General features: G+C 44.5%; 2 protein-coding genes across 2 annotated transcripts in view; both read right to left on the reverse strand.

The window, feature by feature from the left end:
• The window catches only part of LOC115374313 (collagen alpha-6(VI) chain-like), a 43,598-nt gene extending 43,429 nt beyond the window's left edge, over positions 1-169 (reverse strand). The window contains exon 1 of the mRNA XM_030073170.1: positions 71-169. Coding sequence (XP_029929030.1) covers positions 71-146 — 76 coding nt within the window. The 5' untranslated portion in view covers positions 147-169. The remainder of the gene's footprint in view (positions 1-70) is intronic.
• Positions 170-10,230: 10,061 nt separating this feature from the next.
• On the reverse strand, positions 10,231-56,841 carry LOC115373866 (collagen alpha-6(VI) chain-like). Its single transcript, XM_030072472.1, has 40 exons — positions 56,766-56,841; positions 54,773-55,381; positions 53,376-53,963; positions 50,915-51,484; positions 50,151-50,771; positions 49,415-49,975; positions 48,714-49,271; positions 47,544-48,122; positions 45,380-45,958; positions 44,904-45,259; positions 44,079-44,157; positions 43,182-43,327; positions 41,862-41,954; positions 41,113-41,166; positions 40,921-40,992; positions 39,014-39,040; positions 38,802-38,846; positions 38,339-38,392; positions 37,552-37,614; positions 35,365-35,430; positions 32,498-32,551; positions 31,685-31,720; positions 31,481-31,543; positions 29,345-29,407; positions 27,561-27,623; positions 27,060-27,122; positions 26,926-26,976; positions 26,331-26,366; positions 25,480-25,542; positions 25,329-25,391; positions 22,029-22,064; positions 21,895-21,931; positions 21,526-21,537; positions 19,833-20,326; positions 19,045-19,141; positions 16,732-17,412; positions 16,085-16,178; positions 15,726-15,874; positions 11,930-11,977; positions 10,231-11,436 (listed from the first exon to the last, which is right to left on the reverse strand). Exons 1-40 carry the CDS (start codon positions 56,839-56,841, stop codon positions 11,261-11,263), a joined length of 8,175 nt encoding a protein of 2,724 aa, XP_029928332.1. The 3' UTR covers positions 10,231-11,260.
• Positions 56,842-63,541: the final 6,700 nt, after the last annotated feature.

Below are 63,541 nucleotides of genomic sequence, written 5' to 3' on the forward strand. Positions count from 1 at the left end.
TGCATTTCTGTGTTTAAACTGCTTTAGATGGTTATACAGATGTTGATGTACTAATTCTAATCATACCCACCTGTTCTCTGTGCAGTGTTGCCATAGAAACACGCTGCTATGATGAGGCTGAAAAAAAGGCCTCGCCTCCCCTCCATGCTGCAATGGCTCTTAAGTTTCCCTGTACCTGTAACACAGGGACAGTCCACAAGAAAGGTGTGCCACTTGCTGTCTCATTGCAACAGTGCCATACATAGATACCATTATATGCAGATGACCTTCTTCTGTTCATTAGCAATCCTGTGACATCGATACCATCTATCCAGTGTAAATTAGATCAGTTTGGGAAATTGTCAGGTTACAAATTTGGAGACACACAACTTACACCTTGTCAACTCTGCTGTTCAATACACTGCTTTCTCTTTGAGGAGAGTGAGCTCCCACTTTAAATACCTTGGCATAGTGGTTCCTTGATCCTTTAATCATCTTCTTAAACTTAACCTAACACCACTTATCCATAGAGTTATGTTTTAGGTTAAAGGTTACTCTGATCACAATGTGCTGGACTGGGTTGCAGCAGACTCTTATAACCGCTCTGTCTCTTCTGCTTTACAAGTCTCTCTGAGCAGCTCACCCAACACCCAACATACACCTACAATCTGGTCACAATTTAGGAAGCATTTTGGTTGGCAAAGCCTTGTTATGGCACCAATTATGTCTACCCACCTCTTTCCACCAGTTATGATGGAAACAGCCTTTTGGCACCTGCCATGGGAACAGGATAGAGTTTATTATGATGATCTTTATGTGGATTAGTGTTGCAAAATTCCCGGAATTTTCAAAGTTGGAAAATTTCCATGGGAATTTTTGGAAAGTAACAGGAATTAACAGGAATAAACGGGAATTTATATTAACTGCATTTATTATTTATACATGTATACATAATAAACATTTTGGTTTGTTATAAGCAGATATGCGTGCAAACGTGTTACATTATAATGAATTTTCAGGGAATTTTCGGGAATTTTCCCTAGCTGTCTCTCCCTGTGTGTGTGTGTGTGTGAGTGTGTGTGTGTGTGTGTGTGTGTGTGTGTGTCTGTCTCTGTGTGTGTGTGTGTGTGTCTCTCTCTCTCTCTGTCTGTCTGTCTGTCTGTGTGTGTGTCTGTCTCTCTCTGGGTCTGTCTCTCTCTGTGTGTGTGTCTGTCTGTGTGTGTGTCCATGCTGAATCACACCTGTCACTTCTGAAAAGGAAGCAGGAAAGTGCACTGGCTGCTCCACAACCTGTCAGCCACGGCTTGCTCTGAAACCAGCTCTGGCAAAAGTCCTGTTATAGGATGTAGCTTTCTCCTTGGTTTGCTGCCAGATGTTGATTTCAGGCTTGTTGGGTCCCAGCTCCTTCACGCGGATTTTTTCCGCAATCGTCCGTCTCGCAAAAGGGTAGTTTAATAAGGATCTCACCTGAATTTGGTGGAAGCTGCTGCTCTTGAACTCCTGTCATCATCGCCGCCATTATCTCTCTCACTCACTATTTTTTTTTTCGTAGGGCACCGTAAGTCTGGGAATCTCACTACGAAAAAAAATTATCGTTGGCTCCTCAAGTAGCTTTAGCAATCCGAAACCTTCACGCATTTTACGTGGACGTAGGGGCGACCCTACGGCGTTAAATTTGGTGACGTTGATTGGCCAATTTTTCATCATTTTCCCCTAGCAACCATAACCAGATTGGCTATTTAGCTGCAGGTCAGGGGCGCTTTAACGAGCACCCCTAAAGAGAAATGATACAGTCATAGTTTTCATATTGGAAGGAAATCAACCATCTTGCAGAATGGTGCACAGAAAACAACTTGCTGCTCAATGTCAGCAAAACCAAAGAGCTGATAGTTGATTTTTGGAAAAGGAGGCAAAAACACACGACCCTGTCTACATCAGTGGAGCTGAGGTGGAGCAAGTGAGCAGTTTTAAGTTCCTGGGAATCAACATAACAGAGAACCTGTCATGGACTTCACATATCTCTGCCCTGGTTAAAAAAGCTCAGAAACGGCTGTATTTCTTAAGGAAACTTAAGAAAGCAAAATTCCCACGCCAAGTTCTTGTCAGCTTCTACAAAGGAGCGATTGAAAGCATCCTGACTGGAAACATCACAAACTGGCATGGGATGTGCACGGCCCAGGAGAGGAAGACTCTGCAACGAGTGATTAAAACTGCCCAAAACATCACTGGAACCCATCTACCAAGCATCAGTGATATCGGGGAGGTGAGGTGAGATCCTAAAAGACAACAGCCACCCCAGCCACAGCCTGTTCACCCTGCTGCCGTCAGGCTAAAGATACAGAAGTATTCGCTGCCGTCCCACCAGACTACAGAGCAGCTTCTTCCCTCAGGTTGTGAGACTACTAAATGCACCATCTGAACTCCTCCATGTTTAATAAACCATTCAAGAGGGAATAACATTTTAGCCCGGTTTAATTAGCAGTTAATAAAAACTATAGAAGGTGAGCGAGGTGAGCCTGAGCGGCTGCAGCCCCTCACACAGCCACTGCTGCTTTACATTTCCACTGAAAATGTTCATGCATGAGGATGAAACAGATAAAGGGAAAGAAAGAGACTCACCGCTGCTCCGCTCCCTCCCGGAGTCCTACTGACATGCAGGGATGGCGGGGGGGACTATATATATATTTGTGTGTGTGTGTGTGTGTGTGTGTGTGAGAGAGAGAGAGAGAGAGAGAGAGGTGGTGGGTGGAGGGCGAGAAACTGGAGAGGAGAACAAGGGGAAGAAATTCAGATGAATTTCTTGAGAAATAATGAAACCTAAAACATGTGTGTGTGTGTATGTGTGTGTGTGTGTGTGTGTGTGGTCTGAGAGGGGTGAGATGGGAGTAAGAAACTCTGGCGGCAGTTGGATCCTAAAGGACAAACAGATGCAACATCTGCATCATCTGACTTTGTCCAGAAGTAATGATCACAAACAAATATATATTTGTGTGTGTGTGTGTGTGTAACCATTCTATCTAAAGGGTGAAAAGGGTGAACCATTGTGATGATGGGATTTGAAGACAGAATTTAAAGAAAAAAATTAATTTGAATTTGATAAAACTTGACTGGCAGGAGGTGCCAGACAGCAGGACCAGGGCTCTCAGTCCCACCTGTCCGCCCCTCACCTTGTACCCACTGCTGGACCATCGGCAGCTCCATGGTCTGTGGCGTCCACCTCCACCCAACATCCTGGATCTTCAGCACAGACTCCCCACCATCCTAACCAAGCATTCCAACATCAGCAGCAGCATCATCCACCCCCCCCCACCCCCCCCCAACCCCATGCTCACAAAACATCGTATCTTACCACTAAGAGTTCTCTTAAATGCCACTAAAACTTCCTAACTAAGAGTTTCCTCTTAAAGACGATTCACAAAGCTGCTGAGAACAACTTCTGAGGAACTCCAAAACCTCAGCTCAGAGAAAGGGACAGGGGCCGACCCCGTTGCTATGGATGATGTCATGTTTCAGGAACAGGTTGGCTTGCTCTGCCTGCAGTGATTGGTTGAGAGGGAATGGGTCTTTGTGAGTGATCTGTTCTTAGAAATACTGCAGAAAGAGGTGTTATGATGCTCTTTGCATATTTAAATAAGATCTAAAAATGAAAATGTAGCCTTCTCTGATTGAAACAAAGAACAACATAAAGACCAATCAAGCACATGTTTAACATAATGTTTATCATCTATCTCATTTAACAATTAGAAAATATTCAATTCAGTTCAATTCAATTTTATTTATATAGCGTCAAATCACAACAGCAGTTATCTCAAGGCACTTTAACAACAGATATTGGCCAGCGAGACAGTGGCGAGGAAAAAACCCTTTTAACAGGCCAAAAATGATGTGCACATGTATAGACGCAGCCCTTCAAGTATCATGTAGACCCTACAGTGACCATGGCTGCTAGAACATTTGGAGCTTTGCCTCCAAAAGACAGCAAAAGCCAAAGTGGACGCAGGAACAGCGCCTCCTTCTTGCAGAACTTGTGCATGACAGGAAGGATCTCATTAAAGGGAAATATGGAGCAGGGCTGACATCAAGATGCAGAAAAGAATCATGGGAACAGATGTGAGTTCAGATCAGTGCAGCTCCCCCACTCATCAGCCAGACTGATGACTGTGAAAAAAGGTGGTGAGCTCTTCAGTCTCAGGTGAGGACAGAGACTGCAAAGCGCCAAACACCTGCAACAGGTAACATATCAGCCACTTACCTGTAAATACTCAACATTACAATGTATTAGGACCGATTTTATCGGTCGGCCGATTTAATTGGCCGATTATAGCCATTAGGGAATAATCGGTAATCGGCCAAAAGTTGGCCGATTGACGCCGATGTTAACACTTACTTTTCCATTAGTAAAATGCAGGGAATACGGTGTTTTCTTAGAAGTAATGTTCTTGTGTTACGTCTCCAGTAGAGGGCGCTCCAACTTCTTTCACGTCCCACTCCACAGTCACCCCACAGCAGAGAGAGAGGACTGAAGAGCCGACAGCGCATTTACTGAGCCGAGCGGTTTGCTTCAATGGTAAGTTTATAACTAGTATGTGAAATAAACAATAACTCAGTAAGTTTCCCATTTCCCATGGCGAGCCTCGTTCTGTCTGTCACGCTTGACTGATATGTTAGCAAGCTAAAGTTAGGATAACCTAACTTAAATATGATCTTTGCAATATGATCTTTGAAACACTTTGCATGCTGGCAGACTAGATCAGGCCGGAGCACATTAGGATAACGCGTCGTCGCCGTGCAGAAACCCTGTGGGCTGCATTCATTTACAGCTGAGCACCGACTGTGTTTTTTAACTTGTGGCGTTGAGGAGGAAAAAGAGTTTCTGGTCCAAGTTCTAACTTCATGGAGGAAAGAAAATGTGAACGCACGTTTAGAGGACATCAGAGAGGGGCATTTCAAATCATGTTTTACCAGAGACTTTTATGACGCTCTTTATCCACCAACCTATTACCTACAGATAATAATTCATTAAATACACTCACTGACCACTTCAGTAGACTCTGTGCAATGTAATGCACACCAATAACAGGCCTACCATGAATTCTGCTTTAATAAATGTATTACTTTGTAAATGTTGACGCTGTCAGACTTCTTTATGTTTACTGAGATGATAGTGGGTGTTGCTGTTGGTGTGGAGAGCAGTATATTGAGAGGGGTTCAGAGTATTTTGACCCTCTGGTGCATGTAAGTGGGGTTGACAAAATATCAGACACCTCAATATGATGCTCCTCACACCAACACCCACTACCACCTCAATAATAACCATAAAGAAGAATTATCAGCTTTCTTACAGTCAACAACATTTTAAAGTAATAGGTTTAGTCTAGTGAAGTGGCCAGGAGTGTACACGCCATATTCATGTGAACACAAGTAAGACAAATGCTTCATGTCTGAGTTTCAAAATGGCCCACGTAACTAGACAGATTTGTAACGTTATTTTTTAACTAATGTCTATCATGTCTTACTGTTTTTATCAGATGGCAAAAGAAGGTGGACTTGGTACGGTGTGGGACTACTTCACCAAGGATGTCACTGGTGAAGCAGTCTGTGATATTTGTGCAGGTTCTGTAACCCAGGGATCAAGCAAGCAAAAAGCAAAAAACACAACCAACCTATGGCAGCACCTTAAAGCTAAACATGATGACATGATGATGCTGCCTTTTTGCACATCATATTTTTGACTTGTTTTATGTTCAAATTGTTCATATGCTGCTTGTTCCACACAATTTCTGATAATAAAAGTATTTGAAAATAGTAAAATGTTCTCCCTTCAATTAATATCTTTGTAACAAGTGTTTGGAACTATATTTAAGCCATCCAATGCAGGTATTTTGTCTTTTTTTTTTAATTGAAAAATGTAAAAATTTAATCAGCCGATATATCGGTTATCGGATTTTTTTTTTCATTCCCTAATATCAGAATTGGCATTGGCCGCAAAAAATCCATATCGGTCAGGCCCTACAGTGTATTACTCTCTACCATTCAATCAATTTAGAAGAGGGAACAATTAACAAATGCTATACTGAACTTTGAGACATCCTTAAATTATATTAACTTGTGAAGTTTTATTTTTAAATCTATCTTGCATTATCAGGAGGAGGCCTGGATGGTTGACAGTGAGCTGGGCCGTCCTGCCAGCAGCATCACGGGGCTGCAGCTCTGAGCTGCTCTCAGAGACTCAGGAGTCTCTCGGGTCCCTGACCTCATCGCAGAGTCAGGAGCTGCTTGGAGCCAAACTAGAGCTGAGACACAAATTCTCTGAGCAGAGAAATGTAAGAGTCCTAACATTAGGACTGACTCGCCCATTATTTTTAAGAGTTCCTCCTAAATTGGCAAGTTAGGAGCTGCTTTTAGCCTTAAGATGTTTGTGAATACGAGCCCAACAAATCATGTTTATTAAATTTAATAATTTAGACTTTTATCATCACAGAGACATGGTTATCTCAGGGAGACTGCAGCCCTCTTACAGCCATCCCCACCAATTTCACACACACACACACACACACACACACACGCACACACACACACATTGTAAGGCTTCTCTCTGATAGGACACCAACATCTGATCACATCTGGTCGTCCACTCAGCTCTGCCATAAACTCCACCTTTTAACAAAGTGTATAATGTTCAGTTTGTGTTGACATTGTGCAGAATGTGTCACTTTAATTCTGTGTTTATTACCGAGGCTGTAGTATGCAGAGGTCTGCTACTGGACTGCATTACACTGAGAGGGATTTCTAGTTTTTGTCCTCCCTATGTACATACGTGAGGGAAGACAGAATAGTGGAAACAGATGTCAACCATATTGTACTAAAGAAACTGTCAAGAAAAAAAAAGCAGCAAAAAAAAAAAAAAAAAATTATGCAGAGACCAGGAAATGCTGCCTTCCATGACCTTTGACCTCTACAAACCTCAGATACTACATTACCCACAATGCCAGTCACTAGCATGTCGGCTGTTGCAGCCTTGCAACACCTGGGTGACATCCAATCCCCCCGCCCAATGCAGGCGTCGTCCAGCAGCATGCAATGATGTCACGCCATGATGTCGTCCAGAAGCATGCTGTGATGTCACACAGCTGCATCCATAGACATAATATACGTAGACGCCTCATAGGCTGCCGCTGCCTATTGGAGCTGACGTAGCAGCGTGGCCGCCATCTTGGATGGGTCCCTAATGCGCTCCCACTGCATTTATTTCTACTGTATCCCCAACTTTAATAATCCATAACTCCCCGAATTTTTACCCGATTTTCCCACGGTTTGGTTTGTTACAAACAGCAGAGTTTCAGTTATGATACAGGATGCTGTCACACATTAAAAATAAGTACTTTCATGCTGAAAGACTTTGTATTATAACAAAAACATATGGTATGGCATATAGATAAATGTATAAATGAATTAATTTTATAATTTAAAAAAGAAACAAGTTTGATTGTTCATTTGAATTTCTCTCTCTCTCTTTCTCTCTCTCTCACTCACACACACACAGAGGACATCACTGACAGTCTGACCCGTCCTGCTCACTACAGAGCTTTGACCACTCGGTCACAACAAAACCCTCCCGTCTTATAGCAACTTCCCACTGCCTCCTCAAGCCTGTATCACTGGGAAACCTTTAAAAAGAAAAAAAAAACAAAACAGCAAGAGTCAAAGAGAGAGAGAGAGAGAGAGAGAGAGAGAGAGTACCGGTTCCTGCTGTAATAACGTTACACGTAAGTAACGGTGATATAATATTATAAATGGTAAAATAACCAAAATCATTGTTCAGTCTTACTTCTGAAAGGTAATCCCACGCGATCTGGTTTCAATCCTGTGCCGGTTATTGCAATCATAAGCTGCACAAAATACCAGCATTTTTGCTCGCTCTCCATTGACTCTGGTTGACTCTGGTGCTAGCCTAGAGTGAAGAGACCCATCCAATATGGCGGCGACGCTGCTCACGTTCCAGCACGTCATGAGGCGTCTACGTATATTATGTCTATGGCTGCATCCACCTCCGTGACCACGACCTGACGCAGACTGATGACATCAGCATCACATTCTGCTGATGTTTACTAAACTCAGTGTGACCCGAGTGGACACATGGAGATTTTAGACTACTTTCTGGTTTATTAGTTTTAATCAATCAATTTGTATCTGACCAATCAGTGAGCAGCTGCATGTCAGCTCATGACAATAACACAGAATGTAGAATTACATCAAGCAGAAGAGACACATGCAGCAAACACACAGCAGACAGGTTTGACAAATGAAAGATCTGCTCTTTCCATCTAATTCTAACCCTAATTCTCATTCATTGTAAACAGTTCATCACTCTGAAAAATTATATTATGATTTCAAAATATGTTTTTTTCCCCTTTCCCAAAGCACATTCAAACCACATCCAAAGTGCAGAGCCATGCGAGCAGGAAGACACACAGCCTGGCTGCAATTCCAAAGATTTATTTATTCATTGTTTATTGTTTATGTTTTTTACCATGAAGCCGGCGGGTTCATTGCCCCACCCAGCGAAGTGAGCCCACGCCTCCACAGCCGGCAGAGCGACGACCTGCAGGCGGCACTGCAGGCAAACAAGTGATGTGTGTGTGTGTGTGTGTGTGTGTGTGTGTGCAGACATGAGTATCCACACATTCAACACCTCCTGGCCTCACCTGGTGCTGCTCGATTCCAACAGAAATCATAATCAGGATTATTTTGGTCGCCACTGAGATGACGCTTCTCGAATATGACGACTGCTGGACGTCGTGGATTTAGTGAACTTGAACTGGTGAAGAAAACAAAACTAAAAAGCCTTGAACTTTTCATACGATCGAGCACGGCTGCAGTGGACGAAGAAGTTAAAGGGGCTTTACTTTTCTCTAGTTTTTGATCCTTTACTGTTTTATCATAAATCATTTCCATTCAGTGGCTGCTGGACTGTATGGAACAAATAAGACTGTTGACTGGTGCAGTGTGTGTCTGTGTGTGTGTGTGTGTGTGTGTGTGTGTGTGTGTGTGTGTGTGTTTCCATGGACAAATGTTCCTATTTGAAATGAAATGAGCAGAGCTGCTGCTGTCTGAACGCTGGACAAAAGGCTGAGCTGCTCCTGGTTCTAAAGGCTGGACTGAGTCTCTTCATTAGTCCTGGCTGTTTTGGGCGTAACCTGCAGTAAACCAATGAACTTCTCTGCAGAAGAAACGGATCTGATCAAGAAACTCAAAGCTTTGAGTCCTGCTCCCTGATCTGAAGCTCAGCCGGACGGCATGTCGCTGCGCCCCGACGCTGCACGTCCTGCCTGCTGTTTGCTGTTCCTCATCAGACTCGCTCGCTCCCCGCCATCTTGGCTCGGGCTGGACTCAACATGTCAACGGCTGTGTGAGAGGGAGGCGACGGGAGAAAAACGCACCGCACATGGAAACAGAATGCAGCACGAGAGAAGTTTAATCCCGATTATTTTGTTCTCAGACTTGTTGGACGGCAAACTCTGCTACTATTGAAAACTAAAATTAGACCAATCACCTGTCCCGTCTCCATAAACCACCGTCACACCACGTCGCTGTGAAGCTGACAGCCACATGAGTTTAATCTTTCACGGAATGACGAGAGATTGACTATCTGTGAGTCTGGCTTTTCAAAATGCAACATTCATGCAATCATTTCCAGGTTTCAGATTTGTTTTTGTGAATTTATCACAGTCCCCTGAGGTTTTACTGTTGGTGCATCGTTAACATGTCAAGTCGTGATGCAAACCCACGTCAGGACTTTCATTTGATGCTTGATCCAGAGAAAGCCACAGAAAACAGCTGGGCTGCACAGAAGTGAAGTTGGCATGCAGGCTGCACGTGAGGCCGGCCTCAGCAGCAGCTGCAGGTCTGATGGCAGGGCTGCAGACAGACACCAGCTCAGCGCACCTGAGGCCGCAGGTACAGACCTCGCCCACAGCCCGTGATCATAAATACACTAAACGCTGAAGAAGAGAAATGATGAACATTTCCTGAACTGTCTGATTTATCGAGACCTTCAGGTTCTGTTTGCCATGCAGGGAGATAGTTGAAGTAAAAAAAAGGCTAAACAGGATGAGAGAGAGTCATTTCAACAAGCATGTCTATGGTTACTTGTCGGGGCTGACGAGGTGTGGACGTGGAGCTCATTAACATGAACACAATGACAGTGACGCCGCCTTTCCACCTCTGTGAGTACAAAACTTTTATTAGTGCTCATCTTTTATACATCTGGCCTCTGACTTCACAACTTAGCACCTGATGCTTCTGATTCGCTGAAGGAACCTGGAACAAGACGTTTCCTGTGTCGCCGGCCGGGTCCATGTGGAACAGTGGAGCGGTAAACAGTCAATCATTTTCTAAAGGAAAACATCAATGAAAAAAAAAAAAAAAACAGCACTCCAGTGGGTGCTAAACAAGAATGAAGGTACTCTGTGGCTGAGGAATAAAATAACACATGAATATTCAAGAAAAAATACTATAGCAGCTGTTCCCTGTGATCAAAGTGTTAATAAACCTTTAATAAATCTTTATTCAGGGGCCGGTCTGATCAGGGGCCCAAACGCAACAACAGGGCCGCTGAATAAAGGCTTTTCACTTCAATATCACACAGGAGATCTGCCTCGGTACGACGGCGCATCAGGGCCACTGCGGGGAAGAAAAGCGGTTGTTGTTGATGTTGTAAATTTACAAGGAAAAAGTAGTTTTTCTTCTGCTCTCATTTAGTAAGAAGTAAATGCTGCTGATCTTCCCATCAGCCTATTCAGGAGAAAAGAACACACTGAGTTTGTCTCATAAATTTTCCAATTTAATCTTGGAAATTCTGAGTTTTTTTCTCAGAATATTACCCCCCAGCTTCATCATTTTTTCTCTCTCTACAGCGGCCGTGATGCGCCGTCACAGCCTTGGTGTTGCATATATTTTCTAAGGCACCTTGTGTTTTCCTGATACATGTGGTGTGTTTTCAGTCTTAACGCCATCGAGGCCCAAGCGTCTCGTTTTTCACTGCAGACAAAAACCGGATTGAGCCACTGGTTTCCTGGGTCAGACCGGCGGCTGCAGGGTTTGCTGTTTCCAGTGAAAAGCTGCAGACTCTTGGCCCTCAGAGCTGATCCAGAGGCAGCCGGCGTCTCCCCAACTGCCTCTAAACCAGCAGGAGCCCATGATGTCTCCGGAGGCTTCTGATGGTGCGTCGCTCCGCCCGGGACGATGTCTTTGTCAGCGCTCCGCTTCCTCCTCCTTGTCTTCATCGGCTCTTGGTCACACAGAGGTGCTCGCACTCCTCCTGCGTCGGGAAGCGGTTGCCGTTGCCGCCGCAGCCGCCGTACCAGAAGCGAGAACATTCGCTCTGCACGGTGTCAAAGTACCACATCATGGTGTAGTTCTGGCAGCCGCCGGCATCCTGGCGGAGGAAGCAGGCGTCTGCACGGACACAAAAATACAACAAAATCACAAATACAAAACACATTTAACTGAAATAAAAATAGAAACGAGACTTCGGGAACCCTGGAGGCAATACAGAAAATAAAACATGCTTTATTAAACTTACATTTACATTTTTTATTGAACTTATTGTAGCACAGGCTCATTATTTCAGGAATTGTGCATGACTGATATTTTTTTTTATTATTTATTATTTTTGAATTAACATTTTAAAAAATTCTCATGTACTCCCCTAAGGGGACGCGTACCCCCATTTGAGAACCACTACTGGAAATAATGGTAGAACAATCACTCACACATAGCTTGGGATCGTATAAATGTCTAACGAAATGAATCCTGAGTAAATTCACTTGGATTAAGTCAAAAATTGGAGAAAAAAAGTGATTTGCAAGTTGGCCAAAAAGAAATAAATGATGGTATTGATGAGATATGGCTGCATGGCTCAGCCCTGCTGCCGGCTGCCGGCCCTCACCTGTGGACAGGACGTCGCTCGGCTCGGCTCTCAGCACGGAGCTCGGATCTGTCAAAGCACACAACCAGCCACAAGTCACACATTTCATCAGCAATATAGAATCAATGTGTAATCAATATGTAATCAGAGAGTCGCTTGCCGTGCGTCAAGCCTGCAGCCACTGACCTCAGCAAACTCTACAGTGGTAGAAAAAAGTTTTCGGACACCCTTAAAATTTTACACAATCTCAAATATTATCATGAAGTATTTGTGGAAAAATCTTTTTTGTGTTTCAAAAGGTGTGACTGCATTAGACAGATACAAACAAATACAAATTATATTTTTTGTTTATTGTTTACAAGAAAAACTAACAAAACTAAATTCATAACAGTTTAAATATGTCAGTTCTCAACATTGTCGGTATCAAAGTCAACAAATAACAGACAATGTGTTCAAAACTGAACAAAAAATAAATAAACCATCACATCATCAAATTAACATTTAGTAGTCCTGCCACTGGCACGTAATAGAGCTCTAATCCTGGCTGGCATGTTCCCCACGAGCCTTTCACACTGTTGAGGGGTAATCTTGTCCCATTCTTCTTGAATTACTGCTTTTAATTCTTCTAAATTCTTTGGTTTATGCTTTGAAACAGACCTTTTGATAATCCACCACAGATTTTCAATGGGGCTCATGTCCGGGGATTGAGCTGGCCACTCCAAGACCTGGATACTGTGCTCCTGCAGCCAAGCTCTGCTGGCCTTGGATGTGAGGCGAGGGGCATTATCTTGCTGAAACATCCAGTTTTTACCTCGATGGAACAGTGCACGCGCAGAAAGGAGCATGTGGGCTTTGAGAACGGTACAATACTTGGCAGAGTTCATTGTGCCATCACAGACAGTGAGATGACCAACACCAGCAGCACTCATGATCCCCAAACCATGATACTGCCTCCACCACGCTTGACAGTAGGTACTGTACATGCTGGAGATAATGCTTCGCCTGGCCTTCTGCGGACCCTCACATTAGTAGGAGGAAGATAAAGCTGGAAACTGAACTCATCTGACCACAGAATCTTCTTCCAGTTCCTGGACGCCGGGCTAACCTCTGTCTCTCATTGATCAGGGGCTTCTTGATAGCCTTGTAGGACCTTAAGCCCTGATCTAAAAGTCGGCCACGTACAGTGCTGGTGGAACACTGGACACCAGTTTGGTTTGACCTCTGCTGCTGAAGCTCCTGTGATGTCATTGGGCGGTTTTGCCTGCGGTCATTTCTTGCTGAAGAAACCCTTGGACGCCCAGATCTTGGTTTGTCTTCCAAGCTGTTGGTTCGTCTGTATTTCTGCAGAGTGGATCCAGCTGCTGAAGGACTGCATCTGCACTTCCTGGCTATCTGGCGGCAGCTGGACCCTTCCTGGCTGAGAATCTTTATCTTCAGGCGTGTTTCCTGCATTAGGTTCCTTGTTTTAGCCGTTTTTGTGTCTGAAGAACTTTCAGATGTGCTGCTTTATACAGACACGAAGCTTGGCAACAAAAATTTTGTCTTTTAATAAATAGAACGACCTTCATCACTGGTACCAAAATGACCCAATACTCAAAATTTCTTATGTATTTTAATGGAACCAATCAAGTTGAAGTTTTTAATGGCTTTTTTAGGATTTGTTTAGTATTTTGGCTGTGACTGTACTAAAAGAAATTGCACTTGAAGACCTAAGAGTGATTCTTAATGCAATATTTCACAAATGCATGGGGTGTCCGAAAACTTTTTTCCACCACTGTACTTGCAGCGATAAGGAAAACTATTTTCCCAGTTTTTTCCACATAAATTTGTAACTTTATAATCTAAGGAGTTTTTTTTCTCATAAATTTGTGAGTTAATCTCAATAAATAGAGCACTTGAACCTCAGAGAATATCCACATTTTTCTCTCATGGTGAGGGTTGACACAATAGCAGAAAGTCAGTGGTCGATACCAGCAGCACCAGAGACTGTTCCACTGTTCTCCATACCCGCTTCCATACCACGGAGAAAAAAAAGAAAAAATCCTATTTACTTCAACATCCACTGCTTTATTAAAATCTGTTGAACATTCAAGTATTTAAAACAAACAATAAGTCATCTGTGCTTAAATTACAACTTCTTAGATTGCACAGAATTCCACCTGCAGTGTCCAGCAGAGACATGACAGAAATATGGAAATAATAAACAGGCTTATATATAATTAGAAAAAGAAACAGCTTCTTAACGGGAAACTTCGATGGCATCGTTTGCATATTTTGTTTTTGTGAATTTATCACAGTCCCCTGATGAAAATCCTTCCATCCCCGCCTCTCGCTGTGTTTCTGCTGGACGAGCCGAGGCTCAGGTGTGTTTGTCTCTTCCTTGGCCACACCTGAACGAGCGTAAATCGTGTGTATACTGCCCCCTTCAGTTCCACAAGAATATGTTACGGCCCGCTGAAGGCTCAAGCTAAATAAATACTACATCTGAATAAATACATGTGGTGTCTGCAGTGCCATAGAAAGCGGGTGCGGTCATGTTTTTGGGCTGCTGGCATCGACGTGGTATTGAAGTTTCACTTTTTGTGACATCACCGCTCAGAATATGGGTCCATCATTTGTTTCTCTACAGTGGCACTAATATGCCATCATACTTTCAAATTAATATTAAGGGGGAAAAGTGGTTTGTGCATCTGGCCTAATGTGTAAAAAGGACTTACAACAGCCTCGACACGTCTGGAAACACTCCTCTGGCTTTTTAAAGTATTATTATTGTTATATTAGTTGTTATATAATTATATAATATGTGATATTATTACTGTTGTGGGACACAGGACATAAAATCTTCCTGACGAGCTTGGAGCTTCTTGCAGGATCGTGCCTGAGGCAGGATGTTTAGTGGCTGAAGTGTGTGAGCTGCTGCCTTGTATCCATCGTCTTGTCAACATAATAATAACACTAAGAAATATTCATTTTAATTAATTATAATTAATTATACATTAACAGCATGCACCTTTATGCTATAGATATTTTGTAGATCTATTTCATTATAAATATAGTCTATGCAAAGGTTCACAGCTGAAAGGTCTGCAGATATATTTTATTATATTTTAGTTTTTATTACTCCTTATAGGATATCCACGGGTTTTTCTTTTTTATAACGGGAAGAAAAGTTTCCATGACCTGAAAAAACTACAAAACGAGAGGAAAAAAAACAACAGCTTTTTGCTAAATGCATTGATGTCTTGGAGTTCCATTTTTGCATTTTGAAGAGGGATTTTTTTGCCTGTGGATTGTGATGGAAAGGATTTTTCAGTTTCTCATGGAGTTTTTTAAGGGACATTTCAAGTTGTATAAAGTGGGAAGTTGACATAATAGATTTAATAAATCTGTTTAATGGAGGCAATTCTTTTTGTTTATTGACTTTTTGGGAGTAAAGGTTTAAGGTAGTGTTTTATCCCATCTGTAGCACCTGTGTGCCAACACACCTCTGTGATCTAACACAGCACACACTCTGTCACAGAGCTAGAGCCGGTGCAGGTGTGAGACGTGAGAAGCTCTGCTGGAGGAGGAAACATGCCGGAGCTACAGCACGACTCATGCACACACACGTGTCTCACATGTAGGGTTAGTTCATGTGCAGTGTGATGAAACACACATTAAAAAATGAAAACAGAGAAGTTAGAAAACAGCGCAGATGCAATCAGGCAGGAGCGGGACGTCCTGAGCAAAGCTGGTGCACAGCTGTATCCAAAATGCTGTATTTTGTGTGTGTGTGTGTGTGTGTGTGTGTGTGTGTGTGTGTGTGTGTGCGCACTACCGATCAGGTTAGGTCGTGAGGGGACACTCTGTGCGTCTCCTCTGGACAAAGTGTCGATGACATCCAGCTGGCCGGCCTGCGTCGCCGCTCCTGTCTGCTCCTGAAACTCCTCCTCTTCCTCCTCCGCCATCAGCTCCGCCTCGCCCTGCCTGTACACACACACACACACATACACACACACACACACGTACATTACTTGACATCACAAGCACATGATTCAACATCCAGTGAATATAATAGCAGTAGCATTTGTTCAGCTGTTAGAATCATCACTTTTATTATCATCATTATTATCATTATTATTGAGGTAAATCACCAGATTACTGAAGTGCATGTAAAAACAGTGACTGTTCTGTTACCCGTCCAAAAACACTTCCTGTCCTTGTCCCTGCTGGCTCTCCAGCTGGTCGCAGGTTCGTTTGAGAGAGGCAGGTGGGTACGTGTTCATTCCCCCTGAGACAGATCCAAGTTAACACCATGTCACTTCCAACATTTACACACAAAACTCTAATGTTCAAATCTTGCATGATTCTGATCACGTCTAATCTGAGGGCGTTTTCACACCTGCAGTCCAGCTGCTGTGGGTCAAATCAGTGGGGCAGTTGACACTTTCTTCATTATCGCGGGACTCAATTGGGCTTTATGCTTCTTTATTGCATCATGTGAATCCTGGCTTTGTTGCATTCCTGTGTTGCTAGCTGCTAGTTGCTAACACTACCATGTTAGTTTCAATGCGCACCTGAGCTACGGAGGCCTACCGCTTCCTGTAGTTTGGTCAAATCTAAGTTGGTTCACATTCACACCACCAACCGACCGCTCCAGAGTTTCAGACCTCCTCAGTGGGGTCTGGGTCTGGATGTTTTGGTTCACACCCGAGAGCGATTGGTTTCACGGCTGCCCAAACAAACCAAACCAACAGCGTAAACGCACCAGAGCTGGATTAAATCAGACTAAATGAGGCAGGTGTGAAAACGCCCTGAAAGTGGCTCCCCTGTGTGTCTCTTACTGTTGAGGACGTTGAGGAAGACCCTGAGGAAGCGCTGGGCGTAGCCCTGCTCCTCCAGCTTCAGATGACCAACATGGATCAGATGCTGCTGGACGGGCAGGCTGGCCAGCTCCTCCACCTCTGTCCGATTATAGTGCTCTCCCACGGCCACCACGAACAGCGCCACCCCCTGGCACTTGGCCTTCTGGGAGATGTAGTGCAGCTTGGCCCGGTCCCAGTGGGCCGTCTCGGCGCCCACCACGACCAGCAGCAGCTTGTTCCTCCTGGGCTTGTTGGCCTTGAGCAGCACCTCCCTGAGGGCAAACTCCAGCGTGTGTCCCAGCGCCGAGGGGCCGCCCTGCTGCTGCATGCTCTGCACCAGGTGCCTCTTCATCAGCCCCCGATCCTGGTAGCCCTGCAGGTCGAACTCCAGCTTGGCCGCCGGGCCGGCCGTTGACGCCCCCCCATACAGCCGGCCGCTCTGCTGCACGATGGCCACCCGGGCCTGGTCGTCGGCCCGGCGGGGCTGCGGGCTCACGGCCAGCTGCTCCAACACGGAGCCCAGCAGCTGCTGGACGCCGGCATACTGGTCGGCCTGGATCTCCCTGGAGCCGTCCACCACCATGGCCAAGTCCACATCAACCGCCTGGGGTCTCGGGACCTCCTGGACGCCGGCACACTCCTGCAGAGGCCTGCAGGGGTCTGCAGAAACACAGCAGCCAGCCACTTTATTTTGAAAAATGAACACCGGAGTCATCACACGCCTGTTTGCTTCTACTGCTGCGCGCTCAAGAGTGGAGGCGGTAAGAAGCAGAGGCAGAGAAAAGGGCGAGAGAAAGGTACCTACGCAAGATTAAGTTTAATCATTTTTTTTGTTCGAGCCTGTGAAAACAACCCTAATGTTATCGTTAATGTTAACATTGCATTGTTACCGACTGTAACGTTTAACGTTAAGGATGCACAATTTGGCCTTCACGTGTTACGTTTCACATACATTTTGAAAAACGGCACTACATAGCTTAATGCAGTGCCGTCGTCAGGCATGGGCTTCCGGAGCTCTAGCCCCGAATATTTTTTCGGTAGCCCCGAACGTCACAGAGTCCCGGGCTTTCACATAGCACGCGTACGGTGCAGACCTCGGCCGGCGCCTGTACACACTGCGCCAAAGTTGAAAATTTTTAAGTTGGGCGCAGAGCCCTGTGATGTAACCTCGGCGTGTCCAATAGGAGAGAATAGTGGAATAAGGAAAAAATCTGGTGGATTTTGGCAGAACGGCAAAACAACAATGGAGGAAAGCATCACTGTGGCTGTCTCTCTGTGTGCAGAGCTGTGGGATACCAGACTACAGTCCTACCATGACCTCATTAATAAAAGCCCAATCATGGAGAGGGATATCAAACAATTTGGGAATACCAGGTGTGTTTTTAAATTTTATTTTGCAATCAAAGACCAATACTGTTGTACACTGAAGTAAATGATTTACTACACAGACAGGAGGTGTATGTTTACATGTTTATGACGATCACCTTTCTGCAAAAATAAAAAAAGCCTGAGTTCTACATGTTGGTATGGCTACTGACATTATTATTCACCAGTTACAGTTGATAAATCCTGCAATACTGAAAAGAGAGCTTTTCATCACTGTCATATGCTCAATCATAATTATGTTAACTCAGTCAGCCACAGACAGTGACTTTATGGGCATCTACATGTAATCTACAAAATTAGCACTTAAAAAAGACAAACAAATTAATTTCATTCTGCACGTGCACATTAAATAGGGTCAAATTCTGTGCGCGTGCATGCAAAATTTGACATGTAATGTTAGATAAGGGAGGTTCAATGTTCTTGATTTATCACGTTATGCCCTCAAGTTCTGAGGAATAGAAATGATACTGATGTGTACCGTGCCACTGTAATATTTAAATGTTCCTAATGTTACCTGCGTGATATAACGTTACCACCCCCACCCCCCACCCCGAAGCCCTCCCCCACAGTTTCGAAAAATCCTGGAGGAAACCCTGACAGCAGCATCATCCTCCAACATCTTGCTGAGGGGCTTCAAATGCTCCTGGACTGACTGCCCTTAACTGGCACCACATATAAAGTCTATGGTTAAAGAGGAACGCAATAGTTGCATGTTTTTTTGTTGTAATCTGAGTTGTAATCTGAATACTAAGTAGTCTTAAGATACAACCTATCTGGAAAACAGTCCAATCACTGTGCCAATGCAAGCCGTCCATCTTGAACAGGACCAGATGCTGACAGCAGCAGCACCAAACTTGCTGTCTCTTGTTAGATGTGTGTGTGCCTTGACTGAGCCTCGCTGCTTACCGTAGCAGATGGCACAGTGCTGGACCCTCCTCAGCCCAGCAGCCAGGTTCTGCGACCTCCCCAGCACCGTGAAGATGGAGTTCCCCGTGTCATCAGCCTGAGACAAAACAGCCATCGTCATTTCTCACAGCTCAGTCTCTGCCTGCCAGAGGTACAAAGCTCTCTGAATAATTCTCAGAGGGATTTCCTCTGGCTTGTGGACAGTTGGTGACACAATCTAAAATCCACAAATCCGCTCGTCTTCCAAGTTGCACTCCCTTCTGCACAATCCAAGCATCATTTATCTCAGTGCTTCAGCATCTTTCATTTCACTGTTATCTGAGATCATGATGTAGTTTATGACCCAAGTAACTTTATTCAAGCGCAACTTCATCGTCTCAGCACTGAAAAGTTCAGGCAAGAGACATTAATATAATCTGAGCTAAAAAGGGAGAATGAGTGCACAAGGAGCTGGAATGAAGAAATGGGTTCAGCGGAGGAAACCTCCTCCTGCTGTTTTGATTGTACTGGATAATGTCTTCAGCTCTGATGCAGCGCAGTGATTATAGCAAGAATTTACTAAAAAAAAAAAAAAAGAAAACAATAATAAATATTCATCTGGATTTGAGATCTGGAGAAGAAAATGTTGTTGGCAATAGAGCCAGGCAGGAATGATAACTGCTGACTGGACGTTCAAACTTTCTTTCTGGAGACTACAACATCTGGTTTGGATGCAGAATGCCTGAGAGGGAGTGCCCAAGTGTAAATTACATGCCATCGGTTACCTGTGCAGGTGAAACCACACCCACCTCAAATGCCTGCCGGATGGCAGGGCTGCTCTGCAGAGAGACGACCACCGGGACGATGTTGGAGGCCCGGTACTCCATCACCGCAGTGACGATGTCAGATGAGTCCTGGGACGGCCCGCTGGAGAAGAAGACAGCCACCTTCCTCATCCTCACCCCTTGCCGGACACGCTTGAAGATATTGTGGCCCACGTAGCGCATGGCCGCACCCAGGTGGCGCCGGCTGGCCGTGCGCTCCAGGGCAACGTTCTTCACGGCGTCGATCAGCTGCTTCTTGCGGCGGTAGTCCTGGAAACGGATCAGATACTTGGTGTGGGCGCTGTAGCCCACCACGGCCACGCGGGCGCCGGTCGGACAGTTACTCTCGGCAATGGCGATGTCCTCCAGCAGGGAGAGGAGGGCGGAGCGCATCCTTTCAAAGGCGGCCGGGGTCACGTCCTCGGACATGTCCAGGCCGAACACCAGCTCGGTGGGATAGGCCGGACACGCCATCCGATCTGCAGCAGAGGAAGGAGAGTTAGAGGAACCAAACCTTCATACACACCATGTTTCACAGCAGCAACACACTCCTGCTGCTCACACTCAGGCCCCGGCCGAGGAGCTAACGCTGGCCAAATCACCTTTTAAATCACTGCTCAGCACTTTTATGAACCGGCTGTTGGATAGTGTCATATTTTATTCTGTTTATTTACTCTCCTCCCCATTGCCTTGCACTGCTTTAAATATTGCTGTTTTTTTTCCCCTGTGCTCACCTCATGCTGTTTCTTCTTTCCTCTGCACACCCTTCTAATGATTCGGTAAAGAACTTTCTCTACAAAATTGATATATAAGTAAAGTTTATTAACATTCCAAATTTTGCTAAGGAGTCAAAGTACAGCTTTCTTACACAGTGAGTTAAAAAAGAAGCTTGACACTGATTTGCCTTTTCTTTACAATGACTCTTTAAAATATTGTAGGTGGTCAAAATTCTTGTGGATCAAATATTTAGTGAAGGACCATAGGACTTAGGACTATATTCTAATATCAAAGTGCATTTTGGTGATAAATCGGGGGTAACATCTCCACATCCATCTGATCGATCACCATGAAATTTGGTGACAACATCTATGTTGCCAAGAGAATGAAACCTGTCAGTTCTGGTGATCTTACAGTGACTAGGTAAGTGAGAAACATTTATTTGTAAAGCACATTTAAACAGCTCAAGCTGACCAAAGCGCTTTGCAAGAGGACATCAAATACAAAGCTGCTGGTTTTTTTTTTTTTTTTTTCTTCTTGAAAATGCTTAGTTTAAGTTTAGTTTTCATGAGCTTCAGTGTTAGTTTTAGTCTTTTATGTAATATGGGTTTTTTGTCAGGGACAAAAAGGTTAGTGAAAGTAAAAATATTAAATCGTTTTCAAAAATGTCCTCACTGAGGAAAGACAAACAACCAAATAAACTGACAGATGAAAACTTTAAGACAATTTGTTTTAGTTAATTATATAACCCCATAATACAGTTTCTGTTAGTGATCATTTTTTGTAAAGCCTCATTTTTATTTTTATTTTAGTTGAGAAAAATGTTTTTTTCATTTAGTTTCCATTATTTCATTAGTCGGTCAGCCAGACTGCAGAGAAAGACAAGATGGTTCTCCTGTCATCTGGTTCCCTCAAACTAACAGGTTCTCATGAATAAGAAAGACAACATGAGTGTACTTACCAAAGGAGCATGCTGTGGGGGAGAGAAGAACATCATGAGAGATGAGCTGGGATTACTGGACGATACAGGACAGTATACTTTCACAAAAACTGATTCATAAAATTCAGTGTTTTTTGTGGCATGAGCACTTTGAACTCGAGTGACAAGAACCCAGTTTGATCAGGAACGGGGCAAAAGATAAACTTTTTAACACATAGATTTGAAGTGATGCTAAATTGTTCCACTGAAAATATCCTTGATAGTTTCAGCTGTGGGTGGTTGTTTACCATCCAGTCACTGAGTTTGACTTCTGAGTTCATTAAAATAATAAACTGCTACTTGACTAGAGCCGATCGGCTGATTTTCTGAGTGTGTGTCGGTGACACTCACCACAGTTGTCTCTGATGTAGGTGATCAGTTGGCATTCCTGAGACAAGACAAACATGAGGTCTGGATGTCGTGAACAAGATCTGATTGGGCAGCGCTGAAAGTTTCAAAGTTTAAAAAGTTTGAAATGAACTTACAGTCATGGCTCTGACTCCTGGAGGACCTCTGGGACCCTGAAGGCAGAGGAGAGCAACCACAACCCTGTCATTCAGTCACCATCATTATCATTATCATCATCATCATCACCATCATCATTATCATCATCACCATCAGGTCATGTGTACTGATATTTTCAGGCATGTGTTTTTTATCACTGCCTTTGGTTTAAAATGGCAGACAACAGAGTGTGCAAGTAAATGGGATATTGTCTACATCCCTAGCATCTATGCTGGGAGTTCCACAGGGGTCAATTTTAGGGCCACTGCTTTTCTGTATATATAGTAATGACTTGCCCTCTGTCTGTAGGGGCATAAATATTATTATGTATGCTGATGACACTGTTTTATATACCCATGGGAAAAGTGCAACAGAAGTGGCCTTGTTCTTTACTAATAGGTGTAAAGTTAAAACTTATCCTGAGATTTTAGTAAATGGGCAAAAAATAAAACATGTAGAGCAATTTAAATATCTCAGGGTAACTCTAGATCCAACACTCAGCTTTAAAGGCCATGTCAAAAAGCTGAGAAATATACTAAAATGTAATTGAGCAAATTTTAGATATATGAGAAACTCTCTAACCATTGAGGCATCAAGTACATACTTAAATGCAATGATCATCCCCACCTCCTGTACATGTATTACATCTTGGTCTCAAGCATGTAAAACAGTTGCGTAACCCCTAGAGTCATTGTACAAAAGCAGCCTCAAGATTCATGACAAAAAAACATGTCATTACTATCATTGTCATGTACTTGCTAAATATGGCACCCTTAACTTTGAAAACTGAAGAAAACATTCAAATATATCTCTAATACACAAAATCATTCACAGTGTTACTGCTCCCCCTCTGAAAAAGTTTGTAATACTCTGCTCCGAAAAAACTGTGCGAGCAGCTCCAAGAATTACGAGGGGTGAGTGTAGCATCCCACAATGTAGAACTCAATTTGGGAGTTCTTCCTTCTCATGTGTGGCCATGAGGCAGTGGAATGTCCTTCCCGCAGAATATACACTACCAGTCAAAAGTTTGGACACACCTTCTCATTCAATGTTTTTTCTTTATTTTCACTACTTTCTACATTGTAGATACATACTGAAGACATCAAATATATGAAGTAAGATACATGGAATTATGTAGCAAAGAAAAAAAATGTTAAATAACTCTAAATATGTTTTATATTTTAGACACATCTCTACATCAACTATACAGAGGAGACTGCACCAATCAGGCCTTTATGGTCAAACAGCTGCTAAGAAACCACTATTAAGGAAAAGCAACAAGCAGATTTGTTTAGGCCAAGAAACACAAGGAATGTCCATTCTTTGTGTTACTTGGCCCAAACAAATTGGAAATCTGTGCTTTGGTCTGATTAGTCCAAATTTGAGATCTTTGGTTTCACCCGCCGTGTCTTTGTGAGACGCAGAAAAGGTGAATGGATGGATTCCACATGCCTGGTTCCCACCGTGAAGCATGGGGGAGGAGGTGTGATGGTGTGGAGGTGCTTCACTGGTGACACTGCTGGGGATTTATTCAAAATTGAAGGCACACTGAACCAGCATGGCTACCACAGCATCCTGCAGCGCCATGCCATCCCATCCGGTTTGCGTTTAGTTGGACCATCATTTATTTTTCAACAGGACAATGACCCCAAACACACCTCCAGGCTGTGTAAGGGCTATTCGAAGGAGAGTGATGGAGTGCTGCACCAGATGACCTGGCCTCCACAGTCACCGGACCTGAACCCAATCCAGATGGTTTGGGGTGAGCTGGACCGCAGAGTGAAGGCAAAGGGGCCAACAAGTGCTAAACACCTCTGGGAACTCCTTCAAGACTGCTGGAAAACCATTTCAGGTGACTACCTCTTGAAGCTCATCGAGAGAAGAGTGTGCAAAGCAGTAATCAAAGCAAAGGGTGGCCATTTTTAAGAAACTAGAATATAAAACATGTTTTAAGTTATTTCACACTTTTTTTTTTACTACATGATTCCATATGTGTTCAATCATAGTTTTGATACCTTCAGTTAGAATCTACAATGTAAATAGTCATGAAAATAAAGAAAAAACATTAAATGAGAAGGTGTGTCCAAACTTTTGACTGGTAGTGTATCTTATGTACAAATCAAAGAGCTGGTTATTTAGTAAGCAAGTTTGCACACATCTGTGAGATATATGTGAGTGTGTGTGTGTATGAATGTGGTTTCTAGAGGGTTGGATTGTACTCTACTTGTGCTTGTGTTTGAGTGCGTGTGCTGGTGGGTGGGTGGGGGTGATGGGCTGTTGGCACTCTTGTTCCTTGTTACTCTGTTTCTTTTGCTTCTGCGTTTTATCTACTGTGGCCACCATCTCATTTCTAGTCCTGTTAAATCTCTTTTTAGAATTGTTCATTTTTATACTGTCATACCTGCCCAGGGACTACAGGTGGAAATTAGCAACTGCTGCTATAACCTAGCCCAAGACATCTTTTCTTGTCCTACAAGATTAATGTTTATTTGTGCATCATCCCTGTTTCAAATAAATAAATTCCTATCCTATCCTATGTGTCACCACTCCCAGCCGGTGTTAAACGGCATCACACATCGGCTCACGGTCCCAGGCCTGGTTGGTTCTGTACACTGTTTAAGGAGCATGCCAGCGTTTTGGGTGAAATGGCCTTTTAGTGACTGTTTCTGACCCAAACTGAGACAAGGGGCTCTACTTTATGTCTCTGAGCTCCTGGCCTGCAGAGGGCGCTACAGGGCATTCAGACCCAGTCCAAGTCCACTTCTGCTGTTTGGACGGCAGCAAAAAGAGTCGCGCCGCTTCACCGGCTGGAGGAGAGGTTTCACCTCCGTACGTCCAAATCAACACACATCTTTATATGAAAAAACTCAGAAGTCAGATGGTGGCGCTGTAACCTCTGAACACATTTATCCTTCAGTCTCCTCACACCACTGGAGGTGGAGGAAGATCCACCACAAACTAACTTCTCCACCTTCTCTGCTTTGTGTTTTTTAATTCCAGATCCACATGATGGGCTGTGTGAATCCGACCGCTCCCGAGCTGCTGGAAGGTTTAATCGTCTCTGTGACAGAGCCGGGCCGGCGGCCACAGACCTCCAGTGTGTGTTGGGCTTCAGGGTGTGTGTTCAGGTAGTATCTTTCATATGCAGCTCTGATTTGTTTGCCATATCTCAGTATATCTCTTTAAAATGACATGTTGAAACCCACTGGCCTTTCACTCAAATGAAGGTCACAGAAATAAAAACGCCCCCTCCTCCAACAAACCCTCCATCGTGCACTCACCCTGTGTCCCGGCAGTCCAGAGTCTCCGGGCACGCCGGGTTCTCCCGGCTGGCCTGTGTTCCCCTGCGTCCGTCAAATCAACAAAACAAGTCAATACTGTCAGTTTCTTAAGTAATGAAGAATAAAAATACTCAGGCGGGGTGTCACTCACCCCTCGGCCGACGTTTCCTTTGCGGCCTGGAAATCCTTTGGTTCCCGGCTCTCCGGCCTCACCCTGCGCACCCGAAACACAGCCAGAATAAACATCAGCAGGAAACTCTGCAGCGTTTCTCACAGTTACATTAACAGCTATGTGTATGGCGACACATATTATTTTTTTGTTTGTTTAATCTTTTTCCTCTGTGTTATCTTTGGACATTGAGAGAAAAGAAAACAGCTTTAATTTGAAGAGTTCATCATTTTCTGATCAGACAGACAAACTTCTGCTGTTTGAACACTGTCTCTCATCTCTTTTGGACAGATATGAGTATGTAGATAAATGTAGTATCACAGTTATTTATTATTCTCAGTATGCAGCCACATTCGATGCAACACAGTGACCTAAAAAGCCTAAAATGTCGGTCTCTTATTTTGAAGCTGTCCCTCAGTCGTTCCCATGGGAGTCGACTCGGCTCCGCCGACTAAATGAGCATCAGACTGACGTGACCGACAGGAAGCAGCCGCCACACAGATATTAATGCCTGCTCCCAGCAGATTTGTAGTCGCGCTCTGAAAAACCACAAAAGCGACGGCTCGTTTCTTCTCGGCTGTAAATTCTTGTGAAAGCCTCCGAGGGAGGGACTCGGGTTTTGTTGCTGTCAAATATTTTGTACATTGGAGATAAGAGCCGCCTCGCTCTTTATCTCTCGTTTCTTCTCCCTGCTCGTCTCTAAGCCGCTCACGTCTGTGATGTCAGGAGGATCATCTGTCTGCTGTGACCTCTGACCTTTCTGCCTCCTGAAACAGGAACATGTGATGTGGTTTGTTGAAAGTCGGAGATCAGAGGAACACGAGTGAACTCACCTGAGAGCCAGGATAGCCCGGGAAGCCAGGATCCCCCTGTGCAGAGACAAACTCTCAGTGAACGAGCAACTGTTCCATCAAATAAAAGACTGCAGCTCGTGCAACCCTTTCTTCATCATCATCATCATCATCATCATCATCATCAAATCACCATCATACACTGAGGGGGCGGAGCCAAACTAAACACACAGAGAAAAAACTCCTGGTGCCGCAATCCCATTTGTTCAAATCCAACTTGGTGCGGCTCAGACAGCCAATCACCTCCAGGAAGCTTCCTGCCTCAGTGCCAACCGGGTGCCGCCCCTTTTCAAACACACATGGCCTAGCCAATCACAGCTCTGGTATGTCTGCGCATGTTCTCATTGGTCCAGGTCATCGGCTTCTCAGGGAAACCGCATCAGGTCGCCTGGACTGAGTTTTATGTCCTGAAGACGTTTGGCCTCGTATCCAAGCGGCTTCATCACTTCATGCTGTTACTGGACCAGATCAGCCTTTCTTACCGATAGAGGGCGCTGTTCCTCCAGAGCAAACAGAGCTCAGGAAGCAGCGGGGCTGATGGGAAATGTAGTTTTAATTCATTGGAGCTGGTTCCTACCTTGGCACCTTTGGACCCAGCAAGTCCGTATCCGTCTCTGCCGTCCTGCCCCTGGATCACAGCACAGAGAGAAATTACACACACACACACACACACACACACACACACACACACACACACACACAGCTCCTTACCGGCATGCCTCTGGCTCCCAGTGGTCCTGGAATTCCCTGAACACCTGGATCTCCAGGTTGACCCTTCAACAACAAACAACATCATCATCATCATCATCATCATCATCATCATCATCATCATCATCATCATCATCATCAGGAGCTGTTTGCTCTATCAAACTGATATGATATTTTTCTGTATGTTATCCAGTCACCTTGTTTTTCTAATTTAATCCATGTGTTCCAGTTGAATACAACTGAATCTAAAATTAATCTAATATAAAATCTAATCTGTTATGATCTAATCTAATGGAAAATAATCCAATCAATTTGGCTCAGTTTAATCTGATGGTCAAATCTAAACTTCTCATCTAATCCCAGTGCCAGTTTGTCTAGTCTGGTCAGGTCTAATCTAGTTTAATCTGATGTAGTCTGGTTCTGTGCTCGCTTAATCTGATTTAATCAGCTGTTGGCGTGTGTGTTGGGTCATGGAGGCGTGACACAGGAAGTGATGTCACACACCTTCTGTCCGTTAGCGCCGCGTCGTCCAGTGGATCCTTTGCTCCCAGCTGATCCTGGAGCTCCCTGCAGCGAAACCAGCAGAGCCAGACCAGTTCAGACCAGTTCAGACCAATTCAGACCAGTCAGACCAATTCAGACCAGTTCAGACCAGTTCAGACCAGTCAGACCAGTTCAGACCAGTTCAGACCAGCTCAGACCAGCTCAGACCAGTCAGACCAGTTCAGACCAATTCAGACCAGTCAGACCAGCTCAGACCAGTCAGACCAGTTCAGACCAGTTCAGACCAGTCAGACCAGTTCAGACCAGCTCAGACCAGCTCAGACCAGTTCAGACCAGTTCAGACCAGTTCCACCAACACACTCATCTACCGCTGACGTCTGACTGCTAAGGAGCATTCAACATGCAGCCTGATTTAATTTCTTCTCATGAAAAATCACAGAGAAATGAACACACGTCAGGCGGCGGGCCTCTTCTCCTCACATCTGACACCTTCATCTTTATTATTTATTATTTCAAATCAATCAATTTGGATCTGACCAATCAATGAGCAGCTGCATGTTAACTCATGACAATAACACAGAATGTAGAATTAGAAGAGACACATGCAGCAAACACACAGCAGGCAGGTTTGACTTTTACCTGCCAGAAGGAAATAAAAGCTGCTCTTTCCATATTTTCTCTGCAAAAAATCTGCTTTCATGTCGACCTTTTGATTTTCTGACAGCAGCTTTGATAAACTGACCCCAGCCTGCTGGCTGTCACTTTACTGCTGACGGACAGTTTGTAGAGCTACTTTATCATGAATCCTTCATTTATCATATCATAGAAACCTCTTACTTTGCTTATTACAGAGTTGTTAATAATTGGATGTAAATATTTCAGTTCAAGCCATCTGCGCTCTCTCCTCCTGTTTCCATGTTTCTCCTCGGACAGACGAAGACTTGACCTCGTGTTGTCGCTGTGAGGGTTGAACAGCACGTGCTGTCAAAATGTTTTTTGCTCAGCGCTAAAATCCTGTAAGGTGCTCTGGATTTGGTTCAAATGTCTCAGCCGGACTCTGCAGCTGAGCTCCAGACTCGATGCTGCTCAGCTCCTCTGCTTTGGTTTCTCTGCTCAGACTGCTGTGCCACATACCTTCTGTGTAGTTTTATTTACTCTATACTGTGAATAAAGTGTTTCAAACTCATGTTACCTGAGTACACTGAGCACCGCTTATTCCCCAGACTCGTTTTGAGGAATGAAGCCTGGACCTCCTGAGGTCTTGTGGCCTGATGACTGACTGAAGCTGATCTGTTCTGACAACATTAACAAACTACATGCATGCATCATAAATAAGATAAGTGGAGGGCAGGCCAAACCATGTGGATTGGACTCAAGAACCATTTCCAAAAAAAATAAATAAATAAATAAAGTGCTAATCAGAACCAGCTTTTTGTTGTTGTGGTTAAAAACATGATGGCAGCTGCCAACACGAGCTGCAGTGTGGCGCTGACTCTCTGACTCTGTGTTACCAACTCACAAATCCTGTCAGATGAGTTATGACTGAAAAACAGTTTCTGACTCATTCCTCATAATTCAAACCAGAGTCACTGCACTTCCAGACTTCAGCTGTAAGCGGCTGCCAAGACGTAAGACACGCTGTGATTAAGGCGTCAGATATGACAACCGCAAATTTGCAAACACTCTCTCTTGTTCATTAGCAGATTGTTGAAAATAATGCTGACCTCTGGAGCGTTTTAAAACCAACACCTGAGTGTCAACTTGGGAATAAACAAGGTACTGACCTGAGGTCCAGGCAGGCCCACCACTCCTCTGGGTCCAGGCTGACTTCTGACCCCTCTGTCTCCCTGCAGAGACAACAGGAAGCAGTTTAGACAGAGAACACACTCTCATGGCTCTACTTTATCTCTCTGAGTCTGTTTGAACTCCCTTTAACAGCCAGGTGTGTCACACCTTGGTGGGCTGCTGTTCTAATGGAGGATTCTCCAGGTAAGAAGGAAGGAGACGGAGTGAAAGCTCCCGAGCAGATCAGGACTCCATCTGAGCTCCCTGAGGTGAAGCAGCGTCCCTGCCCTGTGTGTGGGACAAGCAGAGCGGACGCTCGCCGGCGCCCCCTATGGAGGCCACCATCACTGTCTGATAGTGAGCTTCAGACAGCAGAGAGACCTGCAGCACTGACCTCAGAGCTGCTGTTTGCTGCTCAGTCACTTTCAGCAGCGCAGCAACACTGCTCTGAGGTCAGCTCATTTTCAGAGCAACACGCCCAGGGAGCTCAGAGGGACAGGAGACACTCTGCTGTTTCCAAAAGGGGGCGCTGCACGGGGACATGACACCTGAGCCGTTTGGACACTAGAAAACACACCTGAGTTGCGCTCAGAGCCTTTTATGTTATGTTTCATGTTTTTATGTTTTTATGTTTATCTACATCTCATGTTCATGTGTTCATCTACATGTTCACACACAGAAATAATCCAGTTCAGTGATGTTTTAGAACATTTAACACAAAACCAAAGTGTGATTGGGGCATCCAGGAACACACACACACACACACACACACACACCCCAACATGTTTTTCTGATGAATTTCCCTGGAAGTTTCCCCAGCAGCCAAATGTTTCCCAGATCTGCCAGACTCTGTGTCCTGGATCCAGATCCTGACCTCAGCCTCCTCTGACTGAACTTCTGCTGGAGGCTGATGCTCCTCTGAGCTCGGAGACAACCCTCCCCCAAACACCCCTCCCCCCGCTGGACAGAGGGACGGCCGTCTCCATGTCTTTGTGTTTGTTTGAGCCTGTCGGATTTTCACCGGGTCCCTGAACTGGCCTGTTTTCCCCGCGTGTGAAAGCTGTTGGCTAACCAGTGAGGAGGCTGATTCTGGGCTTCCTGCAGCTTGTTGCAGCAGCTGAACACGATCTGCCCGTCAGCCGGGCTGGAAGGCCACATGCAGACCGACCACCGACCACATGACAGTTTGAGATGCTTCTGACGAGCGGGAGAGTCAGTGCAACGCCGCTTTCTGCAGGCTTGATGCCTGCATCAACAAACTGACAGGCAGAAAACATGCAGTCAGCCTGAAAGCTGAGCTCCTCTGCTGCAGCTCAGAGATCCACATTATTCCAGCAGCAGGGACCTCAGGAGGCCGACTGAGGCACTATGAAGATAAATCCTTGTCATTTGCCTTTAAAGACCAGCCCTGTGTTTCAACATGCATGTGATCAAGCGACTAATGGCGCTTTCCCACAAGCGCCTACTCGACTCGGCTCGACTCGACTCTGCTCGGTTTGTAAGCTTTTCCATCAGGTGGTGGTACCTGGTACCAGGTACTATTTTAGTACATACTTGGCCGGGGAGCTGAGTCGAGCTGAGTCAAGCCAAAACGTGACGTAAACGCCGTGCAGGCCACTGATTGGATGGGGAGCGGCGACACATGAGAGCGACTCCTTCACAAAAACCAAACCTGGCATTTAAAAAGGAAACAGCAACAGTGACCGTGTGCATTGATCATCACTGAAGTCAGCGAAGTCGGAAAATGGCGAGCAAACCGAGTAGGTGCTCGTGGAAAAGCAGATAACAGGAGACACAACCAATCTTTGAAATCAGAAATAAAAAAAAATCAGTTAAGGCCATGAAAATGTACATTATAGTATTGAGTTACAGTCCGTTGATGATGCGTTCACCTCATAAACCCTGACACACTGCTCTGCCCAGCACCAGAGGGCACAAGTCACTTTTCAAAGAACAACAGAATCAGCATCAGGATACAGACCCCGTGCTCCTGTGTTTACTTCAGCATCAGATCCTAACCACATTTTGCAGAATTACATCTGTCTATATCTATATATCTATATCTCTCTATAGATATAGATATATAGATAGATAGATATGAACTGAACCCTCTGGCCTGCCGTCTGCTCAGTTACCTGGGATCCCGAGGCACCAGGGCTCCCTCGCTCTCCTGGATCTCCAGGCTCTCCAACAGTACCCTGCAAAATACACACACACACGCACGCACGCACACACACACACACACACACACACACACACACACACACACACACACACAGTAAGGGCAACAGGTGTGTCAAAGGGGCAGGTGTGTGGAGTGAGCAGGGAGTGTTACGTACCTTTGGGCCCGGCGGTCCTCTTCTTCCATCTGGACCCTGCAGAGCAACACAGCACGCAGAGTTATTATGCTTATTAAACTGATTATTCGTTTATTGTTTGTTCCTGGTTTCCTGTCAGACGGTGCTCAGCTGATCAGAGCACATCATGCAGCAGGTGAGGTTCCTCACTGCAGGTGCAAAACATGACACTTTGTTCATGTTGTGCTTCATCAGGGTCCGGCTTGTCAACAGTTTCAGTGTGTGTGAGTCTGTGTGTGTGTGTGTGTGTGTGTGTGTGTGTGTGTGTGTGTGAGACAGCAGTCAGAGTGGAGAGGGACGGCTGCACTACAGAATCCACCTCTGCCTCCACGTGAACGGCTTCAGATGCTGCCATCATCATGTTCTGACCCTTAAACTCTCCAAATAATGAACAAGCACAGTGTTTATTCCAGATTTATGACGAGAATAACTCAAATTAATCTCCAGGTTCCAGCTTTCAGACGATGTTCACCACCTCTGCTTTTCTTCTACTATTGACCTTTGGCCTCCCTCTGAAGACCCCCTGACTTCACCCCACCCCCCATCCTGATCCTAATTATTTTTTACTATATTATATATATTGTAAATATTTTGTGCTTATTTGGGTTAATGTTGAACTTTACTGTCCATCTAAACGCTTCCTGTTTATCAACCTGACAGACACTGAGGCTGTCATACACACATGTAAGATAATACAATATAATATTATATAATATTATATAATACAATAAAATACAATACAGTACAATATAATATAATATAATATAATATAATATAATGAAGGTAAAATCTCACCAGGTTTCCGATGATTCCACTTCCACCAGGAAGTCCATCGTCTCCAGGATCTCCCTGTGTGTGTGTGTGTGTGTGTGTGTGTGTGTGTGTGTGTGTGTGTGTGTGTGTGTGTGTGTGTGTGTGCATGTCAGAGAAAGAGAGGAGCAGAGTTAGACAAAAAGCAAACAAAACAACACGTGCTCTCAGTCCTCACACTGATATGGCCACCAAGTGTGTGATGGAATTTGGTCGGCCAAGCAGCCAATCCCGAGTCTCCAAACGGTTGCCGGGGGAAACGACTGGCACGCAGAACGATGCGATATGGCACAGTTTCTCAAATGGGGGTACTCGTACCCCTTGGGGTATGTGGAAGAACTACAGGGGGTACGTGAGATTTTTAAAAAATATACAACACATAGATCTGACCGAGCCATCTGATTGGTCAATCAGACGTTTAGAATGTGCTCAAATGAGCATGGCAGCACGCCTAGCCGTGCTCAAATGAAAAATACCTCATCACTGAAAATATTACTCCGCCTATATCTTATTGCCCAAGTCTGTGTGGTTTCCATGGCAACACGAAACGTTTCACTGAAACTCGCATCAAAAGCCGCTGTCAGCTTTGTTCTCCTGCATAATGGACCATTTTGTCAATTTTGATTTATTTGTCGACCTAAGTTTGGATAAATGGCTGAACGAGGAAGACAAGACAGAAGAGAAAAAGGAGAGATACACGAGAGTGACGAGTGAAGAGCTGGATCAGCTGGAGAGGTCAGGAAATGAAGCCGGTACGGCCCGGTCAACGTCTTGGGCCGTCAAATGTCTCCAAGACTACCTGACAAACACCGGGCAGACAGCTGATTTCTCACCTGTAAGGAAAGAAGAGCTGAGCAAGATCCTCTGTGAATTTTATGGAGCTTTAATTTCTATAATAAAGAGAATGAAATTCCTCAGCAGGTTCAGCACCACGGACAGTACCTGCTGAGGCGGATTCAGCACCACGGACAGTACCTGCTGAGGCGGATTCAGCACCACGGACAGTACCTGCTGAGGCGGATTCAGCACCACGGACAGTACCTGCTGAGGCGGATTCAGCACCACGGACAGTACCTGTCAGATTTTCCAATCAGATGTGCTGCTGTAACTTTGTTCTTGTTATTAATGTGTTAATGTTATCAGTTATTAATTAGCCTATTAATCGTTATTAATTTGTTTATTCTTTATGAGTTTCCTAGGCCATTGATTGAATTAATTTGTCAATTTGTTTGCATCTGTACATTGAAATGAACATTTAATAAATCAACACATCTGTGAAACTGTGGTCTTTATTTCAGAGGTAAATTGATAACAGCCTGAAAAGGTGATTCTATAACTCTGTTCAGCCTTAATGTGACTGCTTACTGTCCTTACTTTTGCTGCTTAGCCACATTAATCAGAGCTGACGTTAAATTGGAGTGACACACCCCCAGCTGAAATAAAACATCTGCTGGTGAGTTTATGAAAAGACAGATGTTTGTTGTGGCGCCGACACTGGAAAGCAGTAGCCTGTATTTAAATATAACTGTTAATATAAGTTGGTTGTCGATAAAGATCAGTTGTGCTGCTGAGTCGTTGTCATGGCAACTGTCAGATTAAAAATGACTGAGAAGTCGGCAGAAGTATAACTATCAGTCCATGAAAAAATGATTTTTTTTCCAGTGGATATTCTAGTTCCAACATGATTGAGCTAGCAGAGCAGTTTTGTGTTGCTGTGTGTGTATTTATTCAGTTTTGGGAAATCATGATGTCTAGAAAACATGATAAGCCCAAGTTGGCTGCTGACAAGGACTAGTTACCGTCAGATCTCATGTATTTCCACTGTAACGGAGAGACTACTAGCAAAAAACTTTGATATTTTGAGAGTGACATGCCCAATGTATGAAAACATTTTAATTATATATTTTATTTTGTTGGTAATAGTTGTATAGTCGCATTATTACACTTGAGGGTGTGCATGACCGTCATTATTGTCACTTCACACCCTCTCGTGTAATAATGCTTAAATAGGCCTATATGTTAAAAAATAGCATCCATACAATGTTCCTTAAAAATCATTATTTAGCCTAATAAACATTCATTAAAATAGAAATGGAAGTTCATAAATGGAATTTTATATTCAGTATTCAGTATACATTTTCATCCTGAAAAACCCGGAGACCCCACGTGCTGAACTTGGGGGTACTTGGCTGAAAAAATATTTCGTAGGGGGTACATCACTGAAAAAGGTTTGAGAACGACTGCGATATGGTCGAGGATGAGGATGTCAGCTTGACTCTACAGCTTTTTTTTTTTTTTACAAATTTCTAATGCACATATTTTTATATTCCTTCTCATATTCTTCTCTTGAGACTCTGAGCAGCTGCAGCCGAGCCGGAGTCCCGTCGGGGATCAAGAAAGTTTTTCTGATTCTGAGTGCGTGTGCGCCGCCGGCTCTGGACTGGCTGACTGGTACCAGCACAGATTATACAAGCTGCTGGATTAAAGGCAGAATGAGCTGAGTTTTCCTGTGTGTGTGTGTGTGTGTGTGTGTGTGTGTGTGTCTGCCCTCTGCCTGGATTTTCATATTTTGCTGAGCTCAGGACTCTTCTGGGCGTTGGCCTTTAGGTGGCAGGTGTGTAGCTCCCAACCAATCACAGAGCAGAGTGGTGCATCTCGACAGCACCACGTCCAATAGGAAGTTACGAAATTGGCGGACGCGTAAAAAAGGAAATGTAGTGAGGAGAAACGGCAGGCGGACGAAGCTCCTCCCACAGCGAGGGTGAATCTGGGGTTGGTAGCCCCGCCCCCACCCACCCCGCCCTGCCAGCTGAGCTCAGGTCAGAGGGTCAGAGGTCGGCCGTGCGTCCTACCGGTAAGCCCGGGTTCCCCGCGTCTCCTTTTGGTCCCGCGACGATGTTGTCGGCCCCCGGCTCCCCCTGTCAGACACAAGAGACAAATCTCACTGCTGCTGCTCCCACTGGGACCAATCATCTGCGCACACACACACACACACACACACACACACACACACATACACACACTCACACACCTGAGAGCTGCCAGGACACTCTCCTCCTCCCTGCTCTCTTTCACATCTACTCATTTATTCCTTTATTTTCATTATTATTTTACATTGATGTATTTATTCTTTTTTATTATCATACATTTATTTTTTTTATGTATTTCTTATTTCGCACATATTTATTTATTTATTCATTCATTCATTCATTCATTCAGTGTAAAAGATGTGATTGTGTGCCTGTCCATCTGGAGGATCTGAGGCTGACGCTGAGCTGAGAAGCTTTTAGGAAATCTTTGGTTTGTTTGGTTGATATCCAGGTGACCTGATGCATTTACAGAGATTTATTAAAACACCAGTCAAAGGCACATTCACTTCGGTGGCTCTGATTCATTACTTTTGTGAGATTTGTTTTCATCTGTCTTTTAATTTACAACAAGTCAGAGTCAATGTTTGATTTAACTGTTAATCTTTTTTTTATGTTATTAGTGGTGACACGGCTGTAATGTGGGTTAGATATGAGCTACAAACTGCTGTCAGTGCAGTGGAGGCAAACGGCTCTGCTCCCATTTTCCACCCTGCAGGTACCTCAAGGTGCCTGCAAAGCACCTTGAGGTACCTGCACTGTAACAGGCTGGACGTGGGCACACAGATCATTGCTGGCCCAAGGGTTAGTTCATTAGATCCAGACATGACTGCTGAGTTCATGTGCTGCTTAGAAAGTCCGACATCTGGGACTTCTGGCTGCAGCTTCACAAGTCAGAGAACTCTTCACCGTCCGTGGAGGTTTGAGCTCTGCCTGGAGACGCCTAGTTTGGATCTGGATCAGCTGATATTTCCAGGAGAGAGAGAGAGACAGGAAGGTGTGATACACACATGTCCGTGTTGTCTATCTGTCAGGATCCTCCCGTGTTTCCATTTGGAATTAACACCCTGACACGCCAACATACAACATGAACTTTACAGCTTGTTCAAAATATAAATACTCTGTTCGGCACAACAGGGAAAACAAAACTACAACGGCACATTGGAGCCATTGTTGGAAAAAAAAAAATACAGAACCAGGGGAGGGAGTGGGTGATATTTAGAGAAAAAAACTTTGATATCTTCTGAGAATAAAGTCACAAATTGACAAGAAAAAAACCCAGTAAAGTGTAGCTGTTGTCCTCCTGTGGGATCCAGTCTGAAGGAAATCCTGCTGGTCTGAGCCCAGAACCCCAATCTCCTCCTCAGCATCTGGACTCTGAAGAGACGTTGCTGTGACTTGGGCCGATTCAGAAGAAAACAATCTGCTGATTCTGGGCTCAGATCAGCAGGATCTCCTTGTTCCTGAATCCCATGTCAGAGTAGAATCTGCTGAGGGGATCAGCTGCAGGCCTGAGACACGGCCAGCAGCAGCAAAGGCAGCATTTCAAGTCAATATTTTTCCAGGTTTTTTCTTGTAAATTTATGACTTTAATCCTTTCTTTTCTCAGAATATAACCCCCCACCCCCTCAGTCTCATTCTCAGATGTTGGCTTCTGTCATGTTTCAGGAAAAAGCTGAGAGGCACAAACTGGAAGTTGCTCAACCGACTTTGTCCTCCAGTTTTGATTTTTCAGTTCTGCTTTTCCAGTAACTGAGAGCATACAGTCCACAAAAGCTGACCAAAGAGTGGAGTGATGGCTCATAAAACTCCCTTGGAGAGAGAGATAACATTGAGTGATGTGTGCGGTTTATTGAGCAATATGTGGAAATGATGCTGAATCCTGGCTTTGTCGTCTGGAAAGAAATAAAAAGATTTGAGACTTTTCAGACTTTGAGATTTTGGCTTTTGAACGGGAGGACCGAAGCTGTGCGATGCGGTTTGCGTAGGAGGTTTCCTTGAAAAAAGGAAAGCATTTCAGCAGCATACCAGAGCCGCTTTGTCAGAGCATAAAGAGAAAGGTTATATACGAATCATCTCAGGGAGAGACTTGAGTAAACATGGAGGAGAGAGAGAGAGAGAGAGAGAGAGAGAGAGAGAGACAGAGAGAGACAGAGAGAGACTCAGACTCACCGGTTCTCCTCTCAGTCCTCGCTGTCCGTTAAGCCCCGCCTCTCCTCTGGTGCCTCTGGTGCCCTGAGGATGACAAGGCAGCCTGTCAATCACCCAGCCCAAGGTCAGAGGTCAGCGCCTCCAAGCTTCACTTTATCAGCTGTCTGTGATCAGCTGTGCTCGGCTAAAGGGGCATACCGCTCAACTCCGCCCGCAGAGTTTCTTTTGTTCTGTTTGAGAGCCGTTGAGCGCATGTCATGTTCCGGCCTGCCCCCTCAAAAATAAAACAAAACCCCGGTTTCCTGTCCTGATACTTACAGACTCACTCGATAAAATACTATAAAATATGGAGACGGATAAAGAGATATCCCCCTGTGATCAGCCAATCAGAGTGCACAACACTTGAAGTTGAACCCTGACCCTACCCTGAGTTTATGTGCTGAGACTGTGTCTTCAGCACATGCTCCCAAATAATCTGGTTTCCCCGCCACCCCCGACTGTCACCGAGGCGACAGCTCGGCGGTGGATGAGGTTTTTTTTTGTTGTTTTTTTTTTTGTTTTTTTTTTTTGATGCTATATACTTTCATCAGAAGTAATGTTGACAGAAACCTTAAATTAAAAGCCATGAAGGACAATGGTTCAAATTTTTAACATTTCTGACATTTCTGACTTCTCAAATTTTGCTTGTAATTTGTGCAAAACCTGACTGGAAACAAAGCGAATGTTTTTCAGAGTTAAAAAAAAAAATATATATATATATATATACATATATCTGAGCAAATAATCAGAGACGGGGTGAAGGTTTTACTGGGTTTCCGGGGCGTCCTCGTTCTCCTGCAGTTCCGTCTGCGCCTGTCGCTCCCTGCAAACAGAAACAGAGAAAGAACTCAACACAGAGATGCTGACAGACACACAGCTTCTCCTGCACAGCCACACACTTCCCCAGCAAAACCAGAAAACACTGACAAGTCCTAATCAGCTCTAAGGTTTTACGCCTCGAAGGCAAAAAATGAAAAGACACACAGAGGAGTCTGGCTCCAAAACATAATGCTAATGATCCCAGGGTTTTTTTGTTTGTTTGTTTGTTTGTTTGTTTGTTTGTTTGCTACAAAATGACTGACAGCACAAAAATGAACTAAATTATTGCATTTGTTAAAGAAGAAAAAACAATTTGAGACCTTTTCTACAGACCAGATTCAACAGATTTTACACATATTTGATGATGAACGTTCAGTAATGATTTTATGTTAGTGTGCTGCTGAGGCTGGCACCTGTTCACCGTTGACTCCGTCCAGGCCGTGGTCTCCGTCGTCGCCCTGCAGCAGCGGAGGGAATCATCCGTCACATTTTCACCACAACTTTGCATTTCATCTCCTAGTGAGACTCAGTCCAGACTAAAACATTTATCCAATCATTTCTCGGTGCATGCAGCAGCTCATGGTATCCCCCGGGCTGCTAGGGTTTGGGTTCCAGCGTCACTCACCCTGTCACCCCGGTGGCCTTGGCCGCCCTGCACACACAGACAGAGCACACGTTACACCCAGCGGGTTATCATCATCATCATCATCATCATCATCATCATTATCATCAGTAGTGACGGTTCAAGTCACAGCAGCAATAGTAGCAGGATGTTATAGAACAGTATTAGTCATCGTGGTAATAGTACTACACTAGTAGAGACAGTAGTAGTAGTAGTAAGATTAATAGCATCAATAGTAACTTTATTTCAAAAAGTGTAAATGAAGTTATTATTAGCAAGTCATTATTATTATCATAATCATCGTTATATCACTATCATTATTATTATTACTAATAGTCATAGTATTAACAATACTATGACTATTAAAGGTAGTATTACTAATAATTGTTGCAGTAGTAGGAATATCAGAAGTGTTAGTAATGAGATATAGGTAGCAATAGATCAGGAACAACAGCAGAATTACAAAAAAATCTGCCTCTCAACACCAGAAGAGAGAAATATATATCTTTAGGGAAATTAAACACCACAAATAACAAAAATAAATAAAGTGAGTCAATTCAAACAAAATAAGAAAAAAAAAAAAAAACTTTGCATACCCTACCCTAATTTCCACTGCTACACCGACGATACCCAGCTCTATGTACCCCTTAAACCTGGTAGCACTGATGCCTCATCCATTCTGTCCTGCTTAAGTGAAGTCAAAACCTGGATGTACAACAACTTCCTCCAACTAAACGACTCGAAATCTGAAATGATCATTATCACACCCTCTGGCCCCAGCACTAGCAGTGTCCATGATATATCCTCTGGGAGTGTTCTCCGATAATTTGTGCACAGAGGCTCACAACCTTGGTTTCCTATTTGACTTGAATCTATCCTGTGATGCTCAAGTAACCAAGGTTGTTCAAACATGCTTCGCTACATTAAGACAGCTGTCGAAAATCCATCCTTTCCTCTACCCCGCACTTTTTGAAATTATCCTTCACGCACTGATCTCTTCCAGACTTGACTATTGTAATGCGCTTTACTCTGGTATCAGCCAACATAACATTCATAGATTACACTTGATCCAGAATGCCGCCGCCAGACTCTTAACTCACACCAGGAGAAGTGACCACATTATACCTGTTCTAGCTGCCCTCCACTGGCTTCCTGTGTGTTTTAGAATTGATTTTAAGGTGTTGTTACTTGTTTTTAAAGCCTTAAATGGCCTGGCTCCTCCTTATATCCAAGACTTGTTAAACACTTATGAGCCTGGCTGTAGTCTGAGGTCCTCTGGCCGGGCCCTTCTGGAGGTCCCTTACTCTCGTTTGGTCTCGAGAAGTGACCGTGCCTTTGCTGTTCGGGGCCCCGGACTCTGGAATGCCCTGCCGGAGGGCCTCAGGCAGGCAAACTGTCATCTTTTAAATCCCTTCTTAAAACTCTCTTTTACCGTTTGGCCTTTTCTTAGTTGCTAGTTCTGTCTTTTATGGTCTTTTACTATTTTATGGGGACTCCTTCTGGTTTTATTGTAATTTCATTTTTGTTTTATCCTCACTTCTATTTTTATTTTTTATTATTTTATTGTATTTTATTTTATTATTTTATTATTTTTAGGTTGTTATTTTATTGTGAAGCACTTTGTAACTGCGTGTTTTGAAAAGTGCTATACAAATAAAGTTATTATTATGTTATTACCCTACTGCCCTAAGCGTAGTAGAAATAAATACATAAAATATACTAAATAGCAACAGTAAGAGCAGTAGTGGCAGCAAAATTTTGGTGTTTCATGGCGAAATATAAATTAAGGTATCACCTTTCATTTTTTTTCCCCCAGCACATCAAACTGCTCAAATTTAAAGATTTTTGACAATGGAAAGAAAATAATGATTACTGTCCACATGTCTCTGTCTCTCTGTCCTCCTTCATACCTTCTGTCCTCTGGTCCCTCGGCAGCCCTGGATGCCCTGTGGTCCGCTGGGTCCCGGTGCCCCTCTGTTGCCCTGCAACAAAAACAGCAGCTGCTGCAGTTACAACTGGACGCATCAGTGCACAAAACTCCTGCAAATATAGAGGGAAAACACTGACTCAGCGGTGAGGGACAAAAAAGAAACAGTACTCACGGCAACTCCCTCCTCTCCTGGGAAGCCGGAGTGACCCTTCGGTCCGGGCAAACCCTGCGAGGAAAAAAGAGACGGTTAGGAGGCAGGAAAAGGCTCAAGGGGAAACTAATTAAAACTCAGTCAAAATAATCAAAACTCTCACAACACGAGGATTAATCCACAGCCACAGTCTTCCATGTTGTCCAGCTGTATCTAATAATGTTGGTCAATCCTGCGTTATTTAATCCAGACCCATCAGCTTGACACAGCTGTGATCATTCTAACTTCTTCAGAGTTGAAATGAAAAAAATTAGTTTCTTCTGGTTGTTTCAATGGTTCTCTTTCTATCACTGGAGAAATCACTCTGAAAATGCAGCCACAGTTTCATGCTGCATTCACTTGCATTTGGACAGTAGACTTTCAGTCAACAACATTATTTTTTCTGTTAGACTGGCCAAACTGGGGTGGCAAGGCAGCTGCCGCCCCATGCCACCATGGTAGATCCGCCCCTGTTATTGAACCAGTTGGCTGTCTTCCAGTGGAAGTGAACCTGCAGCGTTCAGTGCTTTACTTTCCTAGCCATCTGTGCATGGAAACACCCGACTCTCCCTGCTTCCAACCGCTGACTCTTCAACCAGGACTTGTTCAAATTTAGCTTTTATGAAATCACAGCAAGTTCTGTTTGCTCTCAAACCTTTCATAGCAATTTTGCATTTTTCCCCAAACATTCTTGACATTGTGCCACAGTTGAAAGGCATGTGTTCTGTCACCTTTGGCCCCGGGGGGCCCCGAGAGCCACGGATGCCTTCATGACCGGAGCATTTACACATGACGTTACAGCACTCCCTGTTGGCCACCGAGTCCTGCAGAGGGACAGGGAGACAACAAGAGACGGATGGATGTCAGAAGGGAGAGAGGGAGGGCAAGAAGAGATGGTGCAGAGGTCAGAAAAGTTCAAAAGGGAATCATTTGGTGTTGGGATTATGCAGCGCAACAGAAATCTGCTGTGAGCCCTGATTTTAAAAGGTAAACATCAACAGCGTGCAGAGCGTCTGCAGCTTCACAGCCAGGCAGATCACACAGGGAACAACACTGCTGAATGGAGACTGAATCCATATAAGATCCTTTTTTTAATATTATTTCGAAAGATTAAATAGCAAACCAGCAGTTTCACTGGCTTTAGTTCTGTTGCCAGTGGCCACTCCTATACATGGCAAGTCATTTACACTTTTCTCCATTTGACACTTCCCCGAGGCTCTGCTCTCCATTCCTGCAAAACTGACAAGCCGAGACAGGAAAGCACCTCTGTGCACATGATCAGATCTGCGATTCTCCACATGCTGAAATCCTCCAAATGTTTTCTTCACCTCTCAGTCTGTAAACAAGTTAGATTTGAGCAAAGCAGCACTAAATGAGAAAGACCAGAAAAAGCTCATTGGTGCAGCTAGGTTTAAAATGTGCTTCATCTGCAGAAGTGAAAAGCAGAGTGTCCTGTGAGCCACTGGGACGGTGCCATCTGAACCAGCACAGACCATCACCAGTGTTGCTCACTAATGTTCCTGGGATTTCATGTCAATGTCCAGTAATTTTTCAGAATGAATTGGAATTTAATAGAATAGAAAAGTGCATGAATACTTTTTGTATATACATATGTTGCTCTTTTCACAGTACAAACAGGAAGTGATGCAGCTGCAGAGCAGAGACTAACAGAGCTGCTGTGGATTGTCTGTTTGCACGCAGGTTCAGCGACTGAAGACTGAATGTGTTTCCTAAAGTGTCTCCTGAAGGGCAGCGAGCAGCGTTCCCCACAACCAACCACACATCCACTAAAAGACATGTAGTTCACTGACTTCCCCTCACAGGATTTCTGCAGAATGAAGTCCTTCAAACGAGAAAAGGTAGACAGTTTTCCTTTGTGGCAACTTGGGGCTGCCAAAACATAAAGTTGCCCACAGGGGCTTGAACTTTCAACATTCGACATACGACATTCTGACGATTGAGAAAGCTCCACTGATGAGCGTGTCACTGGGCGATCCAGTCACCTGAAAACGCTGAAAAGACAGCGATTCTAACAAGCATGAAGTACTCACAATCTGCTTGAGAATGGTGCTGCCAACACTCTGCACGCCGATGCTGAGAGGAAGCTTGTAGCCGAAACCTCGACCAAACTCCACCATTTGGAGCTGACTGGCATCGTGGACTCCCTCCAGGGCGACAGTCAGCAGAGCGTGGACTCCTGCACAAAATCACACACACATACACACACACATTTACACAAAATCAGCTCTCCTCTGTTCACTTTATTACCTGCTGCTGCTGCATCCGCACAGTGCATCACAGCTGAGGAACATCTAAAGCTGTGTGACGATGGTGTTGTGTATGGTCTACATATGTGGACTGATATTAATAGACTATTGTCCACATGTTGACTGACACATGTTGTCTAGCAGAAGAATACGTTCTGTAGCATGTTTAAAACATTGTCTTGCATGTTGTGTGTTTCTTTGCACCAAAAACAAATCCCTTCCCAAACAGGAACTGACGTGGTTCAGGTTCTGAGGTCTGACCGTACTCACTGTCGCACTCAACATCAAGGCTCACAGAATCACCTTATTTTGTCTTTATTTCTTCCTTAAAGTAAACAATCACTACTTGCAAATGCTGTTTTATTTTATGTTTTTCCTACACTATTGTCAGATGGGTGAGTTGGCTCTAATGTTTCTACAACCATAGGAAATGTCTTAAATACCACATCAAGTGCATTTCCTGGATACCCCACCCAAACAGAACTCTGCACAGGTTAGCATAAATGCTAAGAGCTACTTGAAGTTATTTGAAACTGATCAGAGAAACTCGTGAAAATTGTTAATATAAACACCACTTAAAGGGTTGGGGTTATTAACAGATGAGGATTATTATGTCTATATTTTTCTCGACAGAATGTACAATGAAACTGAGCATGTTGGAAATGCATCCCCAGTTTTTACCAGATTCTCGTAGAAGTTCAGATTCTTGCTCCAGTTTCATCACGTCCTCATCGAGTCCATCTGAGAAGATCACCAGCACCTGATGGAACAGGTTGGTCCTGTGTTAGTCTCTAAAATCTGAGATTCCTTGGACAGCAAATTAAATATCATCATCTTACTCATGTAGAGCAGTTTGCAAATTATGGCTTTACAACAGGAAATTTCAGCCAAAATTCAGATATTCCAGCTGTAACAGCCCAGTCTGAAGGCAGGACGACCGACCCGTTGCTCCACCACAGGAGTGCCTGTCAAAGTCATGGTTAGAAAACTGCAGGGTTTTGAGAAGCTGCAGTAACCTGACGTGACCTACAGGGGCAAAACAGCCCAGAGTGACCTGAGTTCAAATCCAAGCCCAAGTAACACTACAGTTTATTTTTAATGTGTTTGCTAATGTTAGCTGGCTAGCTAATTTGCTTGACCTCATCTTAATCAAATATTTTAGCTAACATTAGATAGCAAGGTAAGAACCTAACTAACTAAAGAGCTAAAATATGAGTGTTAGAGAAACTCAGGGGGATCTTTAACAAACACCACATCCCTGTGTTTTTCAAACCCAGTAACACATTGAGACAGAAACTGGTCCACCCAAACACAGGAGGGCCAACTCCTCAGGCCAGGACTCTGCAGTCTACCTACACCTGAAGAACAAGGGGCACACCTTTGAAGACCACAACGTACATATTCTGGACAGGAAGAACAGGTGGTTCGAAATTGCTGCGACATTGACAGTTTATTGGCACAGATGTGTCTTCATGAATACAAGACTATTGTATCTATGAGATTCACCTTCACCCAAGCCCTGGACTCTGCCCTGAACTTGTTGCTGAAGGACTGCAGCAGAGCTGTGTTGAAGTAGGTGGCCTCAGACATCTGCAGATTCATGACCTTCTTCACCACATCCTCATTGTATTCCTCAAAGTTAAAGTCATAAAGGGATTGTCCGTCCCGGCTGACTACCCGGAAGGCGATGTTGGGTTTGATGGGTGTGGTTCCAGTGCAGCACAGACCCTGCATTCTAGAAACATAGTGGACAATCTCTGGCAGGAAACTCTTGAGCTTCAACTGTCCACTGACCAGGAGCTGACCAGGAGCTCCAGACCTTTGAGAAATATCGAATCCCATGGCGATATCAACGCTGCAGTCTACAGGAGACAAATGAATTGTTAATTGGCAAATAAATCATTGGTAATTATTCAGAGAGAAAAAGAAGAAGGAAAGTGGAGGAAACACACAGAGAAACAAAGTAAGACTTCTCAGCTCACCAGATGGGGCTTTTTGGGGTTTGGATTTGCAAATGGTATCAACCACCTTTTGCTTGATGTTTGCCAAGCTGCCAAAGTTTTGCACAGTGAATAGCTTCTCTGGGTTTCCAGTGATCTGCCGGAGCTCCAGATCATGGATGTCTCCGATGCCGATTGCAAACACCTCAATGCCAAGAGCTCTGAGGTCGTTGGCTGCATCCTCCACGTCATCCTGCGAGTCACCATCTGTGATGAGTATGAGATTCTGAGAAATTCTCTCAGCAATACGGCTACCTCGTGATGCTTGGAAATAGTCCCGGATGAATTTCAGAGCCTGTCCAATGTTGGTGCCTCCGCCAAGCTGCCGCATGTTGAGGATGTGTTTGTTCACCTCCACCTCAGTGTAGTATTCATTGAGGTAAAACTCCTTCTGAGGATAGCTGCTGAATTGGGCAACTCCAACATGCACAAACTCCTCACTAACTTCGAAGCTGGTGACCAGTTCTGTTGCAAAGGTCTTCATGATGGTATAGTTGCCCGAGGTGATGCTACCTGACTGATCAAGCAACATTACCAGGTCGGCTTTCTGTTTCTCACAAGCTGCCAAAGCAAAGCATGGGAAGGTCATTAAAATTTCTACAAATAAGTAAAGGTACCATTAAATAACTGACTGATATTTTTCTTTAGTATGCCTCTTTATTTATCTAATGTTTCATCAAAATGTAAGTTACTTGAGAAACAAGCTTTTTTTCACAAAACCTTTATACTAAATACACTATATTACCAAAAGTATTCGCTCACCTGCCTTTACTCATACTATGAACTGAAGTGCCATCCCATTCCTAACCCCATAGAGTTCAATATGATGTCGGTCCACCTTTTGCAGCTATTACAGCTTCAACTCTTCTGGGAAGACTGTCCACAAGGTTGAGGAGAGTGTTTATAGGAATTTTTGACCATTCTTCCAAAAGCGCATTGGTGAGGTCACACACTGATGTTGGTCGAGAAGGCCTGGCTCTCAGTCTCCGCTCTAATTCATCTCAAAGGTGTTCTATCGGGTTCAGGTCAGGACTCTGTGCAGGCCAGTCAAGTTCATCCACACCAGACTCTGTCATCCATGTCTTTATGGACCTTGCTTTGTGCACTGGTGCACAGTCATGTTGGAAGAGGAAGGGGCCCGCTCCAAACTGTTCCCACAAGGTTGGGAGCATGGAATTGTCCAAAATGTTTTGGTATCCTGAAGCATTCAAAGTTCCTTTCACTGGAACTAAGGGGCCAAGCCCAGCTCCTGAAAAACAACCCCACACCATAATTCCTCCTCCACCAAATTTCACAGTCGGCACAATGCAGTCTGAAATGTACCGTTCTCCTGGCAACCTCCAAACCCAGACTCGTCCATCAGATTGCCAGATGGAAAAGCGTGATTCATCACTCCAGAGAACGCGTCTCCACTGCTCTAGAGGCCAGTGGCGGCGTGCTTTACACCATTGCATCCGACGCTTTGCATTGCACTTGGTGATGTGTGGCTTGGCTGCAGCTGCTCGGCCATGGAAACCCATTCCATGAAGCTCTCTGCGTACTGTACTTGGGCTAATCTCAAGGTCACATGAAGTTTGTAGCTCTGTAGCAATTGACTGTGCAGAAAGTCGGCGACCTCTTTGCACTATGCGCTTCAGCATCCGCTGACCCCTCTCTGTCACTTTACGTGGCCTACCACTTCGTGGCTGAGTTGCTGTTGTTCCCAAACGCTTCCATTTTGTTATAATAGAGCTGACAGTTGACTGTGGAATATTTAGGAGCGAGGAAATTTCACGACTGGATTTGTTGCACAGGTGGCATCCTATGACAGTTCCACGCTGGAATTCACTGAGCTCCTGAGAGCGGCCCATTCTTTCACAAATGTCTTGTTTCACAGTCTGCATGCCTGAGTGCTTGATTTTATACACCTGTGGCCAGGCCAAGTGATTAGGACACCTGATTCTGATCATTTGAATGGGTGAGCGAATACTTTTGGTAATAAAGTGTACAATGTAGTAAAAATTGCAATATTGGAAAAAATTAATTTAATCATGAACCTTCACACCCTAACTATTCATTTTTTTCACAAATTCCACAATCCTTCTTATGAAGAAAGTACAATATTTGAGTTTTGCAACTGCAACAGATTTCTCTTTTTGTCTCTTACCTGGCTTGGTAATATTGCAGAGCACAGGAGTAATATTCTGGTACAGAGTTTCCAGGACATTGAAATTGTCCACATAGAAGACCCTAGATGTGTCTCCACCAGCCATGATCTCCAGCTGATCCCTCTTGGCTCCTTTCACTCCAATACTGATTACACTCACCCCATTGTCTCGCAGGGCCTCTGATGGCCCAACCAGGTTGTTACGGTCTGTAGCATTACCATCTGTGATCACCATTAGAATCTGAGGAACCTTTTGAGCTACTCTGCCACCATGTTGAGCACCAAAGAACTGTAAGGAATACTCCAGAGCCTTGCCTGTGTAGGTTTTCCCATATGGTGACTTCAGTGCTGCTATGGCTTGAAGAATTTCTCTTTTGGAGTAATACTTATTCAGGGTGAACATGGATTTTGGGTCATTGGAGAAGAGGATTACTCCAAACCGAGTCAGCTTCTCACCGACAATGGTTTGATTCACCATCGACTCCATAAATTTGAGCATGCTTCTGAATTTGTTGAGGGTTATGCTGGTGGATCCATCCACCAGGAAAATAATATCAGCTACTTCTGTCTTCTTACAATCTGGTTGAAGGACACGGAGAAAGGGACTTAGACATTAGGAAGACACAGGAAGACTAGTCCAGAGTGTTATGGACCTCTCAGTCAACATCTGTTATGATAACAATTGTGTAAAACTCAGTTCAAATGCAAACAAGAAACTTCCAGTTTAACATGTGTTTATCAGTCATGCTGCATTAACATCAGCAAATTCTGTCTTTTTGGAAAGTAGAGGGGAAAAAAGGATGAGGGTGGTCAAGAATTGATCAATTACAATTTAATACATACAAAATCTTGTGAACTTTAAAACTTCTGGAGAACAGAAGCTAAAATGGGCAGTAATTATGTGTCCCCCCCCCACCCCACCCCACCCCTCCCCAATATCTCAATTACAGACTATGAATATATCTGCAGGGGGTTGGTAATTAATCTCAATGAGCCAACAATTACTCACCAGGCTGCAAAACTGACTTTCCAGCTCAGAATGTGTTTTGACGCAAAGACTCAACATCAGAGTTTCAAGACACTGCCCATTCCCTCCTTGATATAGATGGATTTAAGTCTTTCAGTGGAATGAACACATAAATATTAAGAAAAATCCCAATCTGGTCTCACCTCTGCCAGGATCACAGATCTCCATGGCCAGCTCGCTTTCCAGGTCCTTCAGTGCATCAAAGTCCCTCTCAGAGTAGACCCTGTCCTGGGAACCACTAATCTCCAGCAGCTGAGTGGTGTTGGCGTTCACCACCCCGATGGCATAAATCACAACCCCCTTGGCCCTCAAAGCCTCAGCAGGGCTTTTGACCTCGTCTGTGGCCTCGCCGTCTGTTATCACTATAAGCCTCTGCTTTAGGTCTTCACGGCCTCCTTGGGTTGCACTGAAATACTGTGAAACAGCAGTAATGGCAGCGCCTGTGTGCGTGCCTCCACCGATCTGCCTCATAGCATCGATGGCTTTCCACATGTCGTCTTTGTCATAGTAACGGTTCAGAGGGAATTGCAGCATTTGTACGGTGCTGAACTGCATGATGCCGATGTGCACATCATTCTGCCTGACATTAGACTTGCTGACAACTGATTTCATGAAGTCTTTCATTTTCTGGTAGTCTCCTGGGTTGATGCTGCCGGAGCTGTCAATCAGGAACAGGAGGTCACTTGGTACGTCTTTGCAAGCTGTGGGCAGAGTAAGCTATTAAACATCTATTATAATAATTACTATACACTGGCAGCTTTATGGCTCATAACCTTGAACTGACATGAGCAGGTAGACAATGAATGTGCCTGAAAGATAAGAATAAAAACTCAGATTCCCTTACCGTCTTGAGAACAGATGTCTGTGACAATGTCATCTTTGATTGGTTTCAGGGCATCAAAATCATTGACAAAGAATGTCTTCTTGGGGTTGCCTGCAATCTCTACTAACTCAGTTTCATCTGCACCTTTCACCCCAATGGCATAGATGATGACGCCCTGTGCCCTCAGTTTTTCTGCAGGAGCCTTGACCTCGTCGGAAGACTTCCCATCAGTGATGACAACCAGGGACTCAGGGACTTTGTGACCTCGTGAAACCATTGCTCTTTCAAAGATGGGACCCATGAATGACAGAGCTGCTCCTGTCTGCGTCCCACCTCCTTCGTGGCTAATGTTCTCCACTGCCTTTTCCAGTGACTTGGCATCTGAGTAGGTTGTCAGGTCAAATTCCAGGTTTGGTGAATCTGCATATTTTGCTACACCTACACGGACGTGTTGTGGCCCAATACGGAAGGTATCAAGAAACTCAATTAGGAACTTCTTCATGTCACTGAAGTCCTTGGGGTAAATGCTGCCGGATTGGTCAATTAGGAAGAAGATATCTGCTTCATCTGTTTGTATACAGCCTGGAATGAAAGGGAAAGGAAGAATGTTGCATAAGATTCTATTAGTTATACATTCCATTCAAGTAATAATAATAATATCTTTAAATTTTGACTTTACAGTATGCTGTCAATCATAAAGTGTACTTAAATTCAAATGACTGCAGCCACTCTTAAAACAAACATACAGAACACAAACCTTCTTTGATGCCTGTTCTCCTTGTGTTGATTGTGATTGCTTGGCGTATGATGTTGTAGCACAGAATCTTCTGAAGGCTCTGCTCCAGGGTTTTTAGCTTGGCAAAACTGTCCACAATAAACACATGCTTCTTTGAGGGATAAGACGCCATCTGCTCCAGCTCAGTCTTGTTGGCATCTTTGATCCCTACAGCGTACACTGTAACACCAGCTCGACGGAGATCAGCAGCTTCTTGGCTCACAACATCCTGGGATTTACCGTCTGTGATCACCACTGCCACCTGCTGGACACCCTGGCTGTTCCTGCTGCCTTTCTCCTTGATGAAGACTCTCTCCCGAGCAAACCTCAAGGCAGCTCCTGTGTTGGTACCACCTCCACGGTAAGGCAGGATCTTGATGAACTGAAGGGTCTCACTCTTGTCTTTGAAGGTGTTGAGGTAGAACTGCCCTGTGGGCCGATCACTGTATGTGACAATGCCCACTCGGACTCTCTTTGGGTTGACATCTAGGCCGTCCACAATCTTATGCAGGAATGAACGTATCAGCTGGAAATTAGGAGTTGTGATGCTTCCTGACTCATCAACGATGAACACAATGTCTGCCACTTTGGCTGATTTACAATCTGAAAGAGTATCGTCACTGGTTAGGGGTACATTTAATACCAATTTACTCCATCCGGTCTACTGTTCACTGTTTGAGGTAACTGAATTCCAATTAGTCTATAATCAAGTGAATAATCATTGATAATAAAGAAAACCCTCTCACCTCCAGTAAGAGGGATCGACTGTTGTTGAGTCTCAAAGGCAGACTTCAAAGCAGGTACAATGTTGGTAGACTGGTATATGTATGGAGCAGTGGCTATTACTTTCGTTTCATTCAATGATGCAGAACCTAGGCCGATCCCAACCACTGTTACCCCTTCTGACTTCACCAATTGAGATTCCTTAAACACTGCATCAGTCGAATCTCCTCCAGACACAACAACCAGGAACTGGCGGAAGCCTTGGTCTTCTCTGCCACCTGCGTCACTGGTGAATAACTGAGTGCTGGCATACTCCAAAGCTCTACCCAGGTGACGTGGCTCATTAGGTTGCAGTCGACGCAGTCGAAAGCGTCGGACGGCAGCTGAGGTTTCTTCTTTGGTTTTGAAAGCATTGAGGAGAAATTCAACTTTGGGTTCTTGGCCAAACTGGGCCAAACCAATGCGGTGGGTGGAGGCTCCGACATCAAGTTGGTTGACCAGTCGGGCAAGGAGGGTTCTGGTCTGTTGGAAGTCTTGCTGACTCAGGCTATTATCCACCAGGAAGAAAATGTCTGCAAACTTTTTGACCAAGGCTGAAAAAAAAAAAACATGAACAACATAACAATTCAGACAAACACAAAAACAAACCGAACAATCACTACTTTACCCGATAAGTTTGCTTTGTGACCAACAATGATTGTTTAGCCTACTTGCCAAAGCAGATGGAAGAGTGGCCAAATTTACCAGCCACATTTACTATTTTACCAGGCGATCTAACACTCAAAATGGAATAATGGCTGGTGAAGTGTCCAGTTGACTAATTTACTGGCCATAGAAAACATTTACCAGTACAATTAATCTGATTCCCACTAATGGTTCCACTGCTGTTAAACTGATAGATGAAAAAAGCTGAAAGCCCATCTGACAGAACCCCCACTCTAAAGCCTTTTTACTTCCTATGGTCTAAGTGTAGCTGCAGAGATCAAGAAAACATTTCTGTGGGTAAGTCAGACCTTGCATTGCAGCAAATGGCCCTGTCCTGTTATTTTCTTTCTGTCTGACTCATTTTGTTTCCCAGTGTCTGCCTCTTTATGTTGCATATTTTGGCTGAAGCTGCACTGTGACTGCCTGACCTCAAAAGTCACTGAAATTAGAGTGTCTTGCCTTATTAATCACTATAGCAATAAATATGTGTTGTGTTTGCAGGCTTGGTTGACCAGATGATGTGGAAAGACACTCTTTTGAAGATTTGCTCTACAAGGAACGTGAAGTCAAAGTATGCAGCTGTAGAACATGGACCAGCCCAAAGTCACTTACAACCAGGTATAAGAACCCCCTACCAGAAGAATCAAACTGTCACCAACTCTAAAGATACTCATTTGTGTCATTGTAAAAAATGCATTTCCTCCTCCTATTACATTGATATCATTCTGATTGACGTTTGAATCCCTTTACTGTTAAAGGTGGCTAAACTGAAAAACATTCTAGTATTACCCCTTTTCCACCAAAGAGGTTCCAGGGCTGGTTCGGAGCCAGTGCCTGACTTAGCACCAGTTTTTTGTTTTTCCACCGCCCAAGCACGGGCCAAACTGGTTCCAAATTGGTTCCAGGCAAGCACCAACTTCGAGCAGGGGCTAAACGGGAGCCAGAGAAAGAACCGATGACGCGACCCCCACGTCATTGGTGGGCAGGGTTACAGCCCTATCCAAACAGGAATAGCGAACGCTATAAACATAGGAATATATGTCTATGGCTATAAACGTATAGTTAAGCAGTAAGCCCTGAAAAGCCGTGGGTTACACTGATTTTACAATGGCATGGAACGCAGCTCAGCCAATCACATGTAGGGATGGGAAGCACCCGTTTTATAACTAAACATAGTTGTCATTCTTTCTGACCACGAATACGACGGGTAGCTGGCATAAATTGTGTTTTTCGCCTCTGGATTGCAATGTAGGCTTGCAAAGACACAAGCAGTATTTGCATGGCTAATAAATTCAGATCTTGCTACACCTGGGGCCAGAAACGGGAAAGCAGCATTATATGCTTGACTGAGACGCGGCTCACGAACATCATCCCCGACTCACTGATCAGTTTCACCGGCTTCAGGACAATACGGGCAGACAGAGACAGAGACGCTGCAACCACTGTATTGTATGAGTGTGCAGTTTTATGTGTGTTGAAGTGATGAAGCTGCCGTGACAATGTAATTTCCTGCAAAGGATTAATAAAGTATCATTCATTCATTCATGTTGGTTATTGTGATTCCAAGCGAGCGTCTCGCGCATCCACGTCATCACGTTTTCCGCTGACGTAATGACGTGGCTCTGACGTGGCTCTGACGTGGCTCTGACTTGGCTCCGGTTGGCTCTTGGCCGGTGGAAAAGCAGCCGGTTCTTTGTTGGAACCAGTTAAGCACCGAACTAGCACCAGGTTCTTTTTAGTGGAAAAGGGGCATCTGTTACCCAGACTTCTTTGCCTTACCTTGCCTCTGGTCCTCCATGGAGACACACACTGTTTGCAGCAGACTGTCAATCAGCCTCTGTAGAGCCTGGTAGTTATCGATACTGAACAGGAAACGCTCATGAGGCCGGTTGGTGACGCCCTGGAGCTCCATCATGTTAGCAGTTCCCACCCCAATGCCAAAAATAATGACTCCCTGCTTCCTCAGTTGCTGGGCGGGTGCTATCACGTCATCCTCAGAATCCCCATCCGTGATGACGATGGCAATCTGAGGAACCCGCTGGTCGGCGCGGCTTCCAGCCTGTGCAGTGAAATATTGCGTCTCCAGGAAGGAGATGGCTTTCCCCGTTGCCGTGCCTCCCGTTCGGTAGGGCAGGTTGTCCACTTGGGCCAGCAGAGATTGTTTGTCCATGTGATCCTTCAGCAGGAACTCCTGGTGAGGCTCATTGCTGTACTGTGCCAAGCCAACCCGAACTTTGTCAGCACCGATGTCCAGACCCTCAATGAATTTGCGAAGGAACTGTCGCACCTCCTGAAAGTTATCGATGCCGATGCTGGAGGAGCCATCAACCAGGAAGACGATGTCAGCCACAGTGGCGTTGGCACATTCTGGACAGGAGAGAGAAGACAGTCAACATCTGCAGGGGCAACCTCAACAACATTCACTGCATGTATGTGTGTGTGTGTGTGTGTACCCACCAAAAACACTTATTTGGTTACATGATGTATGTTCATGTTGTTAATACTGTAATGAAATATTCTATTGAAAAGGTTTAAATTATTTCCAGTTTCCATTACCATTTGCCATCAATTCCTGGCCTTATGTAAATCAACATCATCACTCATTTCATTTAACACACATGTGTTAAATGAAAAAAAATGATTAATTTTAGTTTTCAGAGAGAAAATTCAATTATCTCTTAGAAATTATTCTAACAGATAATTCAATTTAATCCATTTTAGATAATGAAATGACCTAAAATGGATTATGGTGCTTGGCAACAAATCAAGAGTTGCCAGCCAAATGAGGAAGCAAGCTTGTGATGAGAAGGCTTCTGGTTTGAAAACCTTGTATGGCTTTGAAAAAATGGGAAAGTGAACGGGGTAGAGCTGTCTCCTCCCATCTATGATCAGTGGGCCTTTGAGCAAGGCACTGAATCCAACTACTCTCGCTCCCAGAGTGACTGTGGGGAACTGGCAGAATGCCTGCCAAGGCTCTAAATGAGAACATGAGTCATGAGAACGTCTTAGCATTTTAGGGGGATTCTGTTGGTCAAGGTAGTTTGCCTTTCACTTTGGTCAGTTTGGACATGGTATTCAGGAAAATTCTGAATTCTTACTCTGACACCGTCCTGATGTATTAGTACCTAAGTTTGATCACTGCATCACCGCGGCCTTTGAGGTATTACCCATGTTACCTTGAGCAGATAAGAGGAGTTGTCGTTTGGCTTCCTCCACCGCGGTGCACAGAGTCTGGATGACGCTGTGAGAAATCCCCTGCAGCGCCGCAAAGTCAGACACACTGTAGACGTACTGGTCATGCGGCTCATTGGCTATCTCACTCAGCTGGGCTTCATTTGCATCTTTGATTCTGATTGCGTACAAAATAATCCCCCTGCTCTTCAGCTGCTGGGCGTGGGGCTCCACATTGTCTTGTGACTGTCCGTCGGTGATCACCACAGCAATCTGCGGCACACCGTAGCGGGCTCTGCTTCCGGCTCCTTCAACAAAGTGCTCGGTCAGCATGAAATCCAAGCCCAGCCCTGTCTGTGTCTCACCGCCCTTATATGGCAGGTTGCTGATGTACTGAAGAATGTCTTCCTTGCTCTGGTAGGTGTTGAGCAGGAACTTGGTATGCGGCGTGTTGCTGTACTGGACCAGGCCGATGCGGACGTGGTTGGGCCCAATGTCGAAGCTGTTGACCAGCGTATAAAGAAACTGGCGAACCTGCTCAAAGTTCTTGGTGCCGATGCTCCACGAGCCGTCCACCAAGAAGACGATGTCAGCTACTGCCTCCTGCGTGCAGACTGGGAGGGAAGGGAGAGCAGCGTCCGTCAGCTCATAGACGGGCTCTGCAAGATGAGGAGCTGCAGGCTGATGCTGTGAAAACCACTTACCATCCAGGTGATTCCTGGTCAGAACTTTTCCAGGAGCGCAAGTGTGTCAGCATGATCTGAAACTACAACAGGCGGGTGGTGTGCGTTTGTGTGCAGGCCAAGGGGGTGGGGGAGAACAGCTTGTTTAAAGGACACTGATGGTTTTTTGGATGGGAGCAGGGATATAATGCCAAAAGTACTTATCTCCAGAGTTCATCTTAGGAGCATTCCAGGGATGCAAAAGCGTGAGAGGAATACAGAAAGAAGTGGTGGTTTACACCTGCAGATGTGCAGATGGAGGTAGACAGGCTAGTTCCTGTTCAGGTTGGTGGCTGTGTAGCTGAGTAAATACTTTACAGTGAATTATGCTTGTGGTTTGTTATTCTGTGAACATTCTCAAAACCCCTGTCAATATTTTCTGCCTTAAAAATTATATTATCGGCTGCCTGAGCACCACTTTGGCCCATATCGTTTATATTGTTTATATTGTTTGTATATGCAAGTTTTTTAATGGTTCCAGTTACCTGTTGTAGCAGGGGGGGACATTAATCAGTGACGCATGCTCCGCACACAGCTGTATTTTCCCAGCAGTATGGGACAGCTTCTTGTATGGTAAGACGTGCTGAAACACTCTCCCCCATTGTTTTAAGCTAGCCAATCTAAAAGTTTCCCTCCCTGATTTGCATGTCCTTGGAAAGCATACAAAATGTTTTATTTGTATTCATTTTTATGTGCTATTATTATTTATATGTACTCTAAAAAAAGGATTAGGAGAATGGGACAGCTTCTTTTATGCAGGAAGGAGAGATCTCGCCACTGACTGTGTGCGTGTGTGTGCTGGCTGTGCCTCCCTTTTGCTAACTTGGAGATGAAATAAATGTGCAGATCCTGACCCCTGTGTGGCTTAGTCCCTCCCTGCTTGAGCCACCTTAAGTCTGCTACAGCTGGAATGAACCAGCAACCATCCTCTCTCCTCTCTTTGCCGTCATGAAGTGTTGAACATCAGCTACAACACTTTATGTTCCTTAAACGCCTGGTGATCAGTGCCATGATGGCACTGACAGTGGGCAGCAGCAAAGAAGCACATTTCCATGCAGAGTTAGTATTAGTGTTCTTTGGGTACTCAAAATGAACATGAACCATATGACTCACCGCTCCATTCTGTAGTTTAACGGCCTTTGTGTGTGTGTGTGTGTGTGTGTTTTCTGCATGGCACCACGTAGATGTGTGCCTGTGCACTTGCATGCATTTCTGTGTTTAAACTGCTTTAGATGGTTTATACAGATGTTGATGTACTAATTCTAATCATACCCACCTGTTCTCTGTGCAATGTTGCCATAGAAACACGCGGCTATGATGAGGCTGAAAAAAAGGCCTCGCCTCCCGTCCATGCTGCAATGGCTCTTAAGTTTCCCTGTACCTGTAACACAGGGACAGTCCACAAGAAAGGTGTGCCACTTGCTGTCTCATTGCAACAATGCCATACATTTGAGCATAAATACCATGATATGCAGATGACCTTCTTCTGTTCATTAGCAATCATGTGACATCGATACCATCCATCCAGTGTAAATTAGATCAGTTTGGGAAATTGTCAGGTTACAAATTTGGAGACACACAAATTACACCTTGTCAACTCTGCTGTTCAATACACTGCTTTCTCTTTGAGGAGAGTGAGCTCCCACTTTAAATACCTTGGCATAGTGGTTCCACGATCCTTTAATCGTCGTCTTAAACCTAACCCAACACCACTTAACCATAGAATTTTGTTTTAGGTTAAAGGTTACTCTGATCACAGTGTGCTGGACTGGGTTGCAGCAGACTCTTATAACCGGTCTGTCTCTTCTGTCTCTCTGAGCAGCTCACCCAACACCCAACATACACCCACACAATTTAGGTCACAATTTAGGAACCATTTTGGTTGGCAAAGCCTTGTTATGGCTTTACACCAGTTATGATGGAAACAGCCTTTTGGTACCTGTCATGGGAACGGGATACAGTTTATGAAGGATTTTTATGTGGATGGAATATTTGAATCCTTCAAGCAGCTAGCAGTGAAATATAAACTACCAAGTGCCCAAATCTTTCATTTCATATTATATCATACCTCCAACTACCCCAGTTGATACTTTGCTGTCTCTTGATACAGATAAAAAGGATGAAATTTCTCAGAATTATGTAACCATTGGTGAGATGAACCCTCAGTCAGTCAATATATTTAGGACACAATGGGTTCAAGATTTAGGTCCCCCACTTCTACAGGACCTCTCCGGAAACCATCACCTTATCGTGGTGGAGAGGTTTGTGTGTCCCTATGACCCTGAGGGCTGTGTTGTCTGGACTTAGCTCCTGGTAGGGTCTCCCTTGGCAAATTGGTCTCAGGCGAGGGCTGTGCTTCTACGCACAGCCGTGGCTCTGGAACCTTACTCCTGGATAGGGGTTGGACCCTGTTCTTCTCTGGAGTTGCCCAGGGGGTGAGGCGCCAGGCACTTGTGAGGATACTCACAAGTCCCCGGCTGAGTGCCGCTGTGTTGGAGTTCACCCCAGTGGACAAGAGGGTCGCTATGCACCGAACAGCAGCTCAGAGTACTCGGCCTTCTTAGAGACCCTGAATGGAGTTCTACATGGGACTCCAGTAGGGGACTCCATAGTCCTACTGCGGGATTTCAGCGGACACGTGGGCAATGATGGAGACACCTGGAGGGGCGTGATTGGGAGGAATGGCTTTCCCGATCTGAACCAGAGCGGTGGTTTGTTATTGGACTTCTGTGCTAGTCATGGATTGTCCATAACGAACACCATGTTCGAACATAGGGATGCTCATAAATGTATGTGGTACCAGAGCACCCTTGGCCAAAGCTCAATGATTGATTTTGTAATCGAATCCATATGTTCTGGACTCAGGTGAAGAGAGGGGCAGAGCTGTCAACTGATCACCATCTGGTGGTGAGTTGGGTTCGATGGCAGGGGAAGCCTTTGGACAGACCTGGTAAGCCCAAGCGTATAGTGATCAACATGGTTGCTCCATTTTAAATCACAGTCTAAGATGACACCTAGATATTTGTATGACTCCACCTGCTCAATCACACATAGTTTTTTTGGTGTTAAGAATAAGGTGATGGTTGTCACACCAGACTTTGAATTATGCCACCTCATTGTGATACACTAAAGGAGATTCTCCAACCTGCAGCAAGCTTAAAATCAGTGTGTCATCTGAGAATTTAATTACGTGGATGTTAGACTTTGAGCTCCTACATGCATTAGTATATAGTGTAAACAAAATAGGTGAGCTCACACACCTTTGGGGAGCTCCTGTGCTGCAATATTTGGTCTCAGAGAGGGTGCCATTTACCTTAACCTGTTGGGATCTGTTAGTTAAGAAAGAATAAAACCATTTGATAAAAAAGGGATTCACTTGCATTCCGTTTAATGTTTTGACCAGCAGGTGGGGCTGTAGTGTGTTAAAAGCTGGACCAAAATCTGCAAATAAAACACGGGCATAGGCTTTTGAGTCCTCAAGGTGTTTGCATATATAATGGGTCACGCTAATGATAGCATCCTCAGTGCTCCGCCCCTGCCTGTATGCAAATTGTAAAGGGTCTATATGAGGAGCCACTTCAACTTGAAGCATGTTAACATTGACCTTTTCAAAGCATTTCATAATGACAGATGTTAAAGCAATTGGTCGAAAGTCATTGTTCTCAGATGATGTTTTAGGCAGCGGGATCATTATGGATTCTTTCCACAGAGCAGGCACAGTTTGACAATCTAAGGACTTTTGGAAGATGGGGCACCAGGCAGGAGCTAGTTCAGGTGCACATTTTTGCAAGACAGAAGCAGACAGGCCATCCGGCCCCATTGATTTATTCTTGCAGATTTTGCTGAAGATAGGCTGTACTTGGTGAGGATTAAGTACAGGCCGGTCTACCCCCTCTATGTTACCAAGATCTTCCAAAGCCTTAAGCCCTTCCTGTGTGAAGTCCTGTGTGTCAAATCTCAGGAAAAAGTCATTCAGTCCATTTGCTTTCTCCTGCTCATCCAGGGTGTTGATCCAGGTTGACTGAGGATTTAAGTTTGTTATAGTTTTCATTGTTTGTTGAGCTGAAGCTCTGTTCAATGGAGGTTCTGTGTTTATCCCTCGTCGTCCTCTGATTTAGTTCTTTTTGTGCAGTGGTCACACCCATATGGTCCTTAATCCTGAAAGCCAGTTTCTTTTTATTAATGCAGGCTTCACCTCCTTGGTGATGTAAGGCTTGTTGTTAGGGAAGTGTAGGACGTTCTTTTTGGGGACCACATTTTCGACACAAAAGTTTATATAGTCAGTAATTGAGTGTGTTGCTTCGTCAAGGTCCAGGTTGTGGAAGATACTCCAGTCAGTGCTGAGGAAGCAGCCTCTGAGTGTTTCCTCACAATCCTCAGACCACTGCAGAACCATTTTGTGCTGGGGCTTGCTGGATTTGAGTGCAGTTTTGTATTTGGGCATGAGATGGACAGTGGAGTGGTCTGAGTTAGAAAGACGTGGGAGTGCAATGGCTTTGTAGGCATTTTTGATGTTACCAAAACATTTATCTAAAATTCTGTCATTCCTTGCGCCACATTTCACATACTGGAAGAAACCAGGTAAAGGTAGTTCTAGTCTGCACTGATTAACATCACCTAGAACAAGGACAGGAGCTCTTGGAGTGCGCTGGAGTTGAGAGTGAACACATTCTGCTACACATTTTGCAGCTGATATTGCATTTCCGCTGGGGGGAGTATATGTAGCACATAGAATAATGTTACCAAACTCACTTGGCAGATAAAAGGGTCTCATGGAAAAACAAAGCAGTTCTAAGTCGGGGGTACATATTGTTATGGTTGTTATTGTTATTATGGAGGGCAGTGACGGTCGGTGACCTCTCCAGCGGAGCCTTTAGCGAACACCACCTCGCTTCCCCCTCAAATGCCGGTGGCCGCGCAGTTGTCCTGCAGGCTCTCTCCCTAATTCGTCTGGTAGGCTGGCCGGCGGCGTGTCTCCTTTTGCCTGCAGGGCAAGCAGGGCCTCTCTGGAGTACACCCGGTACACCACCATGTCTGTGTGCTCACTTGGAGTGGCCAGCTCTTACCAAGTAGTTCGCCAACCACAAGAAAAAGAGTCAGCATGACCAGTAGAGCTGCCATGGCGTTAGCACACACTAAGGCTCCGAGTGATGTCCGTCCCTCAACGTAATAAGCAGCCAGCCGATCCCACTGACCTGTTGGCCTAAGAAGACTAAGAAGACACTCGCAGTGCTGGGGGTTGACCATGCTTCGGCAAGGTTGGCAGCTAGACAAGCATGCCACAAGTCCTCATCTTGTCATCCGTCAGTTACCACAGGCACGTTAGCTTACTGCTACTTGCAGTGCTTACTGCTAGGTGGTCATTGACATTAACACACTGGTACAATGAGTTACACAGGCACGAATAAACAAATAAAACAGGAGAAAAATGCACAAACAATGCAGCGCAGCACTGGAGACCGGGTCGCCAGCTGAGCAGTGCCACCGGAAGACTAGTAGCTTGTTGCCTGGGGACAGAGGTGCTGTGGGCAGAGTCACCATCCTCATGACGTCAACTTTTAACAGAAGTGCTATCCGCTCGTTTTACAGGGACAGGCTGTGTGCACTTCTCCATTTATCATAAGCGTAATGCATGGGACAGTATTTATGTGGCCCCAGGATCAAAAACAAAGAAAATTGCATTTTTCATGCCATGGGGCCTTTAACAATCCTAATTTCATTGCAGATGAAACTGACATACATAATTTGAATAATTAAAATAATAATAATAATAATAAAATATCAAAATGAATATATACATATGTGTGTGTATATATATAGATAGATAGATAGATAGATAGATATAGATATAGATATGTGTGTGTATGTGTATGTATATATATATATATATATATATATATGTGTGTGTGTGTGTATGTGTGTGTGTGTGTGTGTGTGTACATATATATACAGTACAGGCCAAAAGTTTGGACACACCTTCTCATTCAATGCGTTTTCTTTATTTTCATGACTATTTACATTGTAGATTCTAACTGAAGGAATCAAAACTATGAATGAACACATGTGGAGTTATGTACTTAACAAAAAAAGGTGAAATAACTGAAAACATGTTTTATATTCTAGTTTCTTCAAAATAGCCACCCTTTGCTCTGATTACTGCTTTGCACACTCTTGGCATTCTCTCCATGAGCTTCAAGAGGTAGTCACCTGAAATGGTTTTCCAACAGTCTTGAAGGAGTTCCCAGAGGTGTTTAGCACTTGTTGGCCCCTTTGCCTTCACTCTGCGGTCCAGCTCACCCCAAACCATCTGGATTGGGTTCAGGTCCGGTGACTGTGGAGGCCAGGTCATCTGCCGCAGCACTCCATCACTCTCCTTCTTGGTCAAATAGCCCTTACACAGCCTGGAGGTGTGTTTGGGCTCATTGTCCTGTTGAAAAACAAATGATGGTCCAACTAGACCAGGGGTGTCAAACTCGTGCCATGGAGGGCCAAGAGGCTGCAGGCTGCAGGAGGCTGCAACAACTCCACCAGGTGATTTCACTGATTAGTCCTGCCTCTCTGTTTCGAGGTAGGGTGATCAGTGAAATCACCTGGTGGAGTTGTTGGTTGGAATGAAAACCTGCAGCCTCTTGGCCCTCCATGGCACGAGTTTGACACCCCTGAACTAGACGCAAACCAGATGGGATGGCATGTCGCTGCAGGATGCTGTGGTAGCCATGCTGGTTCAGTGTGCCTTCAATTTTGAATAAATCCCCAACAGTGTCACCAGCAAAACACCCCCACACCATCACACCTCCTCCTCCATGCTTCACAGTGGGACCCAGGCATGTGGAATCCATCCGTTCACCTTTTCTGCATCTCACAAAGACACGGCGGTTGGAACCAAAGATCTCAAATTTGGACTCATCAGACCAAAGCACACATTTCCACTGGTCTAATGTCCATTCCTTGTGTTTCTTGGCCCAAACAAATCTCTTCTGCTTGTTGCCTCTCCTTAGCAGTGGTTTCCTAGCAGCTATTTGACCATGAAGGCCTGATTGGCGCAGTCTCCTCTTAACAGTTGTTCTAGAGATGGGTCTGCTGCTAGAACTCTGTGTGGCATTTATCTGGTCTCTGATCTGAGCTGCTGTTAACTTGCGATTTCTGAGGCTGGTGACTCGGATGAACTTGTCCTCAGAAGCAGAGGTGACTCTTGGTCTTCCTTTCCTGGGTCGGTCCTCATGTGTGCCAGTTTCATTGTAGCGCTTGATGGTTTTTGCGACTCCACTTGGGGACACATTTAAAGTTTTTGCAATTTTCCGGCCTGACTGACCTTCATTTCTTAAAGTAATGATGGCCACTCGTTTTTCTTTAGTTAGCTGATTGGTTCTTGCCATAATATGAATTTTAACAGTTGTCCAATAGGGCTGTCGGCTGTGTAGTAACCTGACTTCTGCACAACACAACTGATGGTCCCAACCCCACTGATAAAGCAAGAAATTCCACTAATTAACCCTGATAAGGCACACCTGTGAAGTGAAAACCATTTCAGGTGACTACCTCTTGAAGCTCATCGAGAGAATGCCAAGAGTGTGCAAAGCAGTAATCAGAGCAAAGGGTGGCTATTTTGAAGAAACTAGAATATAAAACATGTTTTCAGTTATTTCACCTTTTTTTGTTAAGTACATAACTCCACATGTGTTCATTCATAGTTCTGATTCCTTCAGTTAGAATCTACAATGTAAATAGTCATGAAAATAAAGAAAACGCATTGAATGAGAAGGTTTGTCCAAACTTTTGGCCTGTACTGTATATATATATAATTTGGCGAAAATGTTAAATCAAATTTACTGTGTAGCAGACTCCACGTTGTTTTTGTTTTTGTTTTTGTTTTTGTTTTTGTTTTTTGTTTTTTTTTGGGGGGGGGGTGGGGGGGGGGGGGTATCCTTTCCTTCCTTTGTTTGTTGCATAAATTACTTTTTTTTTAAGTTCACTCTTTGATGTACAGTACAGTACAGTGTGGAACACACGTGAAATAAGGAAATAAAGTTTATTTTTAAATATTTCAGGAGC

Source organism: Myripristis murdjan, chromosome 16 (genome assembly GCF_902150065.1).
Source record: "Myripristis murdjan chromosome 16, fMyrMur1.1, whole genome shotgun sequence".
NCBI lineage: Eukaryota > Metazoa > Chordata > Actinopteri > Holocentriformes > Holocentridae > Myripristis > Myripristis murdjan.

Excerpts from the sequence above, each read along its gene's own strand:
- LOC115373866 (XM_030072472.1), bottom strand. The coding sequence starts at position 56,841 with ATGGACGGGAGGCGAGGCCTTTTTTTCAGCCTCATCATAGCCGCGTGT. Across the intron at positions 31,721-32,497 it reads GTGGAATCATCGGAAACCTG|GGTCCAGATGGAAGAAGAGG; the intron begins GTGAGATTTTAC and ends GTTGCTCTGCAG. Across the intron at positions 15,875-16,084 it reads CAGGAAGTGTTTTTGGACGG|GCAGGGCGAGGCGGAGCTGA; the intron begins GTAACAGAACAG and ends GTGTGTGTACAG.